The sequence below is a fragment of the Embiotoca jacksoni genome, unplaced genomic scaffold, assembly GCF_022577435.1.
Source record: "Embiotoca jacksoni isolate LCO1_2020_lvr unplaced genomic scaffold, fEmbJac1.0.p SCAF_16, whole genome shotgun sequence".
NCBI lineage: Eukaryota > Metazoa > Chordata > Actinopteri > Embiotocidae > Embiotoca > Embiotoca jacksoni.
The window spans coordinates 8,212,997-8,278,362 of record NW_027185296.1 but is presented as its reverse complement, the minus strand read 5'-3'; the positions used below and the strand labels follow the sequence as shown (position 1 = coordinate 8,278,362).

At 43.6% G+C, this 65,366-nt stretch overlaps 1 protein-coding gene across 3 annotated transcripts; it reads right to left on the bottom strand.

Moving 5' to 3' along the window:
* Nucleotides 1–12,071: 12,071 nt before the first annotated feature.
* Nucleotides 12,072–35,415, bottom strand: lnx1 (ligand of numb-protein X 1). 3 transcript variants are annotated; one of them, XM_069150697.1, is made up of 10 exons: nucleotides 35,239–35,412; nucleotides 23,803–24,056; nucleotides 21,558–21,713; nucleotides 19,319–19,527; nucleotides 18,804–19,232; nucleotides 17,326–17,460; nucleotides 15,470–15,647; nucleotides 14,186–14,432; nucleotides 13,382–13,540; nucleotides 12,072–13,105 (listed from the first exon to the last, which is right to left on the bottom strand). In XM_069150697.1, the coding sequence occupies exons 1-10, from the start codon at nucleotides 35,328–35,330 to the stop codon at nucleotides 12,970–12,972; spliced, it is 1,995 nt and encodes a 664-aa protein (XP_069006798.1). In that variant the 5' UTR covers nucleotides 35,331–35,412; the 3' UTR covers nucleotides 12,072–12,969. The 3 variants fall into 3 exon arrangements, with proteins under 3 accessions (XP_069006798.1, XP_069006800.1, XP_069006801.1); XM_069150699.1 differs by having other exon boundaries at nucleotides 23,809–24,056; XM_069150700.1 differs by lacking the exon at nucleotides 17,326–17,460 and having other exon boundaries at nucleotides 35,239–35,415.
* Between the last annotated feature and the right edge of the window lie 29,951 nt (nucleotides 35,416–65,366).

Here is a 65,366-nt window from a genome sequence, read left to right as displayed (position 1 = left end):
CCACAGCTTTGGAGCGTAGCTGACAAAAGCTGAATCCCCAATATTCTTTCGGCTGTTGCTGTAAAACTCCAATAAACCAGCAGCAGATGAGTTCAATGTTCTTGAAGGCACGTAGTTAACCAGAGAGTTGGCGATGCAACTTGGTCCGAGCCCATTAAGAGCTTTGTATGTGAGGAGGAGGACCTTAAAGTCAATCCTGTGTGTTACACGTGACAAACATTTTTAAAAGACATACAATTTGTAATTGTACTTTTAAATGTGAGAGATCTGCATGTACCGTCTTGCCTGTGATTATTTTTATGTGAGTTAACAGTATATTCACATCATATTTCTTTATTTTCCTTTTCAGTAGACACTCTGACGACTTTGATGGCCCCACAACTTCATTATACCCTTGTTTATCAGGTAAGAATGTGTGTTTCCATAACAGACAATGTTTCATTACTGTTTCATAAATCTGCTTCCGCTGCGCTGTATACTCCACTATGATAATTTTAGTGGATTTGTGTTGCTCCTGCTGACCTGGGTGGTTTCTGTGGTAATAGACTCCTCCAGTGCCGTCAACCATTCCAGAAATGTCCTTACTCCAGGCTTGCTCACACATATTTCTCAACTCTATTGGAAAACTGAGACCTTTCCTTATAATAATACAAATATGTGATTTGGACTTGGACACCAACTAAATGCACATTTACGGCCTATTGAGGGGTTTGATTGTCCTCAGCACAGTTCGTCCAAAGTTTATGGAGTTTCTTTTCTTTCCAACAGAAAAACCCTTTTAGTTTGTGCTCTATGCATATTCAGTTTGAACCTCCAGTGTGTACAGTATGTTCTAAATATGTCTTTGAAAGAATGTTACTGTTGAAGTGGTAACCGTTTGAAGTTACATTAAACATATATTAGCATGTTTCCAGAGGGAAAAAAAGAAAAAAAAGAGGTGACGCGGGTTGATCTGAATACAGTGACTTGGTGAATGTTTCATCTACAACTTTAGTACATGCAAACGATGCAGTTTCCAGCTGCTGTTAAAAGTCCAATCATCTCTCTTTGGGTCTGTTCTGTCTTTTGGGCATATCATCTTTAATCCCAGGGCGTATGGCCCCCAACGCTGGAATGATTGATACGGCCAAGACCTGGGAATGCTTCTTAATGCAGGAAAGGTGTGACAAGGACAGAGACAGATCTGGACGGCATGGTCATGACAGGGACAGCAGAAGAGGCAGAGATAGCCGAAAGGAGAGATGCTACTCTTCATACAACAGGTCGGTCTCAGTGACTGACTCCATAAATATTCATGATCAGACCCTTGGTCAGTTTATGTAATGAATGTTAGCCTCGAGTCGGTTTACCTTTTGTATGTCATGTTGATCAAACACAAGAGATAATGCCCCGTCTCCCTTCACACTTCCCTCTTTCCACTGTTGGGGGGCCTCTGCAGTGGATGAATGTAAATGTCTGCCGAGCAGCTGCGGCCTTCTGGATCAGGCAACATACAGTTGTGTTGGGTCTCGTCCAGTTATTCATTCTGTTCTGGCCTTGTTCAATATGTGTCCATTTCCAGCCTGCCTCTCTCACTTTCTGTTACACACACACACACACACACACACACACACACACACACACACACACACACACACACACACACACACACGCACACACACACACACACACATACATGCACGCACGCACGCACACACACAGCCACAGAGTGATTGAAAACATTCGAGGAAAGACAAAAACAGAACAAAGAGGGATCGTGAGTGTGGAGCTATACAACAGTCTGTTTGCCAGGTGACAAGACATGAGTGCAGTATATGGAGTTGGCATCGGAGCAGCATAAATATCTTAGCCTGACTATATAGTGGTGTGTGATGGCAGGTGCTGTTTTACACTGACAGTCTCACAGCAGAGAAACAAAGTGTCTGAAGTCACTTCGACAGGAAAAAAATTTGACTCAGAAAGGGAAATCTTCTGAGGTGCCTTGTTCTAATTTTACACTTCTGAAAATACAACTTCTCAAAGCATCACGCCAAAGTGTGTGATGCACCTGTCAGACCACCACAACAGACTGTACCAGTGACAGGTTTGCTTTGCTTAGGTGTGACAAACTATGTGATAAGGCTTTGGGGAAAAAACAACAACACGTGGTTGGGGTTAAAGATTCCTTTAGAGAAATCCACGTCGCTCTCTCACTGACTCAAACTCTGTTCTCCTGGCTGAAAATTCTTGGTTCGATCCAGCCAACCTTCCCCAAGCTACCTCCCTACACTGACTTAAACACCTTCGTACTTCGGCAAGTGACCTTCATCACGTGACCTGCTTCTTCAACCCTAGTCATACATGTGTGTACTTTTCATGGTGAGGCGAGGTAAAAGGTATCCATCCTCTCGTGGTCAATTACACACTTTGGCGTGATAGTGGGTTGCAAAATAACTTAGGCCTTGAATACACTGCCTGTGTGGCAACATTTCATTTCAGCACCCATATTATCTGATCAGGGCAGCCACACTGCCTGCTAAGTAGCGCGTCTCACCTGTGACTCATGTCTCGTGTGTGTGTGGTGCGTCATTTATAAAATAGAACCGAGGCCTATTTTTCACACATGCTGCGGGGAAACGATCTTTGGTAACATTTGTACTGTAAAATCATAGCAAAAACCCAATGTAGGCTGTAATTATAACATGATGACACTTCACCAGGTACAGGGCTGCATCGTTCCTCTGCCTCGGTGTGCGTGCGTGCGTGTGTGTGTGTGTGTGTGTGTGTGTGTGTGTGTGTGTGTGTGTGTGTGTGTGTGTGTGTGTGTGTGTATGCGTGTGCGCGTGTGTGTGTGTGTGTGTGTGTCTGACGGTACGAATTGTACCGCCAATTGTTTCTATGAAAATCACGTGCCTGCTTTTTGGTTCGACTCATCACTTGTCGGGCCTCATAATGATGGCCATTATCAAAGAGAAACTCATTGATTCAGCCGCAGCACTGCGGCTGACAGGCTGGTGACACGCAGCAGGTGTGGATACACACACACACACACACACACACACACACACACACACATGCAAGCAGCAGCTGATACGTGCGTCAGAGGTAGAGCACACGCCAGGCAGGCAGTGTGTCCCAGGCCTTAGATCTTCACGTCTCAGGACTGTACGTATCCAAAGATTAGGTTTTAGTAAAACCAAGTGTCCGACAAACACGTATGAATTTACTTTAATTGTTTCCATATAACACAACAAAACAGAGTGTGTTTTTGAGTAGTTCCCCTCTCAGCTCTCCCTCTGATAGCTATAATATAAACACCATGACTGTTGTGGGAAAATGCACAGCTATTGTGAAGAAATGCACACTTTTGCAAAAGAGCATAAGGCTTTTGTGACAGAAATCAAGACTATTGCAAGACCAGGAGAAATTATTGCTGGCATATGCAGAACTATTTTAGTTGTTCTGGTGCAGTGAGATGAGGGAATAACTTGCTGTATTTGCCAGCTACTACCAGGAAATAAATGAGTGTGCACTCCTCTGTATGGAATTTGGGCCCTGCTCCCTGTGGCTCACAGAAGATAAGAGCCAATCTGATTTCCACAACAAAATTTCACATAGTGCCCTACTACCCTGTAGTCTGACAGCCAGAGCTGTTGTACGTGCACTCAAACACTCGTGCTCAAGCGTGTGCACAAGCCAAATCCTGCCCTACATTTTCTTCTGCACACTCAGTGTTGACCGTTAGCCAGCTGTCTATTTAATTATGATCAACTCAGACAGCTGCCAACTATAATACACACAGACACATCTTTTCCTCCTCCTCACACACTCCTCGGCTGACCTGAGGCTCATGCTGCATGAAAGACTGAGCGTGCCTATTTTATTGTGACAAAGCATTTCTCACCAAAATATGTGTTCGGTTCCAGGGATACTCCTGTCTCTGACCTTGACCGAGGCACTGGGCACAGATCTTGAGTTGGGACTCGGGCATTAGACTGTCACTGCCTTTTTCCCCTGAATACTTGAATGAGGTTAACTGAAATTTAGACTGATTTCTCAGTCTGTGTCTCTGGTTTCTAAAGCTGTAATGCTGTTAATAACAATGAATTCCTGTGTCAGCTACTGTTGGAGCTTCACTGTTAATTAACTTGCATGGAAATAAGTGCAAAAATAGCAAATATGACAAACTGAGGTATTTCTTAGTGTACCGCGCGGTATTAAAATATACTCACACACTGTTCTGCTTTTCAGCACTTTTCCTACTTGAAGCTGTGAGCTCTTCCTGCACTATTTATGCACTAGAATACAGGTTATATCGGTAAAGCTCTGTACAGTCTTGTGGGTCAACTGAGGAAAGCGGGACATGGGGACAGCTGTAGGCAAAGAAAGAACAGGCGTCACATCTGTGTGACAGACACACAGGGAATACACAGGAGATTTAGCAATTCATACTACTGATTTGTTCTAATGTCAGAGTCACAAAGGACTATTCCTGTGACCCAGTGTGTGCTGCTCACACCTTCTGGGCTCTGTTGATGTGTTTGCCCTACATTTTGGTCACATGGTCACCCTTCACACTGCGCTTGTCACACACACACACACACACACACACACACACGCGCATACGTACAGGTTATATGTTTTCTGTTACATGGATTTATGACCGCGCTTTGGACTATTTTTAGACTGGAACCAAAGGGATTCATTGTTAGTGTGCGCGCGAAAGACAGAAACAGATGGAGCCCTCCGAAGCTTTGCTGCCTGCCACCCTTATTGTTCGTTGACGGGGTCGGTGTGAGTGTTGGACGTTTGCGTTGCTCATTTAGGAGCGTGCCAACCCACGTGTCCTGTGCTGAGTCACACACACGGGCAAGAGTGTGACAGGGCAGCCCCCGTTCAGCTACTGGTTATCAGCTGTGGTTGTGACAGAATGCTTTGGATTTACCACCACCACTAATAGATTCCATGAGGCTCACACTTCCACCCATGCATTTATTCAGAAGGAGTTATATACCGTAGTTTTCTGACATTCTTCTCCTTTTTTAGTGGCTGCAGGCTGAGTAGCTGATTGGCCATTTGGTCAACACTTGTCCTCCGACTGTTAATCTCAGGTCTGGATGATAAATGTCGCTCTTTCCAGCTGGCACTGCCTCATCTCTTTCATGCACATATGCCCATAAATGCACAAGATGACAGCGGCATGCAATATCCACTTTTCATCACGGTCCATTTCTTACACGTGGCATCGGTTCACACAGAAAGGACGTGAATCTAATTTAAATGCCTCTCAGCGGGTTTAATCATGTGTCATCAACACTTACGCACATAATCCATAACCCAGTGTCTTCACTAGATATTAAGTGCATTGAGAAGTCTCAGTAGGATGAGGAAATTAAAATGATAATTATCTTCCTGCTTAAACTTGAAGTAAAAGCGTTATTAGGAATCGCTGTAAGGCTAGTTTCTGTGTTCACAAAGAGTATAGCTGACACAGAATTTAAACAGGAACTGATAATTGAATAAAGACCCCTGTAGTACAATACATTGAATCCAAATTGCTAATTCAGAACAGCAAAAGCCTTGCAATAACATTTTACAGTCTCAAACAAATTTGCAGCTGTCAACAATAACACTCATTCAGTTTTCATTAATGCACAATAGAATGATTCCCTTCTTGAGGACACACATGTGGAGAAGAAGTATTTTTATGACTTTCATAAGTTTTGCCTTTTGTTTTGGAAACAATAATCCTCAGTGCAACTTTGATGGCACCTTTGTGATTTAGGAAAACATCGCTGTGCCTCTTTGAGGTTTTGTTTTGGGCACAGCATGATCCAAATTGGCACTTTGTTGTACCGTGGGCAGAGAGCAGCGCAGTAAAACCTGTCTTTTTCTAGATTTTTCTCAGCTTTTTTGTGCCTAATGTCACATTTATCCTGGCTTCGGGGGTCTATAAATTTTTCCACCTACATCTGTTTTTGTTTTCCATCCAGCCAACTTTTTTTTTTTTAGCCCTTATTGTGGCATACTTTTTGTCTTTCTGCTTCAATGTCATGCAAGAAATTCGCTTCTTGTCCAGAGCCAATCTTTAAAACTGCATCTAATAAATTTTAACGTTACTTGTACTTGCTTGTCTCTGCATTCAAAACCACTTTCTGCCCTCATTCTTAAACATACAGCACACATTGCAGCCATACCTCTTCTTCCTTCCCTTCCATCATGTTCCTTTCACAGCCAACAATGCTCACTTGCTTGCTTTGTATTGGTTAATTTCCCTTTTCCAGAGGCAATGCATACTAATTTTATTTTCCACACCCTGCTGCAGATACGCTTCTTTGCTTTTGTAGGTTTAGATTTACCTGAGCCCCCCAATTTGCTACAGTTTTACACTCAGCCTCCAGTGGAAATACCGGCTTCTAAGTAGTATATTTGTTCTGTCTAGAGCAAACGGATTGGCAATGGTGTCTTACACAACCACGGTTTGCTCAGTAACCTAATTCAATAAGATAATCCATTTGGCCGAATTAAAGAGTCTGCTAAAAAAAAAAAACTAAGAGAAAGCTGTATTTGTATATGAATCAGAAAATATATTTCTAGTCAACAGAAGATTAATTTTTGCAAATGATGCAAATCACTGTTTTGCTCTTTTTATATACAATATTCATTCATTGCTCTGATTATGCCACTTGCTATTAAGAAATCTGCCTCTTCACTAAATCACTAAACCCACAGTTAACTTTATAACCAGCTTTATAATACCAGTTATCCAGGGCAGCACATTTAACCAATCCTATACACCTATACCACATCCAAACAAAACAGTAATGTACCATAATCCTCCTGCTAGGTACAGATAACAGAAAGGCAAAACGTGTTTTAGTGCCAGTCTGTCATTGTCTTTCCACTGTCCCTGGCAAGACCAGGAGCAGGTGTTGGATCCTGGTTTTCATTTAGCTTCACCTAAAGGCTTCTGTGTTTGTAACTGGTTTCTTCTGGACACATTTAGAGAAATACAAATTCTAAGAGGAATTGTCTGTTTGGTTGGTTTTAAACACACTGACATAGCCATGTGTCAGGAGTATAAAGTCCCAATAGTGTAATGTACATATGAATTGGCACTAATATGTAAATGCAAGATTGATGAATAGAAGAGAAGAGTGATAAAGGAAGAGACAGTAAAGCCAAACAAAGTTACATCAAGTTTTTTGGGTTAAACTCGTTTTCAATAAAAGTTGATATAATCTTAGAAAGAACAAACATTTGCCTTTATAGAAAAGCCAGCTCATTCTGAAATAATGCCATTTTGTCAAAGTTGTTGGCATCAGAGAGATACTCAAAATGTTCCCTTTAGTGTCTGTACAATGGTCAACCGGGTCAAAGGAAGAGGTCATATGATAGAGTAGAAAAAGTGAGAAAATATGCGAAGTTAGGAGATTCAGAGTGATTGAACAAACATAAGACTTTCACTCAGGAGACCAGTGTTCATGTTGACGTGGATCTTGTCTAAGTAACATACATTACATATCTAAAGTAACATATTTAACTTACCTAACAACTTAAAGTAAAATACATAATGTTACTTTATTAAAATGGGTTATTTTAAGCCAAACCCTGATCTTTTCCTAACTCTAGTTAGGTTGTTTTGGTGCCTAACCCAAACCAAATAGCAACCATGTGACAATTAACCCAAACCATGATCTTTTCCTAACTATCTGGATATTGGTAATTAAAGCTAAGGCACCTTTGTGTGACAAAAGGGCAGTATTTGATGCCCTGGGATGAGAATGAGGTGGAGAAGCCTGCTCTTTCCTGACCCCAAAGTACACTGGCAGAAGTGTTTCTTTTGCCGACCAAAGTCTCCACCATAATCTAGCTGAAATAACAACATCTCCTGCTGCATTAGGCATTAGACATTAAATTCACATTCTATCCCTCCACTCCCAACTGAGTTTCTCTGTGAAATGACTGCAGGGGATAGAGCGGACACATTTACACTGCAGTTGGCTTTGGCATGTTCTGAAATGTGTGATACTGTGGCGCTTGGACAAGCCTGGGCACTGCTGATGAAAGAAATTATAAAATGTGAAGGCAAATCCCGAGGCTTCCATGCTATAATTTACTCTTACTAACACTGCCTCCTTGGGAGCCGTTTGACTGTGTTCTTGGTGTTATGTGAGGTTGTTGTTTCTATGTTAAAACTAATGGCTCTGAGCAAGAACAAATGTGGGCCTTGGGTCCTAATCCCCGCTGCTAAAAGAAGAGCTGTTTCCAAATATTGAATATATTTAGCTTTCTACTTGCAACAGCTCTGCCCCTTAAGGCTATCTCTCTCTCTTTTTCCTCTGTGTTGAGCAACTAAATGGTAATAATTACTCCAACCATGTGTGAGCTGAGTGTCTGCTTCAGCCGTGCAGTTTCTGTACTTTTCCTAAAGACTTTTTTTGAGCAAGATGATACTTTATAGAGGCTGTGAGGAATGCTATGAGTACCATGATTCTTAAAGGTCAGGCTGATTATTCTAAACCTGCAAACTGTGCCAAAGTAGTGAGGTGAGTAAGTCTGAGAGAGGGAAAACTACAGCATTTCTGCACATTACATATTCACCCTCAGAAGAGGGTGAGATTTTCAAACTTTCTACATTCAGGATATTTTGTATGGGCCATACTGGCTCCGGTTATAAATCCAGTCTGATCCCGCATCCTCAAAAGATGTGTGTATTGGTTAGAAGTAGCAGGATGAACGGCCATAAACTGCTCAAATTGTATTTGAATAAACGAGGTCAAGAACAAGATTATCTTAAAGATGCTGTAAAGTAGAAATGAAAATGAGTTTTAAGTTCATCACACCACAGAAGTATGGGTTGTTAACTACCCATCCAAATTTGAATAAAAAAAACAGACAAGTTTGTTAAATTAGGCTTTGAAATCGTGAGATAATCATCAGTCTTCTCTGCTCTGAGACTGGGGGGGGCGTGTCCTGAAGGAGCTGAAGCTCCGCCCCCTCGCTGGAAGGTGTTCAGTGTTCAGTATGACAGTCCTGTGGCTGCACTTCTTTTCCCCACTAAGCGGTCCGTCTGACATCCAACCTCTCGGTGACTTTAGACATGATGTCCCACTGGTACTCTGTCTCTCTGTCTCTCTGGTGGACGGAGCAGCCTGCTTTGTGAAAACACAATACAATCAGAATTTATTTGTCCAATGAGTGAAACATACAGATGCAATCAAATCCAGCTTGTCCCCCTGAGCTGTAACACAGGAGTAAAACTGGACACCAGAGACAGCAGACAGTGAGTCTCCAACTACTTCTAACGACCTGCATTACAATAGTGGAGATAATAAGAGAGGAGGAGTTGATTTAGTTCTGTAAAGACTGCAACATGAACAATGCTGCATCATATCACATCAATTCATTATATCACGTCAATTCAAACTTTGAACCTGCTCAGGTCAAGCCGACAGTCTTTCTCTTCCTCCTCCACCTCCACCTGCTCTCTGTAACCTCCTGCACATGTAGTCGGGCTCGTTTATCCGGACCGGTACCGGTACATGTAACCGAGAGGGTCGGTGGCTGTAACGTTACACCGGAGTACAAAAACAACAACCCTCATTAATCGGGAGGACAAGATCGCCTAAAAAAAACCTGAGCTGAAGACGGGTGAGAAACTGTTTAACGGTCTAACTCCACATTTCAGTGTGACAAAGTTTTCAAACTTTGCACATGCTTTCAGCAACTCATTTCACACATATACTGTAATGCATTGAGAAGCAAATATTGGAATTTGCTTTACAGCATCTTTAAAAAGGGAATATTTTCCCTGCAAAAAGGAAGCACAATTTACAGGATCTAGATTATGTTTTTAAGGAGACCAGTTTTACTACCATAGACAAGATATGAAAATGGATGTAGTCTCTGTGTTTGAAAAGTGAAGCCAATGTGTAAGTGCAATACTTCTTGGGGCCACTCGAGGCTGCCTCCCCAAAACCTCTGGCTCCTATAGACTCTTATAAAAAGCTTCAAATTCTCTCATGAAATTCAAAGTCAATAAAACATTTTTTCCATGATTTCATTAGCTGAATTCATTTGTTCTGATCAGTGTTCTGGTGTTCCTTCTGAATAAAATTCCATAATTAATCAGATATTAGGCCTCAAAAAGAGCCATGTTTAGAGGTGTACCTGGTTTGGTTGGAAAAAGCTTGGAGAATGAGAGTGTCATTTGGACATTTGGGTTGACAGCCTTTATCCCTACAATGACACTCTTGAGGCCCGTCATTGCCACCACGCAGTCACAACATACAAACACATTTTTGCCAGCTCAGTCTGAAATCTTTCATGAATGCATTCAGCAGTTTCAATAGTTTGTCACCTGATGTTCTTCCAGGCAGATTTTTGCATATGAGAAAATCTTCAAGTATTTTTACTTCTTATTAAATGGCAAACAAAGACAGCTGAGCTGCAAAATAACTACATCTGTTGATTCGTCCAGCTGAACAGAAAATTGTTTACAAGAACGCAGTTAGGACTTCTCTTCCTTTCTGTGTTATTTGAAAACAAAACGGTCTCTAGTTTATTAGCTGCCTATGCTCTAAACATAACCACAAACCTGCAACCACAGCTAGTAGCATTAGGAGTTCCTCTCCACATCTATGCCACCACCTCACTTTTACAGTGCAATGAGCCACCAAATTAGACACCTTCTGTACTTTGTCTGAAACTGCTGTATTCCTCACCACTCCATCAGAAGAAGTCTCCGGGTGTTGTCTTGTCAGTGCTTATGTCTATAAATGCCGTTTTATGAGTCAGTACAGTTTTATTGATTGTTGAACAATGTTTTGAATCATTTTGCAGACCCTTTGACAAGGTGTCACCACTGAAGATGTGAGTAAATAAAAAGTTAAAGGTGACATGTTTTTAGAAATGTACAGTAAAAAGTTGGAACTGATTCTCAGGGTGGCCTCAGCCTGTCCTTTACAGCCCCTCAGGGTGCTGCAGCACTCTCCTCTAGAACCACACGTGTTTGCAGGTGTTCACTCCAACCAATATGTCTCCACTGTCACCTCACCCCTTTGCACGTGTGTTTCAGAGGTCGTATGAGGGGAGAAAAGAAAAGGTGTGAAGTAATGACAGATCAGACCTGTAGTCTCACAGGACTGCAGGTCCTACAGTGGATAATATATATTTTTTTTTTAGCTTAGAGGATACTGCAGCATGATTGCTTGGCTTTCATGTAAAGGGCGTGCTGTGACATTACTGTTGGACTCTTTTTTTTTGTTTTTTTTAGTCAAAGTTGAGGCCACGTGGACTCAACAGAAGCTCAGGCAGCAAACAGCAGGCACTGTGGTTAAGGTTTTAGTCCTTTGAGCCCTGGCTTATCGCTCCCAGTGGATAAGAGTGGAGAGACCAGTAACCTCAATCCTGTGGGCCGTGAGCTCTTATTCCTTTAGCATTATTTTCCAATGAAAAAATGAAAGAAAAAAATCCATCCACTGCATACTCTATGTTGTTTTTTTTTCAGTGTGGAGGAGCTATTAAAGCACAGGGACACCACTGAGCGAGGGCACAAACACCACAGTTTTGAAAGAGGCAGTGGACAAAAGAGGCAGAAAGACAGAAGCGAGGGATCACAAAGGTCTGACAGAGAAACACACACATTTTGAGAGAAAAAAAAAGACAGATCAAAAATGATCCGTCATGTGATTGTTTGTCATATATGTCCTTTTACAGCAGCGGCAGCAGGAGTCGGGGTGATGATGGTGTGGACAAGGACAGTAGACACAAACACACAAAGGCCAGGAGAAGCAGGAAGGACAGGGAGAGCAGCAAGAGGTTCTCTGCTGACCAGGAAAGGAAATGAAAGTCTGACCAACTTTCAGTCTCCCAGTCTGTTTAATGAGAAGAACTGCCCTGTGGCTTCTTCTTACAGCGTTATATCAGAAAATGAATTCGGTTTAATCCTATTAGAAAAACCAAAGATAATTTTGTGTATATGTTTCACAATATGAATGTGTTTTTATCGCTTTTCATATTGTTTTTCTTGACTTGAGAGAAGACTTATGCCTGAAACTGCTTTTAATCAGCTTTCTCACACCGATCTCTTTTTCAAACGACTTTATTGATCTTTTAACCAAATGTACCATCAGATAAACTACACAGGCCGAAGCGTGACAGACAGAACCACAGTAGATGGACCTCAGACCATCCACTGATACACAGAAACCAAGTCAGTTTTTTTTTCTTAAAAGTAAGAAAATTAGTAAGGCCTCCACAATGTCACCTAATTCAATATTATTTTTTAACATGTTATGAACACATTGATCCTTTTATTTTTTTTTTCATGTATTTTCCTTGCCAGTGGTTTGATATTTTAGCCATAGCTTCTGAAATAACAGAAAAACAAACTCACAGACAACTACTTGGCAACTCAGTGTCCTCAGGTCAACAGATGAAGATGACAACCACTGTCAGTACAAACAGAATAAAGCCTACGTTTAAAGGCCGTACGACAAACAAACAAAAAAACATATTACAAGTGCTTGGATCAGTACCTTTTTTTAGACACCCAACATTTACAGTAAAGAAATGTGAGTCCAACTTAACGCATATCCTAATATATAACTACTGGAATTGGCAACGTGTTGTGTCTCCTTTCGGCCCTCCCACCCCACTCACTGGATGCTGTTCAAGAGAATGTCCTTTAAACAGAGAACACCCAACATCCTGGTTAGAAGTGTCTCAGGCCTGGATCCTCCCAGTTCAGCGGTCCCAGAGGGTGAGTTAACCTCTGGTAACAGTCCAGTTTTTATGTCTGTCCCTCTCCAAACTCCTGGCAAAGTCTCAGCTGTCCATCAGAAGTGAGGTATCCAAACAGCTATAGCACTAGTCTGAGCTTCTCCCACACAGCAAGCTTAGGGTGGTCAGCCAGTCTAAAGCTCGGTGCTTCCACATTCCTCGGTCAGGGCCACTGAAGCAATGCTGGATGACTTGGAAACACTGCTACAGCAGGCTGCCCGGCCAGGAGACGATGGTCAGGGTGATTCTGCCCCGAAGCTCCTTCAGAAGGCGAACCAACGCTGTGTGGGTCATCCCCCAAGTACTCTTCCCGTTCACCTCGAGCAGGATGTCCCCACACCTACACAGAGGGAGACAAGTCCATTGACATATTTCACCTGTAAGAATGAACATCGATAAACTGTAGCATCTCGTTAAGGAGACATGCATTAAAACCAAAGATTTACAATGTAATATGTTATGTGGATTTCTTTCTCTTGAAATAATTTTTTGTAAAATTGTTATCAAAAAATGATCGTTCGTGAATCGGTATCAAAGTCAAGGTAACGGTAAACATTTTCAACGATACCCGGCCCCAGTCATCGTCAGTAAGAAGTGATGTGCTCTAGCTGAATACCTTATCCTGCCATCATTGTAGGCTGGTGTCCCCTCCACGATGGAGCGGATAAAAAAGGATTGATTGCAGTTGACCTCCTCCTGACCTCCCACAATACTGAAGCCCAAGCTGCCCGAAGTGCTCCTCCGTAGGACAATGTCTTTGCAGCAGTAGAGATGCCTGCATGAGCCAAGAAGGAGATTAAACACACTAATCTCTCCACTGCATCTTCAAATTACACATACAGTATTTCTATACTAAGTACGTGTGCAGCAGCTAGACTGAGAAGACAAAGACCTGGCTGCTCTTTGAATAAAGGTGTGAGTTTTCCTTCCTGTAGATGTAAAGCAGTGAGACTAGCTGGACGTCTGTATCAGTCTCATAGATAGCCCAGGGCTGAATGAAAACTGCCTTCAAAGCCTTTTTTTTTGCTGGACTATATTTCCACGGTGACTCAGTATTTGGTTTCAACTCATAATCAATTCTTTGTTGTAGGAGAAACACATTTTTATTTCATCTTTATTTTCATGAAAGCAGGAACAGCAGTTGTTGATAGCTGTCAGTGCACCGCTGTCTTCCTGACAACAAACAAAATACAAACACTACAATCAGTTTTCCATCCTCAGAAGGTTCACTGATATGATATTCAGGCTGGAAAGTTAGTTTTAAAAGTATAATGAGTTTTCTCTTCCCAGCTGGCTCTGTCCAAAGTTCCAGCTGGCAGAGGTCAGAGGGACCAGTGTGAAGGCTGCAAAATAATACTGGGCTCAGAAAAACTATAAACATGGAGATGCTGCAGCTGCAAAGACACCAGTGGGCGCTCACCTGGGTAGCTGCAGCCATGAGACCCACAGTGGGGAGTAATCGTCGTTGGGCAGCGGGCTCTTGGTGCTGTCCGTGGGTGACGGCGTGAGACAAGGTGGCAACGTGCACTCTTGCATGCTTTCGTCGGGAGGACGCATCTCCAAGACCTTGAGCACGACGGGAGAGGAGGTGTTCTTCAGGTTGGCCACGGCCTCGCCTCGCGTCACCCCCGTCAGAACCACCCCGTTCACGTTTAACAAGATGTCACCTGCGGGAGGAGAAGTGGACAGCAAAGCTCATCCTCTGCCCGGGGGTTGCTGCCCTGATAATAGCTTTTTAAAAGACCTCGCAGCACAGAGACTCATCATTTGCCTATTTAATATTCATCAAGCTCCCTGCCAGAGCACAAAAGGGATGATAACCAAGCGCCACCTGTGCTTTAAAAAGCCTCCTAGTGATGAAAGTGGTGCAAAGATAAATAGACAGCAGAGTCCAGCCTGCTAGTAACCAACTCAAAGGACATGTTTGCCCTGCGAGGATATGCAAATGCAAATTGATACTCCATTACAATAGAAATGTTTCATAAGGGCACAAACAGAGACAGCTGCTGCTGCTGTGTCCCATATGAATACAGTAATGTGCACTTTAAACTATGCACAGGACAACAGGCTCAATTTACTTCTGTTCTCATGAAGTCTTTATACCTCTGTGATGCCCCGTCACAGCATCTATATCATTCCTGCAGTAAACAGGGCTTCAGGCTGGGTGGGGGGCTGAGTCTAATGACAGGCTTAATATAGTTATATTTTAAGATGGATAATATGTAAGAATCATCTCCCACCCCCTATGCCTTCAGCTGCATTATGGGATGCCAACACTGTTACTATTACACTGTTATTTGTGTGCCCCTCCATGATTTTGCTGTTTCAGACAAATTCCATACAAAAAAAAGAATTAAGCACTCGATAAACTGTCTTGTGGTACACAGTAAGTCCCGAGCACGGCTCTGCTCATGTTTGTTTGTGTTTTTGTTTAAGTGTGTTAGAGCCAATTTGCAGAGCACTGAACCACAGCAACACTGAAGTGCTCTGTTGGATTAATAACCTTCATAATGAACACGAGTCTAAAGTGTTCATCAATCACTCCGTCTGTATTATATTATAGTATTCATCACCAAAGACAAATCCACGACAGTCTGCCTGCCATATTGTTCCAATGATTTGCACCACAGTCGTAATACAAAACTCAATCCACTGACAGAGTGGTTCATATTCTGATAATTAGATGATTAGACATTGATTTTACCTTTGCGGATGGAGCCCTCCTGCCCCACCACTCCATCGGGGTCCACGTTTGTGACATAGATGGGCAGGTCCCACCCTCGGCTGGACATGCCGCCCGCCACCGTCATACCCAGGGAATCGTACGGCTCCTTAGATAGAGTGACTGTCTTCTCGTAGCATGCAGGCTTCTGACAAGAGTCCTTCACAGGGGACAGACGGCAGAGAGAGAGAGGATAGGTGAAGTGGGGGGGACTTTAATAATGTATGGAAGTGGCTGATTTGAACAGCAACAGGGATGTTTTTTGGCCCCAGGATCACGTTTTTATGCCCTGCTGCCACGGTAACGACCCCAAATTCATAACTGATTTTGCCATTGTGGTGTCTCTAGTATCTTTCCTTGTGTATCCACATTCCTATTAAACACAATAACTCCAAACATGATATGAATTTACACCAAGGGCACCTTCCATAGATTACATAATCTAATTAGATTTTGGAGTCGTGCCTTTGCATAATAATAAGGCCTGTTTTCTCTGAGACTTGCGATAATGGTAGAAGTCACATGAATGCCACCCATGCTGTGCTACGGGAACACAGTCCAATAACACAGACGTGGTTAATGGCTAATTGATGAATGGCCTCATTAGCATAACTGGTGATGTATAATATTCAGTGGTTATTAGGCTGGGACATCAGGTGCACATCAGGTGCCTCAAGTGCGTCTTCATTCCGTGTCCATGTTTGATACGGAGAAACCGATTTATTTGTTTTGGTGCGGCGAACGAGGCCGTGTGTGGGATCCAGTGAGTGAGATTTTATTTATGGCGAGTGTGTTTGTGAGTCAGATGAGGGAGAGTGGAGTACAGTAATGAATCACACATAGACACATTGAGGTTGATGAGATGTAGCTCGCGCGGCTCCACTCGCGTGCTGCATTCACACATTTCTGCTGCGCTCACAGCAGGAGATCACTTGCAGTCACATGACTGACCTGAGGGCACGGCGCTGACTATAGCTGTGTGAAAGCTGTCCACGCTCACTGCCCTCCTACACAATACACCGTGGATGTCATGTGCTGTACACTACTGTGTTGTAGCTCTTAATTAATGCTCTTCAGTGAGCTTCACAGGTGCTGGTAGGATTGTGTTGCCTCCCAACAGAGTCCGTCTCTCGTCTTTATGCTAAGTTAAGTTAACAGACTTCTGGCTATCGTGTCATATTTACCATCCAGCCATCATAAATCTTCCAACTTTTGGCAAGAAAGAAAGTAAGTGTGCCAAACGTAGTTTTTCACAGGATATTAGCTCCAAAATGTGTACTCTTTTGAAAGGAGATACAATTTATTTTGAGGGGTAATGATCGACAGAAGAGCACTTCCCCAGCTGCATTCAAGACATGTTTGAAATCAGACACTTTCAGCTTAAAACAGCCAGTCTAAAAATCCCCCTCTTAAGGATGGGTGTGTAAAATGAATAATCATAGAGAGCAGAAGTTTTGACGTCATGCTCTGCTTTCACCTTGGCTCTCTATTCGAGCATGAGAAATCACCAGGAAGGAGCTGAGGGGGGAATCTTTTCTGGAAGGATGCTGAAAGAAAACTAAATCCTGTCGGGTGTGGGGATGTTTTTCCGTGTGGCAAAAAAAGAAAAGAAAAAAGAAGGGAGACGTGGATGCAAAAATTTGGATGCAAGAAGACTTTCTCGCCACAATGCTTGAATGACACGCTCAGCTTTGATGGGCGAATAATACCTCCATGGATCATTTGCACCTGAAAGGGAATATTTATCATGGAAAGGGGAGACGGCGGAACAAAGCTCCTCTCTGTGTATCAGTACTGTTCCTGTCTCTTGTGTATACGTGTCTGCGTGTGCTGCTCACCAGCAGTGTTTGCTCTATATCCACAGGGGAATATGGTGGGGGACCATCCATGCCCCACGGAGCTTCTTGCAGGATGTCTGGGGTGGGCAGGCAGATCTGGCGAGACACTATGAAGTGGACGCGCTCCTCGCTCGCCTAAAGACGGCAACAGACAACACAAAGTTTTGGCTTCAGTTGCAAATGAGTGGTAAGTGGGGAAACTTTTTTTTTTTCTTACATTTTGGGGGAAACTTTCAAGATAGTTGAAATTCACTGCCACATAGTACCAAGGTGGGTCAACAGAGTGCAGCACAGTAATGTGAATGGAACAGGGAGAAGCTTTAACCTTAAGTAAGTATTTCAAGTTGTTTCATTTGACCAACATTAGCACCTGAGTTCTACATATTATTCGACTTGAGCAGACATCAAACGAGTGCACATCAAATTTTGTGTCCAATTTTTAGAGAACAGAAAAAAGTTGCAGGGAGCCAAATGTGGCGAGTAGGTGTGGTGGGAGTAACGACTGGTGGCTGTCTTGACCTGATGCACCTTCGTCGGTCTTGAACCTTTGAATGTTTTGCTCCTCTTGAAACGTGAATGCCACTCGATCGCCTCGCCCGACGCGATGCTTAGTTGCCGTAGAATTTATGAAGCATTTCAAGGGTCTCCCTTAATTTCCCAATTTTGACACAAAATCGGATGTGCTCTCTTGTTTCAATCGACATAACTTGGAACACTTTCTCATGAAGGGTATTGCTTCTCCCTGCTCAACGCACATCACCTTCCTTCTCTTCTTTTTGCACAACAGGAGAAGTTTCTGAACTTTTTCATCCACCCACGGGTTAACCTATCCTCCTCTCTCTGCGATTCAAACTCCCACTACTGTTCTGCCAATCAGACTCCACTCATTCACATTCAAGTGGTCTACCAGCCACGCAGACTGGCTGGCTGCATCTCTCATTCCTTGGAGATTTCCTGCTGGTCTCTCTAGCACAGAGCTGAGTCCTGAATTAGCCGGTCCGGCCCATTATTGCCTTAATTGGACTAATTTAATTTCTTCCCTGCCAGGTCTTAATCTCTGACAGAAAGTGCCTGCTCTGAGAGGCCATCTTGGTTCCTCAGAGACCCAGAAGAGCCAGTCAGATTGCTCAGACTGGAACTCTGAGCCAAGACACCCTGTGCAGTCGGCCGCAGGCTCACTGCAATTAACCACTATTAACCAAAAACACACCCTCATTGACTGGCGGCTACCAGGAACCAGAGGCAGCAGCCGCATGTCCCGGTCCATCAGGGAGTCACCACAATTAAATACTATTAGCTGCAGTGAGTGCAGACACAACAGCACAGCACAACACAATTAGCCTGAATCACCACAATTAACTTTAATACCTCTGGGACTCGGAGTAAGAACAGAACACAGTTGTTTATGATCTGGAACAACATGTGGACAAATTTGCCACAAACTTCCCGCGACTGCCTGCTGCCTTGCCTCGACTGACCTGAATAAGCAGAGCAGCATGTTCTGGTGCTCCGTAACGTAGATCGTGCCCGTTGATGGCCAGCACGCGGTCGGCAACGCACAACTGTCCGTCGCGTGCTGCCAGGCCGCCCTCCAGCAGGTGAAAGATGTAGACGCCGTGCTCCTCCGGCCGCCGCACCAGCTTAATGCCCAGCTGTTCCTCCGGAGTGCTTTTGTTCAGCACCACGTGGATGCTGTCGTCTCTCATGGGATGGTGCGGCAGGCCGTGAGACGGGTTGCCCCCGGTGACGTCGTGGCCGTGCCCATGACCGTGCAGGTGGCCGTGCGAGTGTGAGCGGTAGCGATGGCGCTGCTCTCTGAGCACGGTTAGCCGGAGGAGTTGGCACGGCTGTTTGAGGGTTGCCACGGCAAAGCAGTGGGGTACGTTGCTGATGTCGATGCCGTTTACCTGCGAGGGAAACAGAAATGTAGTTTTGAAAACGGGGGACGCACAACTTTGATTGGTTCTTGCTGTTTTGCGAAACTCATTTTTACCTTGAGGATCATGTCCCCAGGCAGCAAACGTCCGTCCCGAGCAATGACGCCTTCTCGGTAGATGTCCTGGATGAGGATGCGAACCAAGGGCGTCTCATTGCCGCCTACGATACTGATGGCTACTGGCTCCGAGTTATCCACCCGCGTGATCTTAATACTGGTAACCTCACCGTCTGGAATCAGGTGATGCAGCTGAGGAAGAGCCAGCACTGGGAGGGGGAGGAGATTGGGAAACAGAAAAAGGCTGAGTTTAGTTCTATGACAAGAAAAACCCACATTGAGAAACAGCCAAATAAAACAGGAGAGGAAGTGAATGGGGAGGAACGAGTAAGCGCCGCGAAGGGAAAAGAGTTGAGGGAGAACGAGTGGTAGATCGTGGTGGAGAGGTTCAGCAGTGGAAGCAGCTGTCTCTACTCCCTCAGGTTACTAAAACAAACTTGTACAAGCCAAGAGGGAAAATTTACTTGGCTGATTATCCTGTGCGATGTTTGTATCATTAGTCACATACATCTGTAGCAAGTATGCTTGGGAAAACCCTCAATTTGAAATTTCGACAAAGTTATTACTTGGGTGAGGACGTAAGGGAAGTTCTAACACACACAAACAAGCTTTTCACATCGTCTAACCACGACACTGAAAACGTTCAATGATAAAAGGCTTTTATCTCCGAGTTCTTCTTGAAACAAGTGGGGAAAAAAAAAATCTTAAATTAGAAGCAGATTTGTTCATTTGTTTTCACATCAAGGATTTTCTGTTCATACAAACCTCGATGTAGACCAACATAAATATACTTTTCTGCTACTTTTATCTCACTCTGTTGTAAGCTGGTGATTTCCAGTGAACAGCAAGAGTGACACATCCTGAACTGGACCATGTGGAAGTGGGTGGGGAGTATTTTGGCCGGCAGCCTTGGTCAGTAACTGACAGCAAGATGCATTACTTGTTTCTTTGGTTATGGAGAATGTCTCACTCGCGCTCTCTCTCTTTCTCTCCTCTTATTCCTCAGTGGGCCGTCTCCCTCTGCATATGCATCTCCGTCTCCGTAGCCTCGCTCCTTCATTCTCCTCAGCGCTGCACTTTCTCCAATCCAAAGTCAATATTTTGTCTTTATCGCAGCAGATTGCTTCGAGGGTGGAGAGCACATTAACGGAGACCTGCAGCTATTATGTAACCCTTCTTTTTCTCTCCATCACACAGCCTTTCAACCTCTGTCTTACTCCATCTTGTCATGTTTCCCCCCTCCACTCCTCCGTCCATGGGGACATTATAATGCTTTTATTTGTTTCTTTACTTCCATTGGTGTTTTTTTTTCTTCTGTTGCCACTCTTCCCTCCATTTTTTCTGGATGGATATATCTCTACCTCTCTCCTCCATATTCCCCGTCTATCTTTGTCTCTCCAGCGGCAGGCAATGAATATTTAATCTATTCTCTCAGCCTCCTCAGTGATGGCTTCAGAGAGTAATCTAGTCCCCGATCATTCGTCATCCTTCATTCTTACGCAATACGCCGTTCCTCCTCCTCTTCCCATCACGCTGCACTTCTTCTGTAACTTTATGCTCCATTATGGTCGACTATATTTCCTCCACTTTACTATCTCGAGGGTCAGGCTGTGAAAATTACATTAAATACCAGTAGAGCACATTTTCTTTATTGCATAACATCTTATGGAGCATGTCTAGAACACTGCTCTCTCTCTGGGGACGACTCCATCAAGTTGGTGCAAACCTAAAGATGAGGAAGTAAGGAGGTAGTGCTGATGGAGAAGGAGATGAAGAGGGAAAAGACTTCGAGGAAGAGGAAGAGATTGAAAAGCTGAGCAGGAGGTGGAGAGGGGATAAGTGTCATCGGCCACATGTCCAGTGACCTCTGGTATCCAAAGTGCCTCAGGCTGCCGCTCCCCCTCCTGATCTGTCTGTAGTGATGCACCAGTTGACTTATGCAATCTACAGCTGAATTATTATATGCTACTGTTACCCCCTAACGGCTCCCAGCCGTGTCACCCTGCTGAGGGAACATCACAAATATACACATTTGGAAACACACACACACACACACACACACACACACACACACACACACACACACACACACACACACACACACACACACACACACACACACACACACACACACACACACACACACACACACACACACACACACACACACGTTGAGTCCTCACTGAAACCCTCTTCAAAGACCTTAAAGTATCAAAGATACAACGGCTGTGATCCATACCTTCCTGTGGCACGTTGGAGTTTCTGGCATTGTCTCTCTCCTCGGACGTCTCATTGCTGACTGCATTGCCACTCTTGGTCCTCCGCAGGACACTGAAGGCCCGGTTCAACCTCCTGAAAGAGCGGCTCCTCACTGAAGTACGGTCAAAATTCCTGACTGCAAAGGAGACAGGGGAGGAAGAGAGGCACTTTATAGATTACCTCACCCTCAACATGCCCAGACATGTCCTAGTCTGGCTCTGCACAGCCAATGGAAAGCCTCCTCACAAGTGCATATAAAAAAACAATACAAGCTATGTGTTGTTGTGTTGTTACACATACTTGTGAGAAGATAAAATACCTGTATGATGCAAGAAGTCCAGTTTGAATTTTACCCAGGAGTTTTAAATCTTTCTAGAAATCTAAACACTGCACAGTGATTCTATGAAACAAGATGTTTCAACTCACTCCAAGTTTTGTTAGCGATGTTAGTTGGATTAGGAGGACCTGTGTTTGAACTTCTGGCAACTTTACAAAACAGACGATCCTACTTCCACACCCACTTCAGCCCGTGATTGGCCGGCTGTTTGGAGACCAGAGATAGACAGGCCTCTAACTTTCCTTGTTAGCTCTCTTTTTGTAGCACAACTATACATGGGACTTTCAAAATCTTTCAGTTTAGCCATTTGGCAGAACCCTTTTGATTTCCAAAATGCTTGAACAACATGTCTTATACTAGCTCAGGGTGAAAAACTGGCCTTCAGGCTATAGAGCAACGTTTTAACGAGAGGTCCCCATTTTTTTTTGCATTGTGAAACAAATACAAGGACTCACCAGCGCAGCATGTTACACATTCCTGCTGCAGGTTTTACTACATTCAGTTAATTAGCAAGTAAAGGCGGCAACACAACAGCAATGCACACACAGAGGCATTGAAGAAGAAGAGTGCTGAATTAAGGATGCACCAAGCTGACCTTTTCCTTCCCAGTACAGATTATAAGAATATACAGAGAGTATTTTGGCGAAAAGCACTGAATGTAATTATACTTTCGTTTGTTTCCAAGAAAACACCCGCATCTTTCACGTAAAAGATTTTTTTTTACCAGACAACCTGTGTATTGGAACACCCACCGTGTCACTGCAGTGTTCTCACTGACATTCATGAGTTTGGGGTTCTAATTTCCTCTGGGATAACTTTTCCTTCCAACTTTTATTCGTTGAGTATCTTTCAACAAGCTAAAATAATGCATCTTTTTTGGGGGACGGAAGAAGCTGCTTTCAACCGGTGGCTCGTTAATTAATAAAACCCAATCCGTGCTGAGTATAGTTCCATGGTTGCATAACTACAGCGGTGATATAACACACCGTGGACTCCAGTGACCATGTCCAAAAGACACCCTCCCAGAAAGACTCTTGTCTGGTACTTTGCTTTTCTTAGAAAAACACATTGAGGCTACAGGACGCTGCAGTGGAGAGGCAGCAGCCCCCGGCTGGCCGCACCGAGCACGGGGCAGCGAGCCTCTGCAGCGCCCCTCCCTCCCTCCCTCCCTCCCTCCCTCCATCTCTCTCCGTCCCTCTGCGGGCCCGGGGAGATGCGAGGGCTCCTGACAGCCACATTATTCTTTAAAAGCGCCAGCCACTTCTGGAGCTGACAGCTTGTTCAGCAGTAGTGGCGCTCGTGGTGGTGGTGGGCGCTCAGCTGGCCGGGCCTAAAGTGCTGGTGCAGCGTCATTCAGTGTTCCCACCGCCTGAGCGCGTACTTCAGCGGAGGAACATTCGTGACTGCTTCCTGGTTTCACAGGTGGGAGCAAAAGGAGGGAGCGCCACGATCACGTCATCAGGCATTAACGAGCTCGCACCGGCCTATATTTAACCCGCCTCTCCTTCTACTTCTCCTTGACTGCATAATGCGCCTGCCCACTCAGTGACTCTCTCTCTCTGCATCTTTTCCACTAACAGATTTTATGGATCGGTGAAGAAAAAACAAGGCAGTGGAGCTAATAGGTTAATAGGATTTCTATCAGAGACCATTAGGCAGAACAAAGACTGTATTTGAAGTTGAATGAGCGCCTGAGTTATTCGTCACGAGTGTGCAGGTGTAAATGTGTGTTTGTACACAGATGACTGGCATCTGGTTTTGACGGAAGAGCTCTCTACTCTATTGATTTTCAGCCGGTCACTCTGGCTCTCCCCTCCGGCTCTCTCGTCGGATAACGTGAGGGTAACGTCACACGCGATCACACACAGACATTCGTTCGCCCACTCACACTCACTCTTCTTGGTGCTGCTGCGAGCGGCCAGGCTGGTCGTGCTGCCCGACTGGCTGTTGTCCTCCATGCTGGGGTCGAAGGCGGGGTTGACCAGGCCGGGCTCGTCCGACAGGAGGGCCACGGCGGCGGAGGCGGGACCGTCGTTGGGCAGCGTGGCGATGGTGAGCTCCGACGTGCTGTCGGTGCATTCGCCCTCCTGCGAGCGTCGCTTCCTGTCCGCTGAGAGCCCATAGTGAGAGGCGCCTTTACACCTGCACGCATGAGAAACAAAAGGTCAGGCTCCAACACCAATCACAGAGCGGCTGCAGTTACTACGGGATGTGTTGATGACAGGGCAACGCTGATGATGTATGATAGCATGCACAAAGGCTGTAATGAACTAAATGTTGAAGCAGAAGTCAGCAAATTTATGTCAACATCTCCGGAAAAGGTCAGATTCTCAAGACTAATGTGAGCAGATTTCAGCATCGCCTGCAGCCTGCTGCCTCGGCACGCTGACCGCTCTCTTCTGCTTTGACACCGCCTCACACAAAGACTACTTATCTGACCTTAACACTCAAGCAGCACCTCTCTGAGGTACCGCACAGCCCGTACAATGAAGCACAACAACAAATGTTAAGGCGGGATACATTTTCTGGGGCTCCCGCTTAGAATTCACACGGCACCTCTCCGAGAATGTGCCAGAAATGTCATATTTACCCTCATAAACAACAACAAAATACCCGTCGCCCGTGTGACACTATCTGTAATCACATGTTGGGAGGTTTTCTCTGTGGCTGCAAGTGTGAGCGACCCTGACGGATGATTGAATAGAAATAGTACGGAGTGACGGCGGATAACTGACACTGCATTTGAATATAAAACAGATCGTCTCGATGTTGTTTTTCTCCCAAAAAACAAATCTAATTCCTAAGTTCCAGATGTCTCCTCGCTGTCAACAACAGCACCACCCCAACACATTCCCTCTCTCATCCACACATACTCAGACACACTCGCGCACATTTTATGCTACATGCCATGAAAGGCTTTTCACACTGACAATATTAAATTGGGAATGTTTGTGTGTGAATTAAAGATATCCCTCGAGCAGAGTATTGTCTTGTTGGAGAATTTTCCTCCATCTGTAAGCCATAAAGGCTTTGAGCTGACGCTTCATCAGAGGCAGGAATAACTCTGGCTTGTCTCTCTGGCTGTCTCTGCGGAGCCATCAGCACAAACATTAACTGGGTTTTAATGAGCTGGATCAAACCCAGACTCCACTTCAACAGTAGCTCAGAAAAACAAGGGGAGCGGCATCCTTTCCTCCTGCGCTGTGAGGACTTTCGTGCAGGATGTGGAGCCAGGAAGGAGAGGTTAAGTATAAAAGCAAGATAAAATGTTGGGCATCGCAGCAAAAGAAACAAGATTACACACTGGCGAGCCCACTTGAGCCCGCTGAGGCCATCGGCCCCCTCAGGGCACCACATCACCAGGAGCAGCATTTTGTCTCAATAACAGAGCTGTCATAGTGGGTCATGCACTCTGTCCGCGTTTCACGAGGAAAATCATTTCATCCTGAAGTAGGCTCTACATCTCACTTTGTAGCCACGGGTCAGACTCTCTGATAGATACAACATTGCATGAAGCTGAAGTGCCTATTGATCTCGCTGTGTGACATAACACTGCCATCCACCACATGCGTGTGTGTGTGTACCTGTATGTGGGCAGTGCCACTGTGAGTTATTCTTGTTCATTCAGTCAGCAAATTGAATGCTATCAAGCATGTCCAAGCAGCAACATACCACTTAACTGAGTGAAGTGTTTGAATAGAGCAATATTTCAATCAACAGCGGAGGAGAGGGCAACGCTGCAGTCGTGAGGGGGCAGAAGCTTTTCTGGTGTCACTCACTGTCAGATCCTTGAAATAAAGTTTGAAAATGGACCAACAGTATCTTTGTGTAAAAAAAACAGAAACCAAACCAATACCTGTGTGCACAAATATACATCTGATGTGTGCTTGTATGCTTTAAGACATGTGCCATTTTCCTCCTGCCGCTATGAAGACTGCAGCTAGTGACGTAAATTGTTTAACCTATTTTTTTTTTATTGTTTAACAGTGGAAAACATTGCTTGATGACTAAGATTTCAAATCGCTTGTTGTTATCAAATGAAAAAATAAGCTGATTAATATTTCTCAGAGGCAGAGTAAGGAGAGTATTAGCCATGCTGGCGTCTGTTAGCTTTGCTTTTTGGGATGGCAATGCTGGGCTGATCATCTGTTGTTCAATTTAATAAATAAATAATCAAAGTCGAGGAAGCTATAAGTATCACGGCTGTAAGCTCTAAATCAAACACTGTGAATATTTCAACACACTCCAACATACAGAGATACAGCATCTCTAAAAGCATTACAGATCACAGCTGAAAGAATTATCAGTCAGTCTGATCATGTTGTGTCTAATGAATTCACTGAGGTCCTCAGGCCGACGTTATTATGTACCCCTAAATAGATTAAATGGCTCCTCTATGTCTTTTATTCCTTCTGCTATGAGGCTACGAAAGCCTGACAGTAGTCATTTTAAATGTCTGAGACAGTCTTTGAATTTGGTTACTTGGATGGATTACAATGTATTTTTTTATCTGTAACTTATTATAACTTATTTTCCTTATATCGACCTCTTTATGTTGATGTGTGACTATTCTACTTACCTGAGTCTTAGAGTTGTGTGTACGGACTGGGTAAGCTGCACGAGTTGCCCTTCTTGGGATCAGTATTGTTGTCTGAAATCTGAGATTCCAGTTTTAATCATACTTAATTTTTATACAGCTTAATGCTGCTGTGACTTTTCCTGTGTAACAATGGCCTCCTTAACTTTAATTCCTCGCAGTTAGTGTTGTATATAGTCACTCCCTACCAAAGCTGTGTGGAGCAGCACCGACTGTAATGTACAATGCTCAAAAAAATAAAGGGAACACTTAAACAACACAATGTAACTCCAAGTCAATCACACTTCTGGGAAATCAACCTGTCCAGTTAGGAAGCAACACTGATTGTGAATCAATTTCACCTGCTGTTGTGCAAATGGAACAAACAACAGGTGGAAATGAGTCAATTATCAAGACAACCCCTATAAAGGAACGATTCTGCAGGTGGTGACCACAGACCATTTCTCTGTCCTCGTCCTTTCTGGATGATTTTTGGTCACTTTTGCATTTTACCAGTGTCCTCACCACTAGAGGTAGCATGAGGTGTCTACAACCCACAGAAGTTGCTCAGGTAGTGCAGCTCATCCAGAATGACACATCAATACACGCTGTGGCAAGAAGGTTTGCTGTGTCTGTCAGCACAGTGTCAAGAGCACGGAGGACATACCGGGAGACAGGCCGGTCCACCAGGAGACGTGGTGGGGGCCATAGGAGGACAACAACCCAGCAGCAGGACCGCTATCTGCTCCTTTGTGCAAGGAGGAACAGGAGGAGCGCTGCCAGAGCCCTACAAAATGACCTCCAGCGGGCCACTAATGTGCATGTTTCTGCTCAAACTGTCAGAAACAGACTCCATGAGGGTGGTACGAGGGCCCGACGTCCACAAGTGGGGTCTGTGCTTACAGCCCAACACCGTGCAGGGCGATCGGCATTTGCCAGAGAACACCAAGATTGGCAGCTTCTCCGTCGGCGCCCTGTGATCTTCACGGATGAGAGCAGGTTCACACTGAGCACATGTGACAGACGTGACGGAGTCTGGAGACGCCGTGGAGAACGTTCTGCTGCCTGCAACATCCTCCAGCGTGACCGGTTTGGCGGTGGGTCAGCGATGGTCTGGGGAGGCGTTTCTTTGGAGGGCCACACAGCCCTCCATGTGCTAGCCAGAGGTACCCTGACTGCCATTAGGTACCAGGATGAGATCCTCAGACCCATTGAAGACCATATGCTGGTGCAGTGGGCCCTGGGTTCCTTCTGATGCAGGACAATGCTCGGCCTCATGTGACTGGAGTGTGTCATCAGTTCCTGCATGATGAAGGCATCGATGCTACGGACCGGCCTGCCCGTTCCCCAGACCTGAATCCAATCCAGCACATCTGGGACATCATGTCTCGTTCCGTCCACCGACACCACGTCCACCAGACTGTCCAGGAGTGGACTGCTGCTTTGATCCAGGTCTGGGAGGAGATTCCTCAGGAGAACATCCGTCGTCTCATCAGGAGCATGCCCAGGTGTTGTAGGGAGTTCATACAGGCACATGGAGGCCACACACACTACTGAGACTCATTTTGACTTGTCTTCAGGAATCTCCACAGAAGTTGGATCAGCCTGTGATCTGATTTTTCCACTTTTATTTTGAGTATGATTCTGAATCCAGACCTCCGTGGGATAATGATTTTGATTTCCATTGATCATTCTTATGTTATTTTGTTCTCCAACACATTCCACTGTAATGAGTAAAAATTTTCAACTGGAATATTTAATTCATTGAGATCTAGGATGTGTTGTTTAAGTGTTCCCTTTATTTTTTTTGAGCAGTGTAGTTTCTGACAGAAAAATGTGCTGCCTTTTTCTCACACACACACACACACACACACACACACATACACTTTTGACAAGGTCCTGCATGTAACTGCCGGTTGGCACTGACTACATGGAACTGCAGACTTAGACAACATTCCCCTGTTTCACCGTGGGTAGTGGAAAATGGAAAACCACAGTCAGTCAGTGGAGATGGGAAAATACCACTGAATACGGGTTCATTCAGTTACATAAAATGTTCAGACCACCCAGAAAAAACGCTGTGCAAGTACTAATGAATACACCTTACACACTGCTTTTGAGCCTGCGTGTGAGCGGCTGTCTGACTGTGGAAGATCTAAAGAGGTTCATTTCTCCTATTGTGATTTCTACAGCTCGGATGAAGATGATAAAAAAAAAACCCAGAGAAAATACAGTGAGTCCCAGAGAGTTTCCATCACAACACTGTGACGCACGCAGCACGCAGCCATTGTTTAGTGGACGACTGGTTTATTAACGGCTTTGTCTCCTGTTAATTAAAATCTCCTTCCTCCCGGGGATAAGAGTCGCCTTTAAAGCCGAAGCAATATCTCATCTGCTTAGAATTTTAATGTCTGAGGTTGACTGTTAAGGCCAGAGTCGGCGCTGTGTGAGGTTACAGGAAGGGAAGCATGACAGAAAGCCCTTGTCTCTCTCATCAGGGTCACCCTGCCAAGGTAAGCGAGCCACATACGTACAGTACCAACACTTTTCCCATCCTTTGGTGGATAATGATGGGACTTTGAGTGCTTATACAAAACTATTATAAAGCGTACTTTTTCAGGGGATGATCACCGAGCTTAGAGGGGGCTCATTAGCACTGCAGTATCCTTGTCTCGGTCAGCCTCAGTTATCACATCATCTCTCTAAACCCCGGGATCTGTGGCGAGATAAAGAGGGAAGACACAAAAACATCCTCAGCAATCATCCTCCCCTGCTCCCTGACGCTCCCCTACCTCCTCCTCCCCTCTCTCCTCTGCTCTTCCCAGCCCAATAACAATTACCCATGATGCTTTCAGTGACACGGTGGTCGTGCCGAGGCGGCCTGGCTGTGACACAAACAGCCCTGTTCTTGTGATGTGAAATAAACACCAGCTCACAACTCATCAAAGCCCGTGAGATTCTCCAATCCTCTTTAGGGGTGAGTGGATTATCCCTCCTAACCCAAATACTCTCTCCGCTCCCTGACTGCTACGGACAATCGTGTTGGGCCACACTCTGCATGCAGCGCAAATTACCTCCGCTGGGGTGACAATTCCAGGTCAGATACACAAACTGGGCTCAGTCTCAGTGCACGTTTTCACTTGTGTGATCGTGTTAATGGTTTGGAATCAGAAGCGCTGTTTATACGCAAACCCATTCGGTGTCTATTAGAGCCGAGCCACCGCCTGACCTGCATGTAACCCACAGTTTGACTGACTTTGCCTCTTTTTCTCCTTCCTACTTCTTCATCAGTGTGGAAGCAGCAGAAGTCACTTGTTCCTGATGAGTTTCTGACGCTCCTGAAAATACACCAGCAACACCTGACACGTAAGAACCCGGGGAGAAAAGGAAAGAATCTGCTTGTGCTGTGAGCCCGGAGGAAGCATGCAGGTTTTTCTCACCCGAGAATGTGAGGAATACAACAAGTGTGTGTGTTTGAGTGTGTGAAGGTTTTCTGTGTGACAAAGAGAGTGAGAGAAGCTTAAAAGTGACAGCATGTGTTGCTTTGATGTTATTCTTGGAGCACTAATGAATATGGGGATGCACAGGCACAGTTGGTTATATTTTCAACTTCGTAGTCATTTTAGAGCTCAGAAACATGCTTGTGCCTGCACGACTTTAAAATACAAAAGATCCTTTTAGCCAGCTGCTACTGGACAGAGGAGGAAACAGAACTGTTTGTGTTTTTCTCACCATAAAGTGTCTGTCCAGGAACGCTGTCTATCCTTCTTGTCACTCTCATTGTAAAGGAAAACAATGTCACAAAAAGAATCTTTAAAATCCAGAAATTCAGTTTGGACCCTGGCTTTACTGAACATCTAATCCATCTGATTCAGGGAAAGAAATCTGTCCGTCTACAGCAGCTTTTGGTTGTTTTATCACACAGGGATAGACACAAATTATCCAAACAGGAATGTGGGTGCAGTGTGGGCAGGGATGGTGGCCATTAATTGAATTTATGTTGATAAAGGCTTGAATTGAATATCTCTCCTTGATTAGATTAGTATATCAATTACTCCGTTACTATGCATTTGGGCCACATGCCGAGCACATAAAGTAAAGTTTGATTGGGAGGGAACAGACAGAATGATAGATAGATACATAGAGCGAGGACGCGACATAAAGACAGAGTAATCCAGTTAATGATGAACTAGAGGAGTGTTAATCAGAAGATGCGCTGGTGTGTTGATTGGATCCGCCTGATGCGAGAGGTAATCCCATCTGCTACATAAGGAGGGGGCGAGGACTGCGGCTAGAGGGGGCCGTCTCTGTTGTGGGAGGAAAATTTGGCTAAACTCGTTTCCATAGACAGATCTGCTAAATTGAAGCAGGTTGCTCGCCTCTGCTGGGTGCGACTCTAAACAAAAGTGAACGTGTACAGCGGCGGATAAATCCCATCTTTGTGTTTGAAATTTTTCCCATTGTGCTCCAGTGTAGCGATCAGTGGACCGGCAGGTTTGGCATGCTCGGTGCGTCTGAGTGTTTACGAGCAGAAGAGGCGAGCGAGCCTCCCAGCCAGCACAGTGTCAGTCGAGTCAGCCTGTTAGAAACAGCCCAAACTCTGAGTCATGCTTTTTTTCGGTCCAATCGATGCGAGCGATCATCAGTCGAGGCCTGACCCCATGATCAGGCTGGAAGAATATTTATGCAGCATTTACTGTGTCAGTGTCTGGTTTCAACCAAGAGGGCAAATCTCTCACTCTTTTTGTCAACACAGAAGAAGAGCAGAGGAAGTACGAGAACTGATTTATTCCCTGCTGTCTGGCTCAGCTGGATCTCAGCTTACTAATGCACCTTATGCATGTCCACCTCACCAGTGGCTGTTCTCCAGCCCTGCAGTGAAATACTATGTACATTTCTCCCACTGAAGTGCTGAACTGTAATTCCCTCCACACTACAGTACGTGATCATGCAGAATCCCCACCGGGCTGCTGTCCCACATTGCTCTTTGCACCTTTTTAGCCTATATTTCTCACTCTGTGCCACACGAGCCCTTGGTAGTGTCCTGGTTTCCTCTACCTCCACGTGCCACGGCACAACGCTCTGTCACTCAGCAGGGCACTGTTCACGTGAGAGATTAACTCCACACCGATGTCAGTTACACTTTGCTGGGCGCTCGTATGGAACCCCCTCCTACAGATCAGCCTGCCGCAGACAATGTACCGTGTTAAACACGTCAAGCCTCAAAGCCTGTAAACAGCAGCCACACTGTGAGCCACCCAGAGCCAAAGGTTAACAGACGGCCGTTTTCTCAATGCGCCCGTCTCCAGTGATATGGCTAAGAAAGTAGGGCACTCGATGTAAATGATTCAGAAGAGATATGAAAGGGTGCTGCAACAAATATAAATGTAAAGTCTGGTAAAAATGCTTTTCTAATGAAAAACCAAACTCAAAGCCTCCTCTTCATGCTGACACTAACACCTGTCCGCCTTGCTGCCGTGCTGTCTTTCTGCTCCAGCAGAGACACATCAGAGAGGACGGCTCTGCGAAAGTAAACACTCTGACCTGCTACTCATTTCTCCTCATGAATAAATGAATACATACATATTTCATCTGTTCTTTTGCGTGTATTTACACATGCATCGAGCACACTTCAATTACACAGCTTAAAGTGTGTGTTTTATGTGTGTGAGTCAGTGCGTGTTTGCTTTATGTGGAGCGTAATGCATAATATGAGATCTATGCATTTGTATGTTTGTTTGCGGACATTTTTCCGTGTGTCCCTGCCCCGTGTTTCCTTTCATGTCTGATTGTGCTGCTGCTTGTAGCTTCTGTTTTCCCCATGCATATAAATGCTCCCATGATGGATTCCATTGGATGTGCTTCATATGGCAGAATCCGGTGCGAAGAAATAATTAAGCAGAATTAATGTTATCGCTTTTAGAGAGCCGTGCAAGTTGTTCAGGGAGGTAGGAAGTAGCCTGATTTTTATCTCTCAACCACTCTCCCAGCGGCCTTCTATGTATTTCTGGCCTGCAAGATACAATGTGAGGGCTGCATGGCTACAAAACTGGGATTAATATTTAATCCAAACAAAAGTCTAATTAGCGAAGCCTGCCCCACACTCAGAGCAGACAGGAGGCCGAAAAGGAGGCGGCACGGTGCGCTGCCTCGGTCCGCAGGTGGACTTGGTAAAAAAAAAAAAAAAAACGGAATCATTTCATTGTTCAGATCTAAAGAGTTGAGCGGCGGGTGGGTGGCTAATCCTGTTAGGATGCGCCCATGCTGAAGATGTCCGGAGCACTGGGAGTGCGCGGTGATCAAACACCTTCTCGATGAGGGCTGAAAGGACGGAAGCTAAGCTAATCATAGTGTTTAAGACATCTCAGCCTGGGCCCAGAAATGAACACAGATTAATCATTAATGCTCTACAGCACTGCACTGTGATCATCAGGGGAGGCCATGTGGGCTGTGGGAGGGAACAAGCGTGCTCTAAGTGTGTGTGTGTGTGTGTGTGTGTGTGTGTAAAATATCACAATCCAGTTGCTCTCCTGTGTGTGTGCCAGTGCTACGTTTCTATTGGCTGCTGCTGACAAAGTACAATGACAGTAACCATATTAAGCATTTAATCACAGAGGAACGTTTATTTCCCCTTTGCAACCGTTAGCCTGTATACAAGCTTGTGCATGCACGTCGACGTGTGAGGAAGACAGATTACAGCCACTCTAATTTTTTTTCCCCACGCAACGTAAACTCACTGTAGTAATCAGACAAATTGAAAGACATCGGGAAAAGAAAAGAGGGGAGGGAGGAAGAGGAGTGGAGCGAGGGAGCAGGAGAAAACAAGAGGCACAGGAGCTGGAGGCTGCTCCTGTCAACAGTATGGATAAAGATAAATGGTGTGCCACTGCTCTCTAGCCAGGCAGAAAAACACCACGTCCGCGTTTGTCTGCTCCTGGTTTCTCTCTCTGTCATGTCATAATCAGCAAAAAAAAAAAAAAAAAAAAAAAAAAAAAAAAAGGGTCACTGTCAACCAGCAGCAGAGACACTCTCCAACACACGCTGTCAATATTTCTCACTCAGAGGGTTGTAGTGAGTGTCAGAGAGAAATCTGATGATGTTATTTACCAACGAGCCACATGCCGGGGCACGCTGGGTGCCATCACCATGGCAGCCATATGTATGGCCAGATGGAATGCAAGCACAGGAAGTGACCTTATAGCCTCCTGTCTCCTCTCATCTCCCCTCTGCTGCACGAGTCATCCACTTCATTTCCATTCTTATGGCGTCCTCTTTTCTGCTCACAATCACACGGGATGATTTCATCGTTCTCTTCTAACCTCCTCACTCCCCTTACCTACAGTATATCACCCATCTTTCCCCGCCCCTCCTCCCCTCTCCTCTTTGGAGTCTGTAGCTGTCCGACATGGGCTCTTGGTGTCTGCAGGAGCTAAAGCCCCACTCAGCGGAGAGGCAGCATACAATGAAATGAGGGGATTTGCAAGGCGCTCCATTGTTCCATGTATTCATGCAGCATAATGGGACATTTCCGTCAGACTGGAAGAGAGGAGCGGTAGCTCAGCTCGGGGATCAGAGCGCTCCGGCTTCACACGGAGCTACTGAATGTAGTCAACATTAACTCCCACACAAAGAGAGTCTGGGGGCCAATACAGCAGACAGAGCAGAGTTCAGAGGGACAGGAGCCAAGAACGAAGATAATGTGACGTGCAGTGTAGTGTAGAAAGATGACTCAATCTGTCAGTTATTCAGTAAATTGAGTTTTTGATGATTGAGTGTCAATTTGACTCTATTTGAAAGCAGAAAATATGAGTTTATACCATTTATATCAAACTACTGGCCGCACAAAACAAGCAATATCAAGATGTTGTCATGAGTCCTGGGAAATTGTGGTCATTTTTGTTATTGTTGACATCTTTAAACAACTAATATTAATCTTAAAAAAATATTTTGAGAGTCAATGATGAAATTAAAAATGTTGACACACACATTGAGGGTGTGTTTCCAGCTGTGTTAAAGGCGATGTTTACTGAGGATGCGATATCATTCAAAAGGAGACATTGTGTAACTGTGTGCCGACAGGTGTGTTTTTATGCCATGAGCTGTTTAAAATGGGTTTTGTTGATATTAAAGATAACGAAGATGGTGTATACATAAAGGATTGTGCAGTGTGCATTGAACAGATGCCATCCAAGAGCAGCCAGCTGTGAAGTTTTAATGCTGAAGCGAAAGTCTATTCCAAAAACAAACACACCGTGGTTACAACCGTCCACATAGCCGGACGAGACTCAACGTACACAGTGTTTAAAGTCCACAACTGTGAGCAAATGCGCGCTGACATTTCGTTGCGATCGATACAGTATAGTCACACACTCACACATGCTGCTAAAGAGAGAGGGAGAGAGGGGGAGAGATGCCATGCTGCAGTGCCGCTCTGTAGCATCCAAACTGTCCTGGACAGCAAGCAGAGAGCTGTGTACCTGCTGGCTCTGCTGCATCCACAGCAACCAGTGAACAAAGCATCAGGAAGCAATTCAACACGGACGAACACCCTGACTCTTCAGGTGATCAGTCAAATGTAAACACTGCAAGTTACACGCAAACGGATGGGCGGGAGAAAGGCACAGTAACACAACAACAACAACAACAACAATGACGACGACAGCAGCTGCATGGTGGGTTGATGGAGGGGAGAGATGGGGTGATGCTGGTGTGAAGAGGATGCAGGATGAGGCGGAGTGTTGTACTCACAGTTCAGAATAGAGGATGTGCAGGTTGCCCAAATTGTCTGTGTAGTTGGCCGGGCTGAGCCAGGGCAGAACCAGCAGCAACAGAGCCTTCATGGTCAACGCTTGGCTCTCTCTCCTCTCTTTCCCCCCCCTCTCCTCTCCTCTCCTCTTCCTCGTTCTCTCCTCTCTGAACTGTAGCTCTCTCCTCTCCGAGTCCCCCCTCCTCCCCCTCCTCCTCCTCCACCTCCAATTCTCCGAACCTGGCCGTGCTGACCCCCACCTCCCCTCCTTCGCCTGCCTTCCTTCTCTAGGCTCTCGGATCTGAATTAAGCCTCCACTTCCTACCTTTTCTCCCCCGCTCTCTCTCTCGGTCCCCCCGTCTCTACTTCTTGCTTGTCTGACTTTCTTTCTCTGCCTCAGGCTGGCTGCCTGGTCATCTCAGCTGCAGAGGCAAACGGGCCGGTTGCCAGAGGTTGAAGACGGAGCGGCGGAGGAGGAGGAGGAAGAAGAAGCAGCAGAAGCAGGTGCAGAGGAGAAGTCCCGTTGTGGCATAGGAGGAAGAGGAGAAAGTGCAGGAAGAAGAAGAAGGAGACCCATGCAAAGGTGGCACATTTGGAATACAATTTGAGATGTGCAGCCCCTTAATCTGCTCTGGGCACTGGCGAGTTGTAAGAGGATTTGCGCTCGTATGCGTGTGTGTGCATGTCTGTCTCCCTCTGTGTGTGAGTGTGTGCGTGCGCGCATGTGTATGTCAGGGGGAACAGCGCAGGCTGTGACTTATACTGCAGCAGAAACCACTGAAGGGGGGGATGGAGCAGACCAAAATAGAGACAGGAGGGGGGGAAGGTACCTGGTGCTGCTCTGATTGGCTCGCCCCTCATCCGATGCATAGACACGCGCGCTCCCTCAGACACATATCCACACACGTACAACCTCTGCATTCATCCCCCCCCCCCCTCCCTCCCTCCCGCCTGCACATACGTTGGCCCGTGTTGGGGAGGACAGAGGGGAGGGAGAGAATATGTTGTCTTCCAAACCCTCACCCCCTCCTCTCCGATGATGGACTGTTCCCAGTGCAGCAGATTGGTCTGATCGCTCAAAAGAATCTGCCTACATGTGTGTAAAAAAAAAAAAAAAAGACAGAGCATGACCAAAACAGACCGGCAAATCAATATTCTCTGCAGGGATGGAAGCTTGTTATTCTGAGTGACATGAAAGGGAGAGAGGGAAAAAAATGGTAGGGATTTAAAATACTAAGCGACTGTCCAAGTGAGCATTTCATTCATTCAGTCAGCCATTCATTTACACATCCATTCAAATTTACAATATAGGAAGAGTGAGGGAAATATTAAGAGGGATGCACAATAACAAAGGTTAAACCCATCTGCCACCACCTGTTTTTAATCTTGGGAAACTGGGAAGTGGCTGTGGGACAGTTGTATGTGGACGGGCTGGGTCAGGTGTCGGTGGCAGAGTTAGTCTGTAGGTTTGATTGGATTCTAACTGCAGAAGCAAGATACATTCATACTGATAATTGCAATGAGTCTGTTTGAGGCGTGTGGAAGATTTCTTTCATCCCTTTCTGTGTCTGTCATCCGTCCGAAGCGAGCGGGAGGAATGGAAGCTAACAACTCTGAATATGAAACACTGCAGGAGCTCTTATCTATTTTCAATCTAACTCCCAGTCTCATTTCTAGTGTCAGTTATTTAGCTATTTTAGTCTAGACAGGTTTATTTATACAGTTCAAAATTACAACAGTCTTCTGCTTTTCTCGTTTTTTCCCACCGCTATCCGATTTTCATAGCGCTGAATTGTCTGCTACCCTGGAGAAAGACACTTAACTGGTGTAAATACCCTGTCTGAATGAATATTTAATGGTTGGAGGTGGTGTGATTACAAGCAGAATTTGTCTGTCTGCTTGTGTGTATGTGCATCTGTGTATTAATGCATGCGTGCATACTGAGGCATAAGTTGTCCTGCGGTATTTGAACAGTATGCACAGCAACAAGACCACAGGGCACGCAGGAAATGGAAAAGTAATTGGATTGTGACAGGATGCAGTTTGTGAACAGAAGCCAGTCTGCCCCACAGGAGTCATTTCATACACTCGCACATTAACTCACACTCACAAAAACAGCACCATAAACATATACACATACTCTCACCCAATTATTCCTTGTCATTTCCCCTCTCACTGCAGCCCAGGTCCTTATAGTGACGTGAAGTCAATGCATTTTCAAATATAAAGAAAATGTTAGGGATATTTTCTGAACTTCAAGGACAACCTAACAATAGTGGAAATAAACCTTGGGACTTATTTGTATGTACATTAATGGGTAAAGAAGAGGAGGTTATTGATGCTTTGAAATATTAAACCTATCTTATTTCTAGCCCCCGCTTTCATTTTGCTAAATCAGGCTCTGCAAGAGTCAGCAGTATGCCACAAGTGCCTCCACCCTTTTCTACTGCTTTTATTGGGGAAAAATATGTAAATATTCCCAATGTATTTGTAATCTGAATTGTTATGGGAGGACAACCTTACAAATTGGCTTGAGACTGGAGCATGTTTACATAGCTCCTGCATTGGCTGCCAGAGCGAAGCAATAAACAATCAAAAAAAGCTGCTTCCTGTTTTCTAGGATGCGTTTGCAACATTTTAGCTGACATTTAACATGTAGTTAACTGTTTGTTGCTGCTATCAGAGGCCACTTCCTATAGACTGCATACAGAAGTGAATGAAGCTTCTGGGTCTGAAAAATGATCCCAATGCAGAAGTGCCTTAAACTGCAATTCTAGTGCTACTAGGGTTTGGCTCCAAAAAGGCTCCATAGCCTCCCATTCAACTTCTCATGAAATACAGTCAATACAGTTTTTCGACAAATCATAATGATGTCTTTGGCTAAATTCACTTCTTCTTATTAGTTTTCTGGCAGTCCATCAGAAAATAATCTGGTATGTTTGTGGGGTGTGTCTGTTTGATTGACAGGCCTGTGGTGCAGTGGGCGGGTGGAGTGACCTCAGGTTACCAATCAGATTGAGCCAGATCCACCGCTAGGTCTTTTCCACCTCGTCCAAATATGGTCACTTCATCCTCCAAAATATCAAGATGGGGACGGCCGAATGACCAAGAAGACAGAGTCCGTTTGGCTTATACATTTTTCAGCGTGAGCTGGAGATTAGTTTTAAAGTTTTACTGTTAGTTTCAAACCGTACTAGTTCAAGCTACGGTAACAAGCTATCATTAGAACATCAGTAATTTTTATACATCCTCTGGCCTTCCAATGCCACGGAGACGCCGCTCCGTATTAATATTACTGTGCTCTGGGCGTGTGGGGTTGGTGACCGGTCAGCTCGCTCACAGTTATGGGTTTCTGCTCGATATTTCCTCACTGTTCCTTCCACACTACAGGATTTCAAGTCATAAATATTAAATGTTGAAATTGGGGAGACTCAAAGGCAGTCTTTAATATTAAGATTATAATGAAACCCCACACACTACAGATAATCAGACCAGACATGCCTTGAACCTGGAGCGGTTCTGCAATTGTCACATCTGTTTAAGATCTGACAGATTGTGTTCCCGCATCATTTATTTCCCAAAAGGACGACATTTGCATCATATCGCAAACTTGTGCACATCCTGGTTCGTGAGACGAATATGTAAAAGTTGCACCCATAAATTGCACAAAGTATCATGAGGCTAAAGGTGGAATTACACTCTTCTGTGCCCTACGTAGGCACGGCGGTCACTAGGATACTTTTAAAAGTTTCTTTTATACTCAGTCTTTTCCTTATAGAACCCAAGTCAGGACTGGAGTTGAATCAACCAATCAGCTTTCTTAAAGCACACGACTACATCACATACGGTTTCCACCCTCTGTGACCTGAGGTTACCCATAACATCCTTCTCTGTGTAGGTCTGTATTTTTAGAGAAGCATAAATCTGCCATAAGAATTACACGGATAACAGAAAACAGGTTACCTTGCCCACGTGCCACCATGAATGGCTTTCAATATAAGTTGACCTTATCTCATTCTCCCCCTCTTAGTCTTTATCTGTAGCTCCCACACAAACATGAACAAACAACAAACAAGCAAGATCACATACAGAAGTAACTGGCCCATTTATACATGCAGAATAAATTTACAGGACCTGACAGAATTCCTTTTCCATTTCATATTTACACAAGCTTTGAAGAAATCCTCAGAGGGTTTAGGAGGTGTGTTTGAAAACAAGGTAGTTTTCACAAAAGAAAAAATAGGAGAAAGCACAATCCTGCTCAAGGCGGGAACATAAATAAAATATACATGTGAAACTCTGTGTAAATTAACTTGACTAATGCAAAAAATGTGAGAGTGAGAGGCATTTGAGGCAGAGAAAAACAGTTACAGACAGCACATGCACATGTAGCTACATGTAGCTAAATAAGAAAATACCTCACCCTGCGAGTGAGGAGGCTCTTTCTCTCTGAGCTCTGCATGTGCAAGCCCTTACAGGAGAGATTAACAAAGCCAAAAAGAAATACCACTGATTACATTGTTAAAATTTTGTTCTTGATTGCAGAGAAAGTGTCCAGAATGGCGATTTCTCCATCCAAAGGCCAATAAAGGTCATGAATAATTAGATTAGTATGAAATCAGCTCGGACCAGATGGCGTTGCAGTCTCAGTCATTACAACTCCTGACCCACTGCCAGGTTTTGGGGTAGCAGCGGCCAGAGACTGTGATCAGTCGCACCAAAACACAAGCAGAGGGAAGAGTGTGTGTCACTATCCCGACATCTCGATTAGCTTTATTCCCATAACACCCGTTTTTGAGTTTCCAACAAATCTGTGAAAATCTCAGCCAGGAAGCACAGTCAAGTTAAGGCTGACTGCTGTGTGCTCAGAGGCACATCAGACATACTTTGAGAAAGACACTAAATTTCATGTGACAGTTTCTGCGGTAGAAATAATTTTAAAACTTCATGTTGTTTAATATAATGTGCATATGAACTCACATTATGAGCTCAGTAGAGTTAACATACTACTGTACCAACAGATAGGAGACAAATAAAAGGCGACAACTGAATAAATAATGCTTCCACATAGGACACAAGGTGTTACTAAATGGTTTGACATGCATACAAATAATATGACAATACAACATGTATAATTTTGTGACCTCAGACCACTATGCTTAAGGGTATTTTTTAGGTTTAGGCACAAAAACGGTAAATAAATTTAATAAAGTTTAGGTAAATATAGACTGTTCATTATGACATCTGTTCTCCTGTGTTTAAATCTGACATTTGTTTGACCCATCAGTCCACCCTGACCTCCTCCTGCCAACACACCATAATAACATCACTATTTGTACTGTTTGTTTCCTTTAGTTTGTCATTCATCTGCACTTAAAACAATTAAACACACAACAAATCATCCTCAAAGAATAATAACCAGCAAACTGTTCAACCAGAGAAACATTTACTTCACTGCATATACAGTAGCCACAACCACTGGACCATGATAGAAATGCTGAAATGGGTATTTCACAGAAACCTTTACACATCCTTGCACACAATGTGTGGAGTCGCCTCTCTGGACGTGGCCTCTCACATACAGATAACACCGTCTAACTATGGGAGAGCAGCTGAATCCTTCTGGGAGCCGGCCTCAGAGATCCACACCTCATTATAACATTCACACTACATGAAGGAAAAGACCGGGAGAATAAATGACAGGAGGAAGGATGGAGTAGAAAAGACGGTGTAAAAGGATAAGGAGCATAGGAAATAAGTGTCTGCGTAGGAGGTGGGAAATAAGACTGAAGGGTCAGAATTTAAAAAAAAAATGTTTAGGGAGTTTTAACCAACCTGAGTTTCCAAGTTTTATGTGCAAATGAAGAGGAAACGTTCTACTGCGTGTGCGTGTGATGTGTGGCGAGATACACTGATTATCCCAGTGGCCTTTGGACTCGGGTAGTGTTAATGAGCGTTAATGAAAATAGGGGCAGACTGAAAGAAAGCAAAGCACTATCTTTTAATGATATATAAACAGAGATGCCGGGCCTGGTTGAGATGAAAGCCTGGTTGGGGGAAGAACTCTCCCCTCTGGGACTGAGGCTGTGGGTTAATGACGACGGGCAGAGGAGGGCGGGAAACTAAGAGTGTGTGTTTACCGCAGGTCATCGTAGTTTTTAGCAGACAGCAAGGGTAAATAGAAGAGAAAGAGAAATAAAAACAGCACTTGTTTGTTTCTTGACTGATAGTGATTATATCTTAGTGGTGGCTTTAAAGGCCGATAACGCAAGAATCTATACTTTCTTTAACTGGGCGCCCCTACAGTTTCGGAGTGCACCACGGTCATATATGTAAATCACGCCTTGACCCCGCCTCACCGACAGCTGTACATATGCATTTGTTGACAAGAAGATTGGTTTGGAAAAGGCAAAGAACCATGTCCGAGTGTGTTATTTAACAAATTTGCTTCCATCACCACGAGATGTCTTACTATCGGCTAAACCTCTGTCGAAATGGTCAAAGTTTTCTAACACATCATAACACCAAGTAAGTGCAACAACACAAGACATAGCAAGCCAGCTAATATTACTCACTGGTGTAACAATAAGAAAGTCAACGTGACTCTCCAGCAGGAGAGACACTCCTGGCAGTAGGTATGTCCAGGGCGTCTGTCTTGAAGCCTAAAAAGCTAGTACAAGATTTGATCCAGTCTGACCTCTTGCACGTTGCAAGTTATGTAGTACAAGAACAGCCATTAAGACAACAAAGTGTGAATGAAAGAGGCACCATTCTCCCTATAATAAGTCAGGGCACCATCAAAATGACTTTGAAGTTGCTATCTTAAGGTGAAATAGTTATATATTGTTGCTTTAATGGTGTAAACTGTGTTTCTAGCAGCCTACCTGCTCTTGATGTGGTCCTCTAGTTCACCGCGGGGCAGTGTTTCAGTGCAATGGTCAGTGAAGGGGCAGGCCACGGTCAGCTTGTCCAGCAGCTTGTGCACCAGCAGGCTAGGCTTCCTGCAGCTCTGCAGCATGAGCGGTGCGCGGCACACGGGGCAGAAGTCACTCTCCAGCAGGAAGCTGGTGAGACACTCCTGGCAGTAGGTATGTCCGCAGGGCGTGTCCAGAGGCCTGATGAGTGGCTGCAGGCAGATGTGACACATGAGGTCGTCGTCTACCTCGTCCTCGTACAGGTACTCGTGGTTCTCCTCCAGCTGGTGACTGTGGCCACATGACCTGCACAGGTCAGGGGGCGGAGACAACAGTCCGAAGTTGGATGGGGAGAGAGGTGGAGCCGATGCTTCGGCCATTGCCGTGGCAACTTCAGGGTGTATACTCTCCAACTGGATGCTCATTTGGAGGGCAGGGTTTGGGGTGTCATGTTGGATCTGGTAAGCAGGTCATAAAAAGAGGAGATCTGTGAGGAAAAGAAATACAAAGTAAAACGGCTACAATGAAAAAACACTCCATTACAATTCAAACTTCTGCGTTAAAAATTCTACTTAAGGACAAATACAGAAGTATTATTAGTTGTGACTGATATTGCATGGCATTATTAGACTGTCAATAATGATGTATCAGTGTGTAGATAGCATTTTACTGTTGGTGCTGCTCCCGGCGGAGCCAGTTTTAACTACTTTAAATAGAGTTAGCAGTTTTAGTCCACTGGTTTCCAACCTAGGGGTTGAGCAGCTTCCAAAGGGTCACCAGGTATATCTTACGGGTCTTGAGATGATTAATGTGGTAGGAAAGGAGAAAAGGCTAAGTTCTGTTACACCAATTTGCACTCTATTTTTGGAGGAATTTTCTTAAATCTTTGCCTTTTTTATGTGCAATAATAGTTATTATTACCTTTAAGTTTTTATTTAAATTAGAACATGAGTAAAGTAAAGAGGGTAACTGTGTCTTTAGTTGAACTACTTACATCGTATTGACATCTGAAACATGATAAGACTTTTCGTTTTTAGTTAGCACTAACAGGCCATAAAAGTTATGAGCTATGGGTTTATATTCAACAGTGTATTGATGATAATTCTATGTTTTTTTTATGAGACAGTATTGGGAAAAGCAACTTGTAACTAGAGGTTTTATGTAAATGTAAAGGAGTAAAAAGTACCTGTGAAAAGTAGAAGTGAAGTCGAAGTATCTACTAGCATCAAATGAACATAAAATATATCAAAATGCAGTATATGAACACTAAGTTTCTTTGCACCACTGACAAAAGGGAAGCATTGTTAGCATATCAAGAGCCCAGCGTGTGAAAATATTCATAAGCCGTGTTGATAGAGCGAAGCAGCAATGCAGAGATTCTGTCTTTCTTTTTCACAGAACTGCCGGGCATGACGAGTGTAGCAGCCCTCCAAACTTAGTTTTCTCTCACTTTGTTTGATTTTCTCCTCTGGCACAGAGAGAAGATATCGAACTAGTGAGATTTCTTCTCTGGATGCAGCAACATCAATACTGCTCATCTCACCAGAAAGTGCAGACACAGATAGACACAGATAAGACTCCGGCTGTCCCGCTCTGTGTGCCACATGACAATCACACATCACTGTTAAGTCACGCTGCGATGTGACGTGATTTCAAACATGCCAAGCTCTTTTTTTCCCTGCAGGTTTACATTGTGCTCGACACTGCGAGCGTGCCAGTGGATACGTCATGTCCAAAACAGGCAGGCTCCTTGAGCACATGGACACAAACAGATGGGCTCAGTCAGGCACACGTCACCTTGGCAACAGCAATCTTGTTGGCGCTCCACTTGATTTGTTTCTGGACCCACCATTGGTTCTTGGCTGCTTAATGAGACACTAGATCTAGGTGAAAAAATACAAACAACAACCAGACTTGTGTTTGGAGTCTATAAAATATGAATGTAATCCAAGCACTAGTTCTATCTTAATTGGACACTTTCCCGTGCTCTTGTGCTAAATAGTTTAAAAAAAACAACAAAAAAAACAATAGACTTTTATGTGTATTCCATTATGCTAATGCTTAAAAATGTGTCCCAGCGCTTGGACAAATACACATAAATCTGCCAAGTAACCACCAAGTTGTAAAAATAAACAAGCTATTGTCATTTCTCTTTACATAATCAGTATTAAGTTTTGACAGCCATAAAAAGCATAGTGTCTTTTGTGTGTCTGGGAGGGGGAAGGCTAATAAGAAGAACTTTCCCACTGAGAACTTGCGGTGACACGGCTGATTCATCACACACTGTGGCACCTGCTGCGTCTGAGTTCTGGCCTGATCTATGGAGCAGAGCACTTTCATCATTACTGTACACAGAAAAAAAAGGAGAGAGGGAGAGAGAGGGAGAGAGAGAGCAGACACAAGCCGCGGAAAATGAAAACTGAAATTATTTTTTTTTTAAAAATGATTCAACGCTAAAGAAAATGAAAAATGAAGATGATTTGATTCTGTCTAGTGCATGATCTGCTTTATGTTTGTTCTATTCTTTCTCTCGGGGAGCTGCGGTGTTAAAATAGAAAAGATAACTTTTCAATGAGAATACAAATACACTGTACCGTCATGTGAAAAAAATAGGTACATCCAACTGAAATTGTTTTTTTTGTTTTTTTACATATTTTAACAAGCAAACATGTTATTCTCTTTGAAACAGAGCCTCCAGATAAAGTTGATATATTTGAACAAGGAAAATGTGTATTTTAAATCATTTTTCAACAAATTTAAATATATATTCATCTGCTGACAAAGTAAGTACAGCCATGGCATCAGAAGCAAGTTATGCCCCCTTTAGCAAAAGTAAGTTAGTGTTTGTGTCTTCCTTAATTCTTTTGCGGAAATTTTTGTCCAAACAAAAGTCTTTTAGTTGTAAAGTGTCTCGGGGTTTTCTTGCATGCACTCCCTGTTGCAAATACCTCCATTATTTCAATGCAGTTCAAATCTGGGCTTTTATTTTCCTAAGCCATTCAACCACCCTCCATCTCTTCTTTTGGACATTCCTTGGTGAACATCCTTGTGTGCTTAGGATCATTATCCTGTTGAAAGGTCCACTTCTGGTTCAACTTCAATTTAAAAACTGTTTTTGTTTTCTAAAAGATGGTGTCACATTATCTTTAAGCTCTCTTTGATATGATGCAGAATTAATAGTTCAATCAACAACCGCAAGCTTCCCTGACCCCGGCAGTGAAGCAGCCTAAAACCATAACACTTTCAATGCCATGCTTTACAACTGATTTGAGGTTCTTCTCTTGAAACAATTTCTTTGCTCTGCAGAAAACATGTCTACTGTTATTGTGGCTAAACAACTCTCATCTTTGATTCATCTATTCAGAGCACAGTATTACAAAAGGCCGGGTTTTAGCCTGTATGTTCACTGGCAAACTGTATTTTTGTTCAAATTTTCTTGTTTGGACAGTGAAGGCGTTTTTCTGGCACGCCACTCAGGTAGGTCTAATTTGTACAATCTCTTTCTGATTGTAGATTAATCCCCCAACAGTCGCAAGAGTGACCTTCAGATCCTGTGATGAAATTTTAACATACTTCTTTTTATATCAAACGATCTGCTCCTGGGTTAAATTTTGCTGGGACAACCAGCACTGTACAAATCGTGGAACTCTTCTGAAATCTGCACCACTTGTAGACAATTTGCCTCGTAATGGAATGATTTATTTCAAACAATTTCATCACTTCAAATCCCTTGCCACGCTCATAGGCATTGACAATCTTTTTTTTCTCTCAGGGCCTAAGCGAGCTCTGTAGATCTCAGGATGATGACACTTACATTCAATATAAAGAGAATACCAGACTCTCAATGTCAGTGGTTTAAATAAGATTGGTTCCACCTGTCACTCCCTGAGCAGGCTCTAATCATCGGTACCTAATGTGAAACCCTGATTCTGATTATATGGATGTGAAGGTGTGACAAATAGCAGGGTGAATTTACTGAGACTGATTTGTGTTTTTATTCATTTAAAATATGGCAGCTACTACAAAATGTCAATTTTATGTGCCAGTTATATCAGCTTTATTTGTAGGTACCGTTTCAAAAAGGATCAAATGAGAGCTTTTTCAAATGTGATTAAAATGTCAACAATTTCAATGAGATGTAGTTTATTTTTTCACAACGTGTATCAAAACGGATCAGATTGTACTTTTCTTTCGTTTTACTCTTTACAGCCTGACTGGAAACTATTAAACAGAATAATCTGAGGCTGGAATGAAGATCACACAAATAAAATGCCGCTACACACCCACATTGACAGACACACCCATGCCGCAAGAGCTTCGACTCTCTCTGGCTCTGTCTTAATCTCTGAAGTGACACACTGACACAACCGTCCTGTTAGACCGCTGCTCTTTGCTCAGGACAATACGAGAGAGCTGATCTTATGAGCCTTATGAGCCTTATGAGCTGACCTTGAATGACTACATTTGCAATCCAATATCCCAACAAGCACCAGAAAAGTGAGGCTTTCATGCTGCTTTACTTATTCTGTCCACATTTCTGTTTCAGTTTAATCGCAACGTGAGAGAAAATAGCAATGTTTAGATTGTAAATAACAGAGAGAGATTAAAGTGTTTCCCTTGTCTTTAAACCAAAGTCACTTAAAGCCTCGGCTTAATCAGCTGTCCCTCCTGCTTTTCAACTATCGAGAGCAGAGAGAGTTGTTTGCTTAACATAGCCTAGACCTTCTTCCTTGCACAATCAACACTTTATGTAAATAGGACTCTTGATTCACTCTCAGGTTTTTCTCCTGCGATCTGAGATGACTTGACGAGTTAATAATGACACAAGGTTGCGCCAACTCAGCGCCTTTTCCTAACGATTGAGTGTGAAAAACAACCCAATGACAAGGTAGCTCTGTCTGTGTCAGTGTTCTCGCTTTCCACCCTGAGCTAGCATGTTGCTATGTATACCCACTCCTCGTGTTCAACCGTAGAAATCAAATAATATCTGTATCAATCAGACAGAACACACCCTCGGAGGAAAAGGCCCAGTCAGCCATATCAGACGAAGTAGACTGCTTGCATGTGCGCAAAACACAGCCAGCCTTCTTTTGCCTAACTACTTTGCAGATTTTATTTTGTGCTGCAGCATACCGATATATATATCTGTGAATTAATGTCATTGTGTACTTTAAATGAGAGGTAGTACACCTGTAGCAGGTGTGGTCTCACTGTCAAGACCATAAACTGCACTGATTCATGAAGTCATTTAAAGGCTGGCACACAAACATGGGGCCCCGACTCAGACAAGAAGTTCCTCATGAACTCATCACTTAAAGTACAGGTCATAAAAAAAGTAGTCCAGGCTATCAGGATAACTCCCTGATACTAGATCAGCCCCCCTGTTCCAAACGGCTCAATGAACACAGACCCTGAGCACAAATTAGCACGACGAAGCCTGAAGTTACAGGCACACACACAGACTCCAACATAGTCTGTTGTGTTCAGACATGTCCCTGAAACACACGTAAATTCCGGTAAGCCATTCTTTTCTCTTTTATGCCAACACCTGGACACAGCAAAACTAAAACTGAAACATGAAGCAGTATTTCTGTGTAACAGGACAAATTAGTGACTGACACTGTTTAGTATTAATAATTATAAAGTAAATCACAGTGTTTACTTGTGTTAGACATTACTGACCCAATCAAGAATCTCATCATATGTCATTTATGCATGTCTGTTTGTGTAAAATGTTTAAATATGAAAATAAAGGTCTCTATCATAATCATTAATATCTGGATGCACATACAGTATAAACATACAATATTACATAAGATAACAGACCCTAGTATTTTTCAGTATGTTGAAATCGATCACATCTTCCATTTAGACTGAACATATGGGATGTGGAGCAACAGTACGAGTATAGCAGCATAATTCCTGGCCTATCACTAATCTCTACATAAGGCTCTTGTGGATGTTTGTGGATGGCCGCCCCTCCACTGAGTTCACAGTGAGCCTGAGCCAGACCTGACACCTCAGTCTGGGAGAACAGCTGCAGGCAGATGAGAAGCTCTGTGAAGTGTTTCTAATATCAGAATGGCTGAGTGGATCAGTACAGACCGTGCTGAGCAACAACACACACAGGTAACAGAAAATCTACACATACAACTTAATTATGTCTATGCAGCATTGTTTCATTGCTGCTAACAACAGTCAGAGTTTAACTCTTGAAGCTTTTAAGACAAACAACAACCACACTGCTTACAAAAGTTGGATTGGAAACGTGTACTTACATGACTTCATCAGCGACGTTCACTTTCAATACTGCAGCTCACCTGGACAGGTAAAGTCTCGCAGAGGGTGTAACATTAAACCATTCAGAAAGGAGGTGGAGGGGAAGGAAAGGAGAGGGGAATGACTCCGGAAAGAGGACTTTGTCCCGGTCACGGAGCCTGACGATTGGCTGCCCGGCTCTAAGGTTGAGAAATTCTATCCTGCTGCTGGTCTTTAGGGAATTCTCCAACCCAAAGTGAGGCAGGACTGCTCCTGTGTGAGCTTGAAACCTGCTCACCTCCAACAGGCCAAGGTGAGCAGGAAGTGGCAGAGCAGAGGGGTGGAGCCAGAGAAAAGGTAAACAAGAGAGCTGCCCAAACCTGCTTTGGGAGTTCTGGAGAAGCTGGATTTTCCGAATAAAATGGAGCGGACATAAGAAAATAAAAGAGAGCATGATTATATGGACAGCAGCTGAAACACATTTAAAAAGTAACCACGAAGAAACAAAATATATTGTTTTGGTGAAATATTAAAATGTCATGCAAAAGGTCACCGGCAGTTAGCGACAAGTTTTGACAGGAGCCCTTCTGAAACACAATAAAAATTGTATAACCCACAGAGCATTTTATACACCTACATAATTGATTTACTGCCAGAAACAGCAGCACTGTGCTCTGTTCTTCAACAGGAAGCCTTATAATCTGAGTAAAGAACACATCTCAGGTTTAGATAATGTTTTAAAGTACAGTAAGTATTAAAACCTGTGTACAAAACAGACACTGCCCTCCTTGCTGCTTGTATCAGGCATTCTTTTTTTGTTGTGGTTAAGCCCGTCTTTGACAATAGCTACTTTTACAAAGCGGTGCGTGTGACTCTGGGCTTTGTACAAAAACAGTTGTTATCCTTGTCTTCAGATGTGGCTTCCCCCTCTCTGCTTTTCCAGCCTCATGCTGCTCTTTAAACCACAGCCACAGGTGCCCCAGACACACAACACAACTGCGGACACAAAATGACAATTCCTCATGAGTCACTCTGTGACGCAAGCAGAGCTGAATCCTCTACCCAGTGAACCGGGAATATTCCCAAAGTGCTTAGAGCTGTTCCTACTACCACATGTCATAACGCAGTGCTCTTCTTGGTTCTTTCGTCAGCATCTTTAGTTTCTCTTGTGCCTATATACATACGAGTTACTCTGCCACAGTAGATCAGAGAAGTGTCGTAATATAGATGTAGTAGGGAAAATAGGACTTCATGAAAATACAGAAAAACGCATGAGTCTTTTTGTACAGTTGGATAATTTTTACAATGATAGCAGCATCACGTAGTCCAAGAATACAAATTTGACATTTGTTCCCTATCGGGTCAGTTTTCCGAGAAATTTTACATTTGACAAATTATTGTCTTTCTTTCGATATACTATATTCATAAGAGAAATGCATTACTCCAGTGCTACAATTTACACAATAAATACAATTTCAAAGATTAACTTTAGTGAAAGTGCTTTCTCTATAACTTTGGTCAGTGTGCTGTCATCAGGTCTCAATAAATAAGCTTAGATATGGGAACATGGCAAAATGACACCTGCTAATCATATGTTAGCATTGTCGGTGAGTATGTCAGCACGCTAACATGAGCTGCTGACTCTTATTAAAGGTAGAAAATGGATGAATATTTAGGGCCTATTTTACACCAGCTGAAGTAACATTACCAAATCCAATTCATTTGCTTGTAGCGTACTTTTCTGATGTCCATGGAAAATGCAGCCAGAGGGTGGTCCTGTGTTTAGTCCATTTTAAATATGGAATATATATATTTCAGTTAAAGTTCACATATCAAAAAGCGAAGTGACTTGTTGACAGGAACCAAAGCTCCTGATGGTTTCTGTTGTATTTCTCTGGATTAAGAGAGTTGAGGGTATTTGTCAGGCTTATATTTTTCATGCTCACTGAAAAGTCAGACTGAGTATAACCTCTTCACTGCATGAGTGAGGGCTGATGAACAAGAAACAGTGCAGAGCAATTCCTGGTGACCTTTACAGCTGTCATATTACTCCCACTTCTTTTTTACATGACCTCCCCCTCCCCTCCCCTCCTCCTCTCCTCTCCTCTCCTCTCCTCACCTCTCCCCTCCCCTCCTCTCCCCTCCCCTCCTCTCTTCTCTTCTCTTCTCTTCTCCTCTCTTCTCCTCTCCTCTCCTCTCCTCTCCTCTCCTCACCTCTCCCCTCCCCTCCCCTCCTCTCCTCTCCTCTCTTCTCTTCTCTTCTCTTCTCTTCTCTTCTTCTCTTCTCTTCTCTTCTCTTCTCTTCTCTCTTCTCTTCTCTTCTCTCTCTCCTCTCCTCTCCTCTCCTCTCCTCTCCTCTCCTCTCCTCTCCTCTCCTCTCCTCCGATGAAGAGCATTATCTGGCACGATGTGCTAACAGCCAGGAAAAGCCCCTGAAATGGTTCTTTTGCTAAATCGTACAGTGTGTTTTGCCACAGTGATTCAAAGATGTTGAGTTTCGTGAACTCCTAAGTTTTCTTTGAAGTGCTGAGTTGAACTTGCATCCTGTTTCATTTCTGCTGATTCCTCAGCTCCCTGCTACTGGAGTTTATCTAAACACTGTAGTGCAGGTGAAACCCATCTCCGCCGTCTCTCCAGGACACTTTCCTTCCTTTCTCTTATTTCTCTCTCTCACCACTTTCCTGCTCTCTTGGTCTCTTCTCAGCTTAGCTGTGCTGCACATTCCTCTGACACACTTTCCTCTAAGTCTTTGGCAATGATTTGAATTCAGATGGCAGATGAGAATGCAAAAGAACTGGCTGATACAAAGACAGGGAATATTTCCCTTTTCAATTCACTATTTGAAACACCGTTCTTCCGTTCCTTGTTCTATCCATTCTCATGTGGCAGTGAAAGGTCGGTCGTCTCTCTTCCTTCCACACAGCATCCATATTTCATGGTACCAATGCAAATGCCCTACCTAGCATGAATATTGACGAGGAGAAACGGCAGGAGGAAGGTCATCAAATAGACGCAACCGAGCCGGCTCCGGCATCACCACGGAGAGAGCGTCCTTCTTGTCTTTCTATTGTGATCACTCAGCACAGATGCTGTGTGGGTGCAGGGGTGAGACTGTGGAGGAGCGTGTGCTTCGGGTGCTGTGAGTGTAAATTTTGGGGTCAATCCAAGAGAAAAAAAAGACTTGTCAAACACAAAAGCAACACGTTTAACTTAAGGTCTTCTCCTTTGCTTGTTCCAATAAGCAATAATTTAGACTAAACCAGTCCTTACAGATTTATTTTAGATATCATGGCCTTGCTGCAGACTATATCCATGTATGTTGAGACTGTGGTCATAATACCACTTTTGTTTCAGCCTATAGAGATTTGAGAAATGCAGACTGTGGCAGGAATAGTAACTTTCTCCAGTGCTGGCACGGAGGAGTCAAGATACAGAAATGCATTGATCAGGACTTGCAATGTGAGCCGTTGTACAATAGACTCAATTTTTTTGGGAACATAAACCATTTCCGACATTTGTCTTTGACTCAGGCTGAAAGCAAAATCCCCTTGGAAATCCCCCGAGCTATCACAACAAACTGCCGATTATAGCAGACCGAAACTTCACGGACAACTTGCAGGATGACTTTCGTGCTACAGGTTTGTTTATGGGTGTGGCTCATTTTCTATTTTGCTTGTGTGTTAGAGAATAATTAGGCAACACATGCCATATGCTAATGAATGTGGTCTAAACTGAAATATCTCCACACCTGTAAGGATTGCCATTACATTTCATACAGACATGTATGGTGCCCTGAGGTTGATTCCAAGGCTTTGATAACACCCTGTCCTTCCTGCACTTTGTGTTCTATGTTAATTAGCAAAGGTCAGCATGTTAACATGAAAAACTAAACAGGAGAACTTGATCAAAAAAAATTATACTTACCCAACATCATCATGTTAACATTGTCATTTCAGGCATGTTAGCATGCTAAAATTAGCCTTTAGTCAAAGCAAAGCCGCTGCATGGCTGTAGATTAATGTTAGTTACTGACATTGCCATGACTGATGAAGAGAGATGAGTACAGAATATAGCTAATAGCTTTATAATTGCTTTGCAATTTTTCAGGACAACAACATGTATCTCTTCTTTCATTTTCTTTCCGTCTAACTCTAAGTGTGCCGGATAATTTCTTGTAAATGTAACTTTTTTGTAAAACTCGAGGAGGCTCCTAGGACTGATCAGAGTTGCCCAGTCAAATCTCTCATAGAAATGGCAATTAAAATGTTGTCATCATCTGTCTGTAATTGAAAAAATTGTGTAACGTCCAGGTTAAAAGTACAATTTGGAATTTCCACTTAATTTAATGCATCACTCTGACTGTACTGGAGAAACTTGTTGAGTTCAGACTTTCTGTCTGTAGGTGTGTCTATTTTTAGATGAAGTTTATTGGACAGGTTTACTTGGAAATAGTTCTTCAGTTGATCCCTACTTTGTGTCATATTCTGTGTAATCATTCAACATGTCAAATGAAAAACAATAGCAATGAAGGCATGTGACCATCATTCAAATGGGGTCACAAAAATTACTTTATGGTAAATTTTCACTTTGCCAACTATCTGATGGTTTATCCCTCTAATCCCACTTTTTCTATTTCCCCTCTCTCTTCTGTACTTCTTATTTTATTCAATCTGTGGGGAAAAAAAGTGATGCAGTAGTGTTTTTTCTTTTCTCATGAATGCATTTTCTGGGGCAAACGCTGTCAATCTCTGCAGGTAATCTTTGGCTACCTAATTCAAGGTGGCATCTGAAATACACAAGTACTCCTGTCTCATATTGTTTCTCTTGCCCTTCACTCACAGCAGTAATAGAATGTGGCTCTCCATTACTCCCACAGCCTCACATACAAAACGTACGCACTTCATTTTCACGTATACAGTAATGCGCACAAAAATGTCACACATCAGACACGAGCCCATCTATTAGTCTCTGCCATGACACCTCTGGCTCACTGCCACCTCAGCGAGCCCCACCCTCCCCACACACACACTTCAGTGTGGAGCTGAGACAAGGCATCAGAAAGGACGAGTTTTTAAACATTTTCATGTAAGAAAGAAAAAAAAAAGGGCATGGCGATAAAGTAGGGCAGTCGATTTTCATTTTCCCTGCTCTGATAATATAATATGAGGGAAATAATGATGTATTCATGAAGTCATTAGTCTGGTGTCAAAAGGGGCTTCACTTTGGACTTAGGGAAAAGTGCCTTGCATGAGTGCACAACATGTATGTGTGTAGATGTGACAGCAGCAGTAATCACTGGTGTGAATGTCATCATTCAAAGTGCAAGGGATGGATGGTGTAATCTGTTATGCTGTTTGTCAAATGTCACAGTGACACCGAGCCAGATTGTAACAAAAGAGGGAGACATTTGTACATGGGGGACAAGAGGGACGGGTACTAAGCAGAATACAGAATCAGAAGTGAGGAAGAGGAGACAGGGAAGAGAGAGAGAGAGAGAGAGAGAGAGAGAGAGAGAACAAGATGTGAAATGAGTGGTGTGTCTGGTTCAGTTTTCACTGTCGAATCGGTGGTCTGAGTCTCGGGCGGGAAGCGGAGCGTTGCTGTTCCAGCAAGTAACACAGCAAACGGCAGCCAACAAATGAAGATGAATGCACTTAATCTCTGTGCTGCCAAAACTGCACCTTGGCATTGAGACACACACTTACATGTAGACACCCAAAGCCACCCCCCACCCCACACACACACACTTACTAACCACCATCAAACACAGGCTTCACTGCTAAAATGTTCACGTTCACTTTAATATTTCTGACCTCCAGCAAAGAAAATCTTCTACATGACCCTGTGCGTGTGTGTGTGTGTGCGTGTATGTGTGTGCGTGTATGTGTGTGCGTGTTTGTGTGTGTGTGCCGAAGGAAACTAGAGTGGGGCCACAGATGCTTGACAGCGGGACGGTCTCATTATCCTGGTCCAGTGCGAGAGGCTCGAGGCGACCCCTGCTAACCTCGTATGTCACTCAGAAGTTGCCTTTGGTAACAGAACATTAGCCTGATTGGCTGCGGGTTCTGTAACAGGAGACAGCTGATTAAAATGCCCTCTCGTGTCAGAAATCCTACAGGATATGTGCAATTAAAATAGAGGTTTAAATTTGATCTAGAAGCTACACCGCACGAATGACTGAAAAATGTATGTGAGAAAACGTGCAGGGTTTCTAATAACTGCAGGGTACAGTAAACTGCAAAGATCAGTCACGCCATTCGCTGAATCCCCATGTCTGTGCCTATATCCCGGCTCCCGACAAGTCCTCAATCTCCCAGCAGGACCTCCTTGCCTCTGTAGAGCTGTGAAAACACATTTCAGCCCACTGAGAATAGATGGCAAGTGCAGAGCATCCACAGTCTAATTTTCCATGACATTCATATCAGGATCTGTGGGGACACTGCTGTCCTGTATCATCTCCTACGAGGAAAACCCCCACCTGAGAAATGGCATTTCATGCCCTCCAATTCCCATCCTGCCCATCTTTCATAATGTTAGTAATAGTTATGTAAAAGTTTAGGATGCAGCATACAATAAAAAAAAAAGAGGCCTGTTGGGGCCTATGTTGGTCTGGTGCCAAACATTTCATACTATTTTGGAGTGATTAAATTGGGCTTATGATGCAACAGTCCAGATGACCAGGACTTACAAGAATGTGAACAGACGGAGTCATTCAGCACACCAGTAATCCTCTCATCCTTTTATTAGACAGTCACTCCATTCAGCTGCCATGCAACACTGCCTACACATGCATGAGCACCTAGCATGGAAACAGCACGCAGCCAGCGAGGATACAGGATTCACACAGAAATGCACGAAAGCAGGTGCACAAGCTTGGAAGAGTCGAGGAGGGCTGAGTGCCTGTTTCTGTGTCTGTTTAGTGTTTCTGAAAGCAAACATAATTTTGGGGAGGACTGTTGAACGCTGAATGAATTAGGCTTTATAAATATTCACAAATCTCTCCTCCTCTCGCTCTGCCACACTGTGATCGCTTAGCTGCACGTCCAAAAAGCCTCAGATCTTTGCTGGCGCCAATTTCCATAGGGGCTCTGAAATCTTATCAGTACAGTGAAACTCAACATGTTTATTTGTTGAGGAATATTTTTCACATACTCAGAATGAGATATGAAACCTTGCAAGGAAATACTGCACCGAATCACATTAATGCAAAGGTTATATTATTATGAGAACACTGTAATTGTTCTGTGTGACTGTTCTGACATCCAGTGATGACTGTCATTATTTCCGTCTGTTGCTATGGCGATAGGTTTCTACTTTCATACTTCTTGGCACAGTCTGTGCTTGGTGTCGTCCCACTGATACCTGCGCAGGTTTGATTTAAGCTGTTTCCCTGTTTTCTGACTGGTTGTTTTGCTCGTCTGTGAGCCTGAGTGTCTCCTGCCACTGCAATAATTCTGTTGTATTGATTCTCACTGTGCACTCTGTGTTGCTATAGTGGAGTCCGATGTGTTGCTCTGGCCATTGTCCTTACTGCTCGAGTCACAGCAGCTGCTTTGCTCTTAAGCCGGCCACCAGTGGGTAAGTCCGTCTTTGATGTGAAGCATCTTGATGGCTCTCATTCAGCCTCGGGGCGCAGCTTTACAGCTTCACATTGACCCGCACAACGGCCATGTCAAAGAAATACTGCAGAGGTAAAGAAATCAAACCTGTGTGCAAGACAGCTTGTACATTGTAGCATCTTTATTACTGCAATACAATTGCAACAGTATTAATACTGGCAATATGAATAATTTGTAAACATGCAATGTTTAATTTTGGAAATTTCCTTAAGATTGTCTCAGATATTAAGTGAAACAGAAATATTTAACAGTATGAGGCAGTGTCATTGTAGGACGTGTTCAAATTCTTTATTCAAGAAAGAGTATTGACATTTTGAGAAATGCCCTTTTTCACTTTCTTGCTGAGAGTTTGATTAGAGGATCAGTATCATTTTCAGCATCTGCATGGATGACATGAAGCTACAGCCAGTATGGATGGTGAGTGGGGGACCAATCAGAGACCAGTGGGGTGACCAAGTTTGATGACGTTCACACAGTTCCAGCAATTTGCAATATAGTGACATAGTTTTGATGCACAACATGCATTATATGGTGGCTAATGTGAATTGGTTACAGGCTGCTCCAATAGTTTCAAAATTAGCCCGAGGTCTGCACCCATTGGGATGCAACGACTGGAAACAGTCCTCAATGGAATCAGGCCTGACCCGTATATTCACACAGGGAATTTGGGTCTGGTAATACCCAATGAAGGTGAACCAAAAGAAGAGACCCGCAGAGTCGCGAAACCAAAACAATTAGCTAAAACATGCTAAAATGGTCTGTGGATCTGAAGGGAATTGAAAAATCAGGTGATCCTTCTGTCAATTTATGAGACTCCTTCCTCAGGTAAATTGTCTCAATACAATGATTGTGGCTGCTTTAATGCCTATAGTAGGGCAAGTTTTACAGTTGTAGTAAATTCCAACTATATACAGTTCTAAATCTTTTACGATGCATTTAGCTCATCATTCGTATGTGATCTCTGAACCTAAAAAGTAACCAGTTCCTCTCACTGACAAATACATGTAGTGGTGTAAAAAGTACTTTGCCTTATAAAAGTAGTGAAATGGGAGAATAATATGACACACTCATGTAAAGTACAAGTTGTGTTACAGTATTTGAACATGTAATAATATGGCATAAAATAGAAGCAATCAAGTACATATTCTGTTACAGTATGTGAATATGTATACTGAATCACGTTCACCATTGCACTTCTGCGACAGTAGTTGACCAAATGAGCTCCCCGATATGGTAAAATCAGAACATTATAAGCTTCACAAATGTAGTACTGTTTTACATACCATGCTGTTATAATGTGAAGATTTTCATGGTCTAAGCAAGTGACATTTAAATCCACAGAGAATGATCTATAAACTATATTAATGCAGCTTTCATGTAAAAAAAAAAAAATCTTGCCCTCTTTTCCCTCTGTGTATACAGTGTAAGGCTTTTTTTTTTTTTTTTTACAGGTTTTCACAACAATATGTCTTTGTCTTCTTGTGTGTCCCAGTGTGTGGACTATTACCCGTATCTGCAAGACACACTGTGGATATGGTTTTCATAACCTAAGGGTGACATAAGATATTCAAGCAGCACCGCCTGAGCTTCTGAGAAAAGCTTAGCAGAAACAGGGTCAGAGTCAGATAAAGAATAACAGTATTTGAATCTCAAGTTATTATGATGCGGGGGAGACTGAGGAGGAGAGCTGCTGTGCAAGAGTGAGAGAGAGAGAGTTTTCACATTACAAAGCGGAGAGAAACCCGACATGGGCAATGAATGGATGTAAGGAGGATGGGAAGAAGATGAAGGCTTTTAAGTGAAATGGCAGGTTCATGGAATAGAGGAAGGAGCGAGGAGATGGTCAGATGAACACGGGGGAAACAGATGATTAATGGATGTGTGTAAAAAGGAAGACTCTTTCCTGCATTCTTGGGCAGGAGAAGGCCAGGAGTGACACTTAGGTCACACTTGGAGCTGTGCCTCTCCTTCTGTCTGTTCCTCCCTCACTTGTACTTCTTCCAACATGAGCTCCTTTTATCCCTCTCCTCCTCATCGCTTTCCCTCTGGTACCCGTTCCCTCCCTCCCTCCCTACTTCCACGCCTCCCTCGACCTCCCCTGCGGCTGTCCTGTGACGCTGAGCAGACGTGGAGGTTAGCATCACTGGGAGGATGAAGGGGAAGAGAGGGGGGCATGGACGTAAATAGAAACTGACCTATCATGAACACGCACTGCTAGATATGGTTACCAAACATTAACACGTTGAACAGCCGCAATTCAGCCAACACAGACACACAAATCTCTGTATTTAGCAAAGGTTACACACTGCATTAACGTAATCTGTTTTCTGTGTATTTTTGCAGGAGGATTAAAATAAAATGGCAACTACTGTAAGCTTAACTGACTATGATGTCCCAGATGATTCAGGGAAGTGTTGTTCCTCTCCTCAGATGGCTACTCTACCGCTAGTATCTCTCGACAAGTGGACGTGTAATCAGACAACTCGGGTTTGTCCAGCTTGGCCGGGCTCTGCTTTATCTGCCAGCGGTCCTGCACTGCACGGTGACAGATCAAGGTTGGTACAGAACAAAACCATTTAGCCAAACCGCTGTCAGAGAAGATGAGAGAACACGCGCGCAGACGTAAGAGATTGCGTACATCGGATACAAATAAGGAACAGAATTAGATTTTCAGCTATTTTTGTGTATAAAGCCAACCAATGTTGAACTGGAATTTAAATTGGTCTATTAATCTTAGAGTGGGTGAAAGAGTGAATAACAAAGGGGACCGTGGATTGGTAGTAATCCCATTTAGATGGCCCCTAATCCTGTGGTATACAGTGGTGTGAAAAAGTGTTTTCCCCCTTCCTCCCTACTGGGAGGCTGTGGCTCAGACGGTAGAGTGGGTTGAACACTAATCGGAAGGTTGGTGGTTCAATCCCCAGCTCCTCGTGTCCCTGAGCAAGGCACTGAACCCTGAGTTGCTCCCAAATGTTCCCCTGATGGCAGCGCCCTGCACGGTGATCTGTCTCAGTGTGTGAATGGGTGAATAGAAAACCATGTTAGAGTGCTTTGAGACCAAAAGGTGATAAAGCACTATACAAGTACAGACCATTTACCCCTTTCCAATTTTGTTGCATGTCTGTCACACTTAAAATGTTTCAGATCATCAAACAAATTTAAATATTAGTCAAAGACAACACAAGTAAACACAAAATGCAGTTTTTAAATGAAGGTTCTTATTATTAAGGGAGAAAAAAAAAATCCAAACCCACATGGCCCTGTGTGAAGTGTTTGCCCCCTCCTGTTAAAACATAACTGTGGTTTATCACACCCGAGTTCAATCTCTAGCCACACCCAGGCCTGATTACTGCCACACCTGTTCTCAATCAAGAAATCACTTCAATAGGACCTGCCTGACAAAGTGAAGTAGACCAAAAGATCCTCAAAAGCTAGACATCATGCTGAGATCCAAAGAAATTCAGGAACAAATGAGAAAGAAAGTAATTGAGATCTATCAGTCTGGAAAAGGGTGTAAAGCCATTTCTAAAGCTTTGGGACTCCAGCGAACCACAGTGAGAGCCATTATCCACAAATGGAGAAAACATGGAACAGTGGTGAACCTTCCCAGGAGCGGCCGGCCGACCAAAATTACCCCAAGAGAGCAGCGACGACTCATCCGAGAGGTCACAAAAGACCCCACGACAACATCCAAAGAACTGCAGGCCTCACTTGCCTCAGTTAAGATCAGTGTTCATGACTCCACCATAAGAAAGAGACTGGGCACAAATGGCTGCATGGCAGAGTTCCAAGACCAAAACCACCGCTGAGCAAAAAGAACATTAAGGCTAGTCTCATTTTTTCCAGAAAACATCTTTATGATCCCCAAAACTTTTGGGAAAATGCTCTGGACTGATGAGACAAAAGTTGAACTTTTTGGAAGGTGTGTGTCCCGTTACATCTGGTGTAAAAGTAACACCACATTTCAGAAAAAGAACATCATACCAACAGTAAAATATGGTGGTGGTAGTGTGATGGTCTGAGGCTGTTTTGCTGCTTCAGGACCTGGAAGACTTGCTGTGATAAATGGAACCATGAATTCTACTGTCTACCAAAACATCCTGAAGGAGAATGTCCGGCCGTCTGTTCATGACGTCAAGCTGAAGCCAACTTGGGTTCTGCAGCAGGACAATGATCCAAAACACACCAGCAAGTCCACCTCTGAATGGCTGAAGAAAAACAAAATGAAGACTTTGGAGTGGCCTAGTCAAAGTCCTGACCTGAATCCTATTGAGATGCTGTGGCGTGACCTTAAAAAGGTGGTTTGTGCTGGAAAACCCTCCAATGTGGCTGAATTACAACTCTGCAAAGATGAGTGGGCCAAAATTCCTCCACAGCGCTGTAAAAGATTCATTGCAAGTTATCGCAAATGCTTGATTGCAGTTGTTGCTGCTAAGGGTGGCCCAACCAGTTATTAGGTTTAGGGGACAAACAGTTTCACACAGGGCTATGTGGGTTTGGATTTTTTTTCTCCCTTAATAATAAAAACTTTCATTTAAAAACTGCATTTTGTGTTTACTTGTGTTATCTTTGACTAATATTTAAATTAGTTTGATGATCTGAAACATTTAAGTGTGACAAACATGCAAAAAAATAAATCAGGAAGGGGGCAAACACTTTTTCACACCACTGTAGGTGGCCTGAACTGGGTAGACTGTACTCGGCGCTAATAAAGAAGCGCAGTGACTGTGGCCACGGCCTGTTTTTAAACTGAAATTGTTACATAATTAAGAGTGGATCGATAAGTCAATTGAAGGAGAAAGAGGAACAGTGACAGAGCTCACATATAAACATGTTAACAACCCCCAGGAGACCAGGGTGCATGCACTCTCTTTTCATCCACATAAACACACTGTCCCTAGTGTTCATCCACACATGAAAACAAGCATTATGCAGAGCTGCCTGCTTATTAGTATTAGTCACTGAGCAGCCCGAAATGAAGTGAACTCTAATTTCTGCGTCTAAATATTCACTGGCAGCTTGTCGCAGCACAAGAAAAGAGTGGCGTCAGGCAAATAAAAGCCAAGCAGTGAACTAGCCAGGTAGGAAATTATGTACAGATTCAATTCTTTTCATTCTCTTTTGTCATTTTTATTACGAGAAAAAAGCTGGAGTGTCTTGACATTATGCATATTATGCTAAATTATTCAAATGAAGGCAATGAGCAGCTCCAGTTGGTGCTGTGTGGTACTCGGTTTCACTCTTTCCAGAGTGGAGTGTTATTCATAGTGTTACTCCAGTCAAACTGACAACAAAATGATTATGCAAGAGTGGCTGTTGTGCAAATGTAACATTACAGACAGTTATAACACAGCACATGGTTCGTTAGGAGGTACACAGTCTCATTGCTTGCTATTGATTGAGTTGCACTGCTGTAAGTACAGCTTTGGTGTGGTTTCTTCATGTATGCAGTAAAAATAGATTTGAGCGTCTATGAGCCTAATGATGCAGCCTGGGAGTCTTTGGGACAGTATTCATTTAGCCAATACACTGCATGGTCTTTGCTGTGTTTAACCTAAACGTTTGGTTTAAGTTAAGCGTGACATTTTGGGGACTACGCTTGTTATTGTATTTGTGCCAAAGTAGCGGAAGCGGAAAAATAGCAAGCCTAGTCCAAAGGTAACAAAATTATCTTGGCAAGCTTGACATGGAGTATGTGGTGGTTGCCTGGCAACTCACCTCCATAAAATCGTCCCCCACAACCCTTCATAAAATATAAACATTTTACACATTGGCTTTTTGTACAAGTTAAACAAATGCAAATAAGTGAGGTTTAGATGTGCTGTAAGCTAGATTTGCTTGGCAGCTATACGTTTTCTTGAGTCAAATGGCTGCTGTAGTCTTAAATTTAGTGGACAGATATAAAAGTGCTGTTAATCTTCTCATTTGATGGAAATAACAAATAAGAAAATGTTTCCCAAAATGTAAAAACTAATTCCTCAGGACACAAAAAGCAAATTAATTTTAGACATGAAGCATTAGGCAAACATGTTTACAGTCATGCACAACTGACATGCACCCATACAAAGCTCAGATGTGACAAAAACTGATCTTACTACCACAGTTTTTAAATGTGTTTTGAAATGGCAACAGCAGCTGAAACTTAATGAATAGAGCAAGGATTAGCTTGCAGAGAGCAGACTATGTTTAATGCAGGCTCCACACAATATTTAAATGTTTTAAATTTAGATGTAAAATGAGCCATGGTGAATTTCTTTATGCAAAATGTGTGCAGAACTCCTGACAAACCTCTCCGAAACAGTTAACAATTTAACTAATTCACTAAACAGTTTTGCCTGTTATAAGCAGACACGTCAGTCAGGCAGCAGCCAACTCTCCAAAGTGATGGAGTTAGGACAGAGGGGTAGTGCACTGCTGTTGGAGTCATCAAGATGCAAGTACAACCAGCACACAGTATTTAGCTCTAATGAGCCTCTGACTTTGAGGCACATCAATGAGGCGCCTCATTCATAATAAAGAGCTTCAGTCCCGCGGGCAGCAGCTAAATGAACTGGGACCAACTGCAGGCAAACAGTTTAGTCTGGTCCCTCAGCTCTGAGATAATTAACCACACAACTAAACTTCAGAGAGTCTCATCCTACTGTAGGTGGCTCAGCAGACATTTGAGATGCACATGGGCTGGCAGCATGTGAACATGTGACGCAGTACAATTAAGTTAGTAGTCAACCAACTGAGTACAGATAAAAAAAAAAAAAAAAAAAAAAAAGTTACAGAAACAAACCAACGAAAAGTCTTTCCTCTTTGTTTTGCTCGGAGTATAAATCCACTGATTACATCTCGCCTCCAGCTGAGGATTCGGCCCTCAAGACCCGAGAAACAATAATCTAACTGAAGACTTGTGGGAGACAAAGTCAGGATTATTAAACACGTAGCAATTAAAAAAAAATTATCTTACACAACAGACAACTTATGTACAGTGCCCTGTGGATCCCAAAATAAATTCAGCATTTTGTCGCACACTCCCTCCAAATCCCCTGAGAAATGATCAATGGATCATCTTTGCAATTCTAATACCCTGAACAAAGCACACAGGGGGATTAGCAATGTTTATCATCATTATCCTAATAGTCCCCGTCCAAATGAAATGAATTCGAGGAAGTTGTTCGCGTCTCCCAGTGCTTGAATACGGGCATACGGCGCTGAAGAGGCCATCACAAACACCTACGAAGCAGCGGTGATGGATGGCATCCGTGCAGGTCAGTGCTGATGGTGATTGATCAGCCTGTGAGGCCAACGATCTGAGTCACAGCCAATGTGACAGAGATGAGGGGAGACGTGTGTTGAAAAGCCAGAGAGGTGCGAGAAGGGGCATTCATCACACAACAGTCATATGGAAATGTACATTTTTAATGCTGCGTTTATTCATCCTTCTTTTTTTTCATAATCTGGTTTCCTGTTGGTTTGTGGAACTTAATAATGGTGATTTTAGGCTCTCAAAAATGTGCAGGAGACAATTTGGATTAAATTGAAGTAAAACAAGATATAAATGAACAAAAACTAAAAAGATTTTAGAACAGCATGGGGCCTGATTTACTAAAGGTTTGCATGTGTAAAATCACGTGCAAATTTCACACCACCTGCAAAAAAATGTCCAAGCAGATTTACCAATGACGTACAGTAAGGATTGCGTCTTTCAAATGTGCAATTTAACACATGCTGTCCATTTTGCAATGACATTTCTGAGAGTTATTGAATGAACTGAATGATGATTGACAGCCAACAACAAGGAGGAGCCACGAAATACCACCATTGTCAAAACTTCTTACGACTCAGCATTTTCCTGCCTCTGGGTCATTCCAGTGTATCGCTGCTTGGATATCCCACCCAGTCCCATTATTCAGGTGTGCTGTCACAGGTGCTGAATGTGTCCCGCAGAATTACAGGTAGCTTCATCAGGTTCATGAGCACTTACGAGGCACTGAATGAAAAGTCACCTGCTCGTCACAGAAAGATCTGGACCTGCAGACCGGTGTTTGTTGGAAGATCTCATCCACCGTCCCTCCCGTTTTATCATTCAGGCTTTTTTTTTTGCCTTTATGTTTTTCCCACAGTATTGACTTTCTTGCTGATAATCTCCTATATAGTGTTTTGTTCTTGTTATATTTATATTTCTTAACTTCTATGGGATCAGATTTATTTTTCTTTTTGCAGTTTCCATTGCTGGAATTCCTTTAACACACGCAAACCCCTCATTTATATACAGCGATTCGCACCTGATTTCAATGACGCAATTACTCTTAGTAAATCACCCGCAAAATTGGTGAACAAAAAAATTTGCTAACTTTTAGAAGGAACACGCAATTTAGTAGCCTTTATTTGAGATCTTAGTAAATCAGGCCCATAGAGTCTTACAGATTTCTGTCGGTCTCCCTTATAAAGTCGACAACACTGGATAGACATCACTTACCTCTGTTGTGCAGTATGTCGAGCTGTTGAGATATTTTACAGTGTCTGTTACTGGTCAGAACAGACTGTTTAGCTCCAGGGATGCACTGCTGCTGAATAAACTGCCACCAAATGTAACAAAGTTACATTAACAAATGTCAGGCCTCAGTGACTGCATCCAAAGGCACACTGGTAGGACAGGTGAGACGATCGGACTGACGCAGGTGGAGTGCAGGACCAGGGTTGATATACTGTCAGGTGTTTATTACTGGAATGAGAACCAGCTATGCCAGCTGAATGAGGTGTGGTAGTGGGAGGTGACTGGAGGCGGGCAGTGGAATGAATCCCCACCCTCCAGACACAGACCAAAACATAGAACACCTGACAGACAAAAACAAACAGGGGAGAAGACAGGAAACATGAGGAGAAGGGTGATCGGGGGAAACAGGGAACAACAAACAGGGACAGGAGGAGATCCTGACAGTGTGAGTAATTCATGAATCAGAGATTAAAAAAGTTAACTTTGGCCCTGGTTGGAGGGGTGTCATCGTTAGGGGAAAACTGAAAGTTACCAAAGTACCAGCGTTGGGAGCACCCTCCCAAAGGCTGAAACTAAGCATAGCTTTGGTCCATATGATTATGGTAAAAGGCTTAGACTAAATACAAATTTACACTACTCCCTGTATTAAGAGCAGTCTTTTAGGCTTTATTAAGATGCTTCTATTATGCAACATATTGGCCAACAGCATTTGTTTGAAATTAATTTAATTTACTTTGACAAATACAATATGATTCCAGTGAGGTTTGATTTAATTTTTAGGGACCTCATTTCAGAGCCCACCACCTCTCAACTTTTAGTTGGTTATAAGTTGACTATATGCAAATTTATTTAGA

Excerpts from the sequence above, each read along its gene's own strand:
- lnx1 (XM_069150697.1), bottom strand. The coding sequence starts at position 35,330 with ATGAAGGCTCTGTTGCTGCTGGTTCTGCCCTGGCTCAGCCCGGCCAAC. Across the intron at positions 21,714-23,802 it reads CAGCACCAAGAAGAGTGAGT|TCAGGAATTTTGACCGTACT; the intron begins GTGAGTGGGCGA and ends TCTCCTTTGCAG. Across the intron at positions 17,461-18,803 it reads ATGCTGCTCTGCTTATTCAG|GCGAGCGAGGAGCGCGTCCA; the intron begins GTCAGTCGAGGC and ends TGCCGTCTTTAG.